At 35.1% G+C, this 56,542-nt stretch overlaps 1 protein-coding gene, 1 long non-coding RNA gene, 1 other non-coding gene and 1 pseudogene across 4 annotated transcripts; 2 read left to right on the top strand and 2 right to left on the bottom strand.

Moving 5' to 3' along the window:
- Positions 1-15,153: 15,153 nt before the first annotated feature.
- TMEM33 (transmembrane protein 33) lies at positions 15,154-34,437 on the bottom strand. Of its 2 annotated transcripts, XM_039845102.1 has the most exons (8): positions 34,308-34,437; positions 34,054-34,125; positions 31,180-31,274; positions 30,532-30,719; positions 29,354-29,421; positions 28,283-28,416; positions 24,495-24,578; positions 15,154-20,575 (listed from the first exon to the last, which is right to left on the bottom strand). In XM_039845102.1, the coding sequence occupies exons 2-8, from the start codon at positions 34,096-34,098 to the stop codon at positions 20,446-20,448; spliced, it is 744 nt and encodes a 247-aa protein (XP_039701036.1). In that variant the 5' UTR covers positions 34,099-34,125; positions 34,308-34,437; the 3' UTR covers positions 15,154-20,445. The 2 variants fall into 2 exon arrangements, with proteins under 2 accessions (XP_039701036.1, XP_039701037.1); XM_039845103.1 differs by lacking the exon at positions 24,495-24,578.
- A 4,692-nt stretch (positions 34,438-39,129) lies between these two features.
- LOC120588606 (uncharacterized) lies at positions 39,130-39,248 on the bottom strand (annotated as a pseudogene).
- A 1,893-nt stretch (positions 39,249-41,141) lies between these two features.
- LOC120588360 (uncharacterized) lies at positions 41,142-42,550 on the top strand. Its single transcript, XR_005649234.1, has 2 exons — positions 41,142-41,182; positions 42,157-42,550. It is a non-coding gene; the product is annotated as an uncharacterized LOC120588360 (long non-coding RNA).
- An 8,415-nt stretch (positions 42,551-50,965) lies between these two features.
- Positions 50,966-51,039, top strand: TRNAA-UGC (transfer RNA alanine (anticodon UGC)). Its single transcript has one exon. It is a non-coding gene; the product is annotated as a tRNA-Ala (tRNA).
- Positions 51,040-56,542: the final 5,503 nt, after the last annotated feature.

Here is a 56,542-nt window from a genome sequence, read left to right as displayed (position 1 = left end):
TTACTCAGCATTCTAGAAAATGGAAGGAATGGCAGGGAAGAAAACCTCATTTTATCATACATACACATATTAATGATTTTGATCCTATATTACTCTATTTTTCAAAAGAGGAAACATGTGAAGAGTAGTTAAATGCATTATCCAAGGTCATATATTTGTATGAAATAGGCACCACCGAAACCTGGGTTATGACCCTTATTCTAGACTCTTACATTGTATCACAATATCATGTAATCTCTAAAATTTAAACTTTGACTATTCGGTATTTTACAGTACTTGGATATGGGAGAAAATGGGAGGTGATCATCATTACAAAATCAATTATTACTGAACTATACCCGGAAAATAATTTTGGGATAAATGGGAAATTGTGTTAGCTACTCAATTTATTTAACAAAGCACTCCACAGAACTGTTCTACACATTATGATAATAGGCAAAATGTTTTGAGCCCTTTTTATGTGAAGTACTATGTTAAACACTGTATGAGCTTGAGCTCATTTTATCATCTCACAATGTATGGGGTATTATCCCCATTTTATAGGAGAAACAGAGATCACACAACTAAAAAGACTGAAATTAAGTCTGTCAGACTTCAGAGCCCTAGAGCTTGGCCAAGCTCTACTGCCTTCCAATGATAATGGTCTGTTATCTCCACTATCTCTTAGGTGTCTCACTTAAGATAAGAAGTCACTCCCAATCTCTGCCAGATTCCCTAAAGAAGATAGAATTTTAACTCTGGGCCTCATTCTGTGCACATTACATATAAATTTAGTTTTAAGCATTTCATAGATTATGCATTCTTCTTTTGCATTAATTTGAGATAGTTTAGAAAGAGCATGTTTTGGAGAAGGCTTTTAATCATTTACTGATTTTGAAGATGTACTTCTGGAGAGAGCTCTTATAATTAGAAGCTGATCTGATTTTACTAATAGCACTTTTGTTTTCTGTCCCTTGCATAATATGCCTTTATGTCCCTGGAATTTACCTAAGAGTAAAAAAATCCAACTGTCAATGTTGTTTACTTTACTGAAGGAAAAGGGAAAAAAATTCTCTTAACAGGTCCAAAGTTTCTTTTTTGCCCAGAAAGGTGTTGACATAAAACATGGTAACATAAGTTTTAACACTGACTCAAGTAGGATCTTGAAGGAAGTTCTTTAGATTCTAAGAGTCCCAGAATCTCCTAAGGTAAAACAAGAAGCATAATATATAAAATATAAAATGTAGCAATTTTTACAAACCTTTAAAGTATACCAATATGTTCGCCTCAAACAATCCTCTGCATAATTCTCTACTGGCCACATTCTACAAATGAGGGGACTGAGGCCCAGGGAAATGAAGGGAATGTCTACAGGTTGGAAGACCATTTGTGGACTTCATGACATTATCCTGTTATATATATTTGTAACTCCTTGATCATGTTTTAACATTTGAGCTAGTATGTCAGTTTAATACATCACCGGAAAGGAAAACAGAGATATCTTGAATAAAAAAAAAAAAAAAAGCAAGCCCAGAGAATGTGGTGAAACATTTATTTAATTTTCCCATGGAGTTTCAGATTACATCATAGAATCCACCTCAAGTATACGGTAGTCCCATTTTTCTCTTGCCTCTCCACCATCTCCTTCCCTCTGTTCACCACTTCTCCCAAATCTTTTCTTTCCTCCTGCCTCCCATTAGGTTCCCAATGTGCTGGCTGGAAAATTACTGCTTGGCCATCGCCCTTGGGAACATAGGCTATCGCCCATGGGAACATAGGCTATCACCCATGGGAACATAACATTCTATCAATAAGCTTTCTGCTTCTGTACCCCTGCTTGCACAACCAATCTGTGGGTTGACAGGTACTGAATAAGAGAAAAATAGACCTTTGTGTTTAAGACAGAATGAGGAATGGGATTTAGGGCTTAAAAACCCTGTACCTCTACATTTCGGGGCTGCTGAATTTGGGGTCTGTGTACCCCTGGCAGACCCAGCTGGCTGAATAAAGAGCATGTTTCCTATAACTCACTGATTTCTGGTGGTCCGTGTGTCTTTCGGGGGGCTGGCAGCTACAACACCAACTGTGTCTTGGATGTGCAATAAAGGATCATTCAGGTCCCATCCATCTTTGGAGGAAGCTTTGGGTTGTTCAGATTCTTTAGAATAAAACTCTACCAAACAAAAATTTCTCTGAATGCTGACTGGTTCTCAAATCTAAAAGCCTAACTTTGGACTGATCTGTTTCTGGTAGTATGGCCTACTAGACACACCCAGTAATCTTTCAATTTAAATTAACCTAAAATTATGTTAAATGGGGAAGGAACCTCCTTTCACCCCCTGCCCCCCGCCCCCAGCCATACACCTAAGGAGCAACCCCAAGTTGGCAAAATACAAAGATTTTTCAGAAAGAGTGAATACTCACAGGTAATCTATCTTGGTTCCTAGTAAACTTGGAGTAAGGGGTGGGACGCAATGGCATGCCCAAGGTGGGGACTCTTAATAGGATATGTTTGCATAACAAACCACTGCATTTGAAATCTAAAGAGACAGCTAGGAAAGTTACCTTTTTCTCCTTGGTGCAAGGTGGAGAGAAGAAAAATCACCCCTAATAAGTCATAACAAGCAGCCAATATTTGTAACATTGTGCCCAAAATTTATATTTCTTATACAGGAAAAAAACCTAGAGCTTAAAGTTTAAAGTGGCCCAGTTTGGTAGCACCCTAAGGCACCTGGAAGAAGCAAATTTAAATCCTTTTAACCTCAAACTTTATTATGTATGTTCACATTGCTAAATTGTAATGGAAAAGATATAAATTAAAAAGAAACAGATTTCCAGTCAAGATGGAAAAGTAGGTAGAAACTATGCTTGCCTCCTTTTAACAACCACATCAAAATTACAACTAAACTACAGAACCACCATCATTGAAAATCACCCGAAGTCTAGTTGAACATAAGTCCTACAACTAAGGACATAGAGAAGAACATCTCAAGATTGGTAGGAGGGGCAGAGACATGAAACAGGCTGGTCCTACAACACAAGTGGCAGTTAAAAATTGGGAGGGCGGAATGATGTCAGAAGCATGGCAGAGTGAGAGATGTCCCCAGATCTCTCCCCTTGAAATAATTATAAGCTGAACATCTGAAACTCGACAAAATAACATCCAATCTGAGCAAGTGATCTTGGCATAAGGGCTACCAGAAGTCAGAGCCATGGGAGTTGGGTAGCAGACTGCGTGGAACAAAGAAGCTGCCACTCATAGCCTGAGCTCTGGGCAGGATGAGGAGGAAGGGAGGGGAGAAGGTGCAGTATGTTTTCTGAACAGCCCTGCCTGAGATAGCTGCACACTCCACACACAAGCAGTGCCCAGGGATCAGGGCAGAAAGCAAAACAAAGTGGGGATGCAAGAGAAGCAACAATTGATCATTTCCAGCCACAGTTGCCAAACATGAGGCTGAGCCACACCCCGCATCTTCCAACCTAGAGGACACTCCCTTTCCCAATATGCTCAAAGACTGAACACTGTGGAGCCTAAGAATTTGAGCAAACGCTACTGAAACTGTTGCTAACACTGACAAAGACTGAGAACAAGAGTAGCGATTGTGATTGAATATAAGGAAAAAAAGGCATTATTAAAGCTTTACATAAAGGGATCTAAGAGGCTCAGATGCCACCTACTGGAAAGCAAAAGAAAAATACCTTCTTAGCAGCAGGCTAAAGAGATACTTTTATATAATAATATCTTCTTTCTGGCGGGGGAAAAAAAGGCAGAATACACTTCCATTAATGCCCAAGCAGAGAAACAGTTCATTAAACACCATAAACAACCAAGGTGACAAGGCAGCTTAGAAAAAAAGAGAAAAATCTCCAGGAAATAAGCTTAAAGACATAGAAATATGCAACTTAAATGACAGAGAAGTCAGGATGGTACTTCTGAAAAAACTCAATGAGATCAAGAAAAAGTCATAGCAACAATTCCAGGAGCTGAAAAAATAACTAGATCAGAATGCGTTTTTTATTTTTATTCGTTTAAATTAATTAATTAGTTTATTTATGTATGTATTTATTTATCAGAATGAGTTTTTTAGCAAGGAAACCGAAATCCTAAAAAAGAACCAAACAGAACATCTGGAGATGAAGAACACACTGAAAGAGATGAAGAATGGAAGAGCAAGCTTGTGAAATAGAGTGGACCAAATGGAGGAATGGATCAGTGATATTGAAGACAGAAATCTAGAAATAAATCAGAAGGAAGAAGAGTCCAAAAAAATGAAAAACAATGAGAGGTAAAAGAAGATGGTAACTTATAAAGGAAAGCCAATTAGAATACCATTAGGTGTCTTAGCACAAACCTTACAAGTAAGAGAGCAGTGGAATCAAATATTCAAACTATTAAATGAAAGGAATTACCAGCCAAGAAAAATGTATCCAGCAAAGCTCTCCTTTAGATATGAAGGAGAAATTAAGACTTTTCCAGACATACTAAAACTGAGGGAATTCCCACTATGAGGCCTGCATTATAGGAAATACTGAGTAAAGCAACTAGCAGGCACACAGAAGCAGAGTAGTACAACCTTTATTAAGAACAGGGTATTATAAGTTTAAAAAATAAAAGGTCTGCTATTTCAAGACAGTAATGAACATTCAGCAAACATAGGGACAAATTGAGACAACAATGACTGAAAAGGAGAGGATTCAAAGAACCAATTTTGCAAAGGGGAATGGAGATAAAGCACACGCAGAAGAAAATGAACTACTGTATATATGTATATAACTATCCTTTAAATATTCGTAATGGTAACCACATACCAAAGATTCAGACCTGAAATACATAATATAAAACAAAGACCAGGGGAAAATGCACAAAACTCAACCAAAATAAAAAGTCAGAAACACAAGGGCAAAGAAGCAATGGAAACACTGAGCTACCAGAAAAGGGGGGTGGGGGAGGAAAGGAGAGGAGAATGGCTAGAGGATAACCTTATATTTCAATAATCACCCTAAATATAAATGGACTGAACTCATCAATAAAAAGGCACAGAGTTGCAGATTGGATGAAAAAACAAAACTCAACCATATGCTGCCTTCAGGAGACACATCTCAGCTCCAAAGACAAATATAGACTCAAAGTGAAAGGGTGGAAAATGGTATTTCAAGCAAATGGCATTCAGAGAAAAGCGGGAGTAGCGGTACTAATATCAGGTGAAACAGACTTCAAATAAAAAAGGTAAAGAAAGACACTGAGGGACACTTCATAATGATAAAGGAAATCATACATTAAGAAGACAATAATTAATATTTAAGCTCCCATCAGGGAGCCCCAAAATATATTAAGCAATTACTAACAGAACTAAAGGGAGAAACAGACCAAAACACTATCATAGTAGGGGACCTAAATACTCCACTGTCGGAAACGGACAGATCACCAAGACAGAAAAATCAATAAGGAATTAACATCCTTAAATGACACATTAGACCAACTGGACATAACTGACATTTATGGAGCCTTTCATCCCAAAGCAGCTGCTTATACATTCTTCTCTAGTGCACATGGAACATTCTCAAGAATCAGCCACATACTGGGCCACAGAGATAGCCTCTACAAATATAAGAGAGTTGAAATCATACCAATCATATTCTCTGATTATAATGCTTTGAAGCTGGAGATCAACTGTAAAAGGAAAGCAGGAAGAGCCACAAACACATAGAGATTAAACAACATGCTACTGAAGAATAACTGGGTCAGAGAAGAAATAAAAAGAGAGATCAAAAGATACATAGAAACAAATGATAGTGATAGTACAACATATCAAAACTTTTGGGACACGGTAAATGCAGTAATAAGAAGAAAGTTCATATCATTACAGGCCAATCTCGGAAAACAAGAATGAGCCCAAATAAACAACCTAATGCTTCATCTTAAAAAACTAGAAAGAACGAATGAAACCTAAAATAAGCAGAAGGAAAGAAATAATCAAAATTAGAGAAGAATTAAAAGAAATTGAAAAATATACAATAGAAAAAATAAATGCAGCAAAGAGCTGGTTCTTTGAGAAGTTTAATATAATTGGCAACCCCCTGGCTAGATTCACTAAAGAAAAAAGAGAAAGGACACAAATAAAACCAGGGATGAAAGAGGAGAAATGACAACAGACATCACAGAAATATGAAGGATTATACAGGATTACTATGAAAAATTATATGACAAAATTTAATAACCTAGAAGAAATGGACAAGTACTTAGAAAAATACAATCTTCCTAGACTGAATCAAGAAGAACTGGAAAATCTAAATAGACTGATGAGCCGTATGGAAATTGAAACAATTGTCAAAAACCTACCAAAAAGTAAAAGTCCAGGACCAGATGGCTTCACCAGTGAATTCTTCAAACATTCAAAGAAGATGAAATACCTCTTCTCCTAAAACTCTTCCAAAAAATTGAAAAGGAGGCAATACTCCCTAACTCATTTTATGAGGCCAATATTACCCTGATACCAAAACCCAGTAAAGATATCGCAAAAAAAGAAAACTATACAGACCAATATCTTTCATGAACAGAGATGCAAAAATCCTAAGATACCAGTGAACCAAACACAACAACATATTAAAAAGATTATACATCATAATGAAGTGGGCTTCATCTCAAGGGCACAGTGATGGTTCAATGTACGCAAATCGATTAATGAGATACACTACATAAACAAATTACAAAATAAGACTCATATGATCATATCAATAGATGCAGAAAAAGCCTTCGACAAGATACAGCATCCATTTGTGATCAAAACACTTAACAAAACTGATTAGTACCTTAACATAATAAAGACCATATACGACAAAACCCTCAGCCAACATTTCTTAACACTGAAAAGCTAAAAACCTTTCCTCTTAGATTAGGAACAAGACAAGGCTGTCCACTATCACCACTGTTACTCAGTATAACATTGGAGGTCCTAGAGAGTGTAATCAGGCAATAGAAAGATATAAAAGGCATCCAGATAGGAAATGAAGAAGTCAAACTGTCACTATTTGTGGATGACATGATTCTGTACATAGATAACTTTAAAGACTCCACTAGAATACTACTAGAAACAATAAGCAAATACAGTAAAGTTTCTGGATACAAAATCAATGTTCAAAAATCCATAGCATTCCTATACTCTAATAATTGTCTAATAATTGTCAGAAAAAGAAGTGGAAAAAATAATTCCTTTTACAATTGCAACAAAAACAATAAAAGTCCTAGGAATAAGTTTAACAAAATATGTGAAGGACCTCTATTATGAAAACTATAAGACCCTATTAAAAGAAAATGAAAGTACAAAGAAATGGAATGATATTTCATGTTCTTGGATTGGAAGAATCAACATAGTTAAAATGACCTTATTACCTAAAGCATTATACAGATTTAATGCAATCCCCATCAAAATCCCATCAGCACTTTTTAAAGAAGTAGAACAAGAAACATCAGATTTGTATGGAAGCACAAAAAACCCTGAATCGCCAAAGCCATTCTGCAAAAGAAGAACAAGGCTGGAGGCATCACTCTACTCGACTTCAAATTATACTACAAAGCAATAATAATCAAAATGGCATTGTACTGGCAGAAAAACAGACACTCAGACCAGTGGAACAGAATCAAGAGTCCAGAAGTAAACTCATGTTTATATAGGCTAAAAATTTTCCACAAAAGAGCCAGATACATACAGTGGAGATAGGAAAGCCTCTTTAATAAGTGGTGCTGGGAAAACTGAAAAGCCACCTGCAAAAGAAAAAAACAAGACTGTTGTCTATCCCCACACACCACAATTAACTCAAAGTGGATTAAGGTCCTGAATATAAGACCTGAAACAATAAATTGCATGGAAGAAAACAGAATCTAAACTAATCGACCTTGGACTTAAAGAGGAGTTTATGAATTTATGACCTCAAAGGCAAGAGATGGAAAAGCAGAAATAAATGAATGGGACTACATCAAACTAAAAAGCTTCTGCACAGCCAAAGAAATCATCAAGGTAAAGAGACAACCATCCAAATAGGAAAATATATTTGCAAGCAAGACCTCCAATAAGGATCTAATATCCAAAATATACAAGAATGCATACAATTCAGCAACAACAACAACAACAACAAACAATCCAATGAAAAAATGGGCAGAGGACCTGAACAGTCATTGTTGAAAGGATGCTCAATATTGCTATTAGGGAAATACAAACTGAAGCCAATATGAGATATCATCTCACACCTGTTAGAATAGCTATAATCAACAGGACAAGTAATAACAAGCATTGGAGAGGATGTGGAGAAAAAAGAACCCTTATACACTGTTGGTGAGACTGCAAATTGGTACAGCCACTATGGAAAACAGTTTGGAGGTTCCTCAAAAAACTAAGAATTGATCTACCATATGATCCAGTAATCCTTCTACTGGGTATTTACCCCAAAGACTTGAAAACACATATCCGAAAAGATATTTGCACACCGATGTTCATAGCAGCATTATTCACGGTGACCAGGACGTGGAAGCAACCCAAGTGTCCTACAATAGATGACTGGCTAAAGAAGCTGTCGTGCATATACATATAATGGAATTTTACTCAGCCATAAGAAATGAGATACCGCCATTTGCGACAACATGGGTGAACCTTGAGATAATCATGCTAAGTGAAATAAGGCAGACAGAAAAAGTTGAAAACCATGATATCACTTATATGTGGGATATAAACCTAAAAGCAACAAACTAAGAGGACAAACAGAGACCCATGGACATCGACAGCAGACGAGTGGTTACTAAGACTTTAGGGGAGAAAGGGAGAGGTAGATGGGGTAAAAAGGGTCAAATATGTGGTGAAAGAAAGAAATCTAACTATAGTTGATAAACATACAATGCAAAATATATATGATTTACTGTTGAATTGTACACTTGAAACTTACTGGACTTCATTAACCAATGTCTGCATAATAAAAAATGAAATAAATAAATAAATAAACAAACAAATAGTAAGGGGTATCTCAGTTGTGGATGTCCTCTGGAGGAGCAAGGAGTCCCAACACCACCCAGACTCCCCAGATCAAAGTTCCAGTGCTAGGAAGAGAAGGCCCCACAAAATATGGATGTGAAAATCAGTGGAGATTGTGGCTAAGTTAGACACAGGGCTGCTGGAGTCCCAAGTGTTCTTAAAGGGCCAGTGAGTGGACTTACCTGTTGATGAACTCACTCTGAGCTCCAGTACTAAAATAGCAGCTCAAAAGGTGCCAGAGACATATGGGGAGGAACTGAGTTGTCTGGATTCAGGGAAAGGACTGGAGGGGCAGCTTTCTCCCAGATGGAAGTGCTGAAGAAGCCACTGTTCCTTTTTGAGCTCTCCCCACACCCAGAGTGCAGACGCAGGTGGCCTCCATATGAGTCTCTATCAACCTGAGTGACACTATTAACACCACCCTCATGATTCTCTGAGGCCCTGCCCTACTCAACTTTTGGGCCCACTGACGCTGCTTCCAGTGGCTTTTCCATACAAACAGCCTATCTTTTTCACAAAACACATATAAGTAGCATCAGGACTTGGTGAGCCCCATACTTGTTGCTGAGCAGTCCCAACCCCACCACTAGTGGCAGCTGACCTCTGTTTGCGGCACAGCCTCGAGGCCCATCTCAGCTCAGCATAGGTGATGGCCAACTGCAGATTGCTTGGTGGCTCATGTTAGGTTGCCCTGGGCAGGGTACAGGCTGGGGCTGAATTTGGCCTGTGGAGGGGACCCTCCCAGGAGACACTGGCCAGCACACCTGGTAGCTGGCTTCCACCTGAGCTGAAGCAACACCTGAGGTAACATCCAAGGATGATATACCCAAAAGGCATACTGGCCAGGCACCAGAGCCCAGTTAAAATGTATCCTGCTAGGTAGGGACAGCCCTCCACTGTAGTCACTGGCTAGTCCTCAAAACCAATCAGCCAGAGGGTCAATCCCTCCTACTGACATGCGAACAGCAAACAAGGTTCATCTATGACAGGAGAACACACCACCAACATAAGGGACACACTTGGAGCACCCAGCTCAGGTGACCAGGCAGTCTGTGCCACAGGCCCCCACAGGACACTTACTACTACATAAGGCCACTTGACCAAGACTGGGAGACATAGCAGCTCTACGTAATACATAGAAACATACACAGAGGCAGCCAAAAATGAGAAGACAAAGAAATGTGTCCCTAATGAAAGAAAAGAAAGCTCCAGAAAAAGAACTAAACAAAATGGAGATGAGCAATCTCCCGGATGCAGAGTCAAAGCACTGGTTATACAGATACTCGATAAACTTAGGGCAAGAATAGAGTGAGTGAGAATTTTAAGACATAGAAAACATAAAAATAGAAATAGAAAACAAAGAGTCAGAAATGAAGAATAACTGAAATGAATATCTTAGAAGGAATCAATAGAAGATTAGACAGAGTATCAAATCGATTTAGAAGGTAGCAGAAAACGATCAGAACAGCAAGAAAAAGGAACCCAAAATATTAGGATAATTTAAGAGGCCTCTGGGACATCAAGCATACCAACATTCGAATCATAGGGATACTAGGAGGAGAGAGAGAGCAAGGAATTGAAAACCTATTAGAAGAAATAATGATGGAACTTCCCTAACCTGGTGAAGGAAATAGACATACAAACAAGCCCAGGAAGTGCAGAGTCCCAAACAGGATGAACCGAAACAGGCCGACACCAAGACACATCATAATTAAAATGCCAAATCTTAAAGACAAAGAATCTTAAAAGCATCAAGAGAAAAGTAATTAGTTACCTCCAAGGGAGCTGCCATAAGACTGTCAGGTGATGTCTCAACAGAAACTTTGCAGGCCAGAAGACACTGGAAGGAAATATTCAAAATGATACAAAGCAGGGACCTACAACCAAGATTACTCTAGCCAGCAAAGCTATCGTTTATTATTGAAGGACAGATAAAAAGCTTTCCAGACAAGAAAAAGCTAAAGCAGTTCATCACCACCAAGCCAGTATTACAGGAAATGTTAGCAGGACTTCTTTGAGAAGAAAAAAGGAAAAAAATTAAAAATATAAATAATAAAATGGCAATTACTACTATTTGTCAACAATTATGTTGTAAATAGATTAGGTGCTCCAATCAAAAGATATGGTGGCTGAATGGATCAGAAAACAAGATCCTTACATATGCTACCTACAAGAAACTCACTTCACAGCAACAGACACACAAAGTCTGAAAGTAAAGGGGTGAAAAAATGATGTTTCATGAAAATAGAAATAAATGAAAAAAAGCTGGATTAGTAATACTTATACCAGATAAAATAGACTTTAAAACAAAGGCTATAACAATAGACAGAAGGATCCAGTAATCCCATTTCTGGGTATTTATCTGGAGCCCCAAAACACTACTTCAAAGGCAGTGTGAATCCATATGTTCATTGCAGCATTATTTACAAATAGCCAAGATATGGAGGCAATCTGGGTTGCCATCAATGTATGAATGGATAAAGAAAAGGTGGTATGTATGTATGTATGTATGTATGTATGTATGTATGTACACACACACACACACACATACATACACACACACACACACACACACACACCATGGAATGTTACTCAGCCATAAAAAAGAATGAAATCTTGCCATCTGCAACATCATGGATGGACCTAGAGGGTATTGTGCTGAGTGGAGTAAGTCAGATAAAGAAATGCTATATTTCACTTACATGTGGAATCTAAAGAACAAAATAAAAACTGAAACAAACTCATAGACATAGAAAACATTTCGGTTACCAAATGGGAGTGAGGTAGGGAGGGTGGGTAAAAAGGAGGAAGGAATTAAGAAGTACAAATTGGGAGTTACAAAATAGTCATGGGGCTATAAAGTACAGCATAAGAAACAGTCAATAATATTGTAATAACTATGTATGGTGTCAGATGGGTACTGGATTTATTAGTGTGATCACTTTGTCTTATAAATGTCTAATCACCATGTTGTATACCTAAAACTAATATTGGATGACAAGTGTAACTGAAAAATAAATATGTACATATATATTTTCAAAAAGAAAGAAAAAGAAATAGTAGCAAGTGTATATAAATTCCAAAATGGTAAGAGGGAAAATGAAATAGAAAAACAAACAAATGAAAAATAAAACCTAAGCAGATTATACAGACGTGACACTAAAATAACCAGTGTTAGTTCTGATGTCTGTGAGCGATAATGTATTAAATAATTTGAGTGTTTGGTGTAAATGTTAATGCAATACTTTTTTTCTTGGCATTGGCATTAGGAGATCTATTTATAAGAGAACCATTATTGATAACCAAAAAATGTTAATTTATAAAAGAGTTATCTCTTTTTATACTTGCTCAAATCTCGAAGACATGTGAATGTCTAAGAAGACCGGAGTTCGGTCAAAAAGCAAATATATGGAGGCATTTCCTAAGTATAGAATCATTTATGTTACAAATTTTAAAAAAAGAATTGCATGAATATTCATGATGATGATATCCCAAAGAACATCCATAGGCTGCTGTTTCCTAAGACAGTCACTTAGACTATAAAAATGCACACTCACTAAAGCGAACATGATCAGAATGAGGGTTGTACTCTGATTTCCTTCATAAATTATCAGTCAGGAATTCTCACTGATTTGCGGAATTTTGGTTTCTTGGTCTTAAAATAGAGACAAATATAATGAAAAATGTTTTATTAGCTTACTTAGGCATCTTGAAAACTAATTATTAACCAATGATAATGGTCTAAAAACTTTTATAACATTAAAAGGTAGAAATCATAATTATAACTTTGGTTAGGTGTCTAATGTAAAAACTGGAAATGAAATCAAGTCAAACGATGGTTCTTTACTCCTCCACCCCCGTGGTTTCTTGTTCATGCAAAATGAGAGCCACTAGAATTATTTTTCAGAAAACTTGCCCTCAGGGGGCAGTTTGCTTGTAATTAAAATGAGATTCTAATGTCTTAAAATATGAGAATCTGGTAACAGTATATAGAAAGTAAACTAAGAAAGATTTTACAAACCTGCTTAAGGTTCTTTGTACATTTTAATGTCAAAGGGTTAAAAGATATTGATGTTAAAGCGTATTAGTACTATATAAATATGTATAGTTAATTACAGCTGCCATAAAACCATTTTAGAGCAATGAACATAAAAAACCAAGAGTTGTAATAAGCCTTATATATCCTTTGACTTAACTACAATATTAAAAAGAAAAAAACTGTCTAGTATGTTCTAATTATTAGGGTACCTGTTTACTCACTTTGAAAAGATTTTATTCCCAGCAATATATCCATATAACTAAAAGTATAAAAGGGCCCAAATTATTTTTCTAAAAACTGTTCCGCTTTTATTTTGAAATTGAGAGTTGTCCTCAGGAAAGGGAAATATAAAGTTCATATAAGAAACGCTCATTCAAAATAAGCCCAATAGTATAATAAGCCCCCCCAAAAAGTTCAGCCTTTTAGATAAAGGGGAAAAAAGGTAATTTCTAAGCATTTCAAGAGTAACTAAACGCTTTAGATATCACTAAATTGAACTACAAAATATGAACTTGATAATTCATAGTATCAAGGATCATTACTTCAGATGGGAGAAACCTGCATATACAATTATATCTTTTATGAGTTGTAAAAAAAAGACATCCATTTTATCCTGGATCACTGCAAGTTTCATTTGTCTAGAGGGTTTTTGGTTACTTAAATGAAATGGCCTATACCTCTTAGAACTCTAGGTAATAATGTTTGTAAGTTCTAAATTTGGAGAATGAAAAAATATAATATACTACTGGGTATTTTTTTAAGGACACATAATTAAAAAAGGGGGGAATAAATTGACCTAAATCTCACAATTTGTAAATGTTTAGTTTTAAAGGCAATTTAATAAGAACAATGATTCTAGCACTACATTTCTTTCTTAATTTATAGGCATCGCCCCAAATTACTTACCTCCTTTTTGGTTAACAGCACTCCCTTCCTTTGAAGAACTGACTTGCCCCAAGTTTCTGGTAAGGCCACCAAAATCCCACGCTCCCATGTTTTCAATGGAAAAACCACTGGATACACTATCTCTTTTAGGATAGTAGAGTCGGAAAGCAAAATCTCCCTTCCTATCACTTCGCCAAGAGGGTGGTAGTTTGTCTTTCTCTGAGGGCAGCAATATAGAGAGAAATGTCTTCCTTTTACTGAATACTAGAATTTAACCTTCCCTTCATTTTATGCTTGTTTTAAGATCGAGTAAGCCTTTTCATACCAGAGTGTTTTTAGTCAATCACTTCTAGGCATCCAGTCTAAAAGATCTATGTTAATTACTAATTTTTTAACATTGATCTTAAAAAGGATTATCTTTTAGAGACAGCAAAAATTTTACTAACTGATATAAAATATTAAATTATTTAAACCAGAAGGAAAAGTGAATGGAGGTGAGGATAAAGCATGGTGGAGGATCAAGGCTGGTAATATAGAAATATGTTGATTCATTATACCAAGACCCTATACCATTATACCTTTAGAAAATCAATTTTCTTAATATTGTTTATTAATAAGGCTATTATACACTTTTCCCTTATGTGGACAACTCATTTACTAATTCAATATTTAATCACCTATCTGAATTGCCTTTATACAACTGATTTTCATAATGCCTCAAGATTATAATCTCTAAACGGACAAGGATTTGTTTAACTTGTTTGAATGGTGTTTTGCTTAGTACAAGCTGTTAAAATTGCTACAGAAAATATCTGCTAACTCTATAAACACCCTCTGCTAACTCTATAAACAACTCTCTACCCAGAATATTCCTCTGTTATCTTGCATTGATTTATGACTTTGGATATACGCTATATTGTGGATAATTTCCGGATTATAAATAACTAATTCACTAGGCTGTAAATTTCACTGAACAAAAAAATACAGAAGCAAAAGCAGGCAAAAAGCTGGGAGATCAACTACAATTTTTTTTCCCAGTTACACCTTAGGCCGTATTTTTTCCAGTTTCATATTAAACCATTAAATTACACCGTTCCTATTATTTGTGATGAACTGAGGACAACAGAAATGTTCAAATTCATCTTATTTCTAACAATAAAACAGTGAAGCACAATGGAAAGCTTAATTCTAATTAACTGTAAACGTTTTCTATAACATAACACTTTCAAATCTCCTTAAATCCAGAGGTTTTTATTACACAATTTGATTTTTACATCAATAAAATGTTAGATATAACAATACAGATGAAGGAACAATTTAATTTGTATTGAAATAAATATTAGGTACACAAAGCACAGAAAGTGAAAAAGGGGCACAATAAATTACAAGTGGAGACATTATTTTGCTCTATCACCAAAGAAAGCCCTTGACACTTCTAATTTCACACCATCAAATTTATCATACTTGCTGATTTAAGCAGAACACAAAACAAATATGGATCCCAGGGCTTACTTTCACAGGTACCAGCATAGATAATTTGCTATAGTGATCCAATTTGGAAATCAGGAGGGACCAGTAAATCGCTGCATAAAAGAAAGAGTGAATAAGGTCCTTTTTCCTTAGTGTCAGCAGGCTATGATTATTATGTTTATTAGATTTTCTTGAAAGGACTTCACATTTTCTCAAATATTCAGGAGAAATATATTTCCCCTCTGAGCCCTACATTAGCATTTATGTGCTTTGGTCTTGAATACAGGGGAATGATGAATTTTTCAACTTATTTTATAAATTTATACAGTCTGGATAGTATTGGCCAATATAACTCCCCAACCTGTACAATATTAGATATTAAAAAGTGGATTCAAGAGAAGTTACTAAGAAATGCTGACATACAGTATATACAAATTTTTAGTTCAATATATCCCATTATATAGAGCACCAGAAGTAATGCATTTATAAATCAAGCAGTTTTTTATGACTCTAATCCTTGCGACCCTTTTACATTTGTTCCACTATATACATACACATCACAAATGTTACCTGCCCAAGACTTTGTCCGTTTGGTCTCAACTATTATAAATATATGTGTAAGCAAAAAGTCACGTCAAAGCAATTTGTTTTAAAGTTACAAAAGAAAATAGTCAGGGTTTGGAATTAAACTGTCTTGAACCAAGAAAAAAAAGGTTTAAAAGTGCTGAGCATATAAAAAAAGTAGCTTCAGAAGGTTAGGAAGGAAAAAGTGAAATGATTCTTGGGCCTTTCTTTTTCCTGGAATATGAGCTATTTTTTAGATTCCAGCAAAGATATCCATCAATTTTTTACTATAACTTTCTTAGAAGAATTTGCTTTAGATTAAAAAATACTGTACTTTATTTTTGTCATTATCAACTCAAAGATAATGCAAATCAATTTTCCTATTTGCACTGCATAGGAGAGAAAGATGATTCTAAAGTTCACCTCACAAAGGAATGTGTTCATTCTAAGAACCCACCTGAATATTACCTTAGAAGATAAACGTATTGCAGAATAATTACTACCACCAGGAAATCTCCCAAACTTTTAGTAGCTCTAGTATAATACCAGATCCAGTAACAACTCTCTACCCAGAATATTACAAGAATATTACACTGAAATAATCTCTAGAAATAACTCCTGGATATATAAATGTATGCCTTTGGTATACTATCTTTGAGCTATACTATCATAAAGCCTCTGCAGAATTCTCCAAATCCTAGAGAGATTCCAGTGAGGTGTTAAGAAAAACTAGTTGTCGCTGCAACTCAAACTGAATGTACAAATCCAGGTACCTTTCTAGATACAATATCCAAAAATTACAATATGCTTTTGTATTTCTATTAAAGTCTAAATTTTAAGAGATTGAACTACCCATACCTCATGTACCTACAAAATACCATAAAAAAATTGTACCATTTTTCTACACACCTGAAAATGAAGGAGAAAGAACAATTTTATAATTGATGTGTTTAGGTGATTTAGGCACTTATAATGAAAAGAGAAAAAAAAAAAAAGACCATGATCTAAATTATGCCACTTACTGTTTACCTACCTAGAAAGCATATGTTAACAGGGTACTTCTTCCAGCTTTTGAACATTTCAGTATTTTAAAAATGTAAGTAAATGCTTACTAAATATTTGCTGAATATTGAGTACATATTTTAAAAGGTCATGGAATCAAGATCCTTAGTTTTATGGCTGACTCAGCCCTTTTAGTGACTTAATCTTTTAACATGGCATGTGCAACTGGGGGGCTACTTAAGGAAAGAGTGCCACCTACTGATCATAAACATAGCTGTCTGTGGTTATTTTCTTCCCTGAGGTTTTCATTACATAATAATAGGTAGCAAAATTTGGCTAAATTTGGGTGATAGCTTCGAGGCTACCAGGTACCTCTGGAGATTTGGGCAGGGGAGAAGCTTCAGAATAACTATATTAATCAAAACAAATCCATTAGCATGAGATAAAGGTCTTTACCACAATCCCTCAAAATTAATTTCATTCGTTTTGAACTCAAATTAAAAAAAACACTAAGTCGGATCTACTTGTCTTATTACATACACACTCATTTTCTTTTCCAGGATGAATATTCATGTCTAAAACTTACAAATCTAATCTGAAATTTGCAATCTGGACTTTTAGGAAAAAATGAAGTATTTTGATAGTTTTACAATTCTTATAGACCTCATAAATCTTTCATTCTGGTTTTCTATTAACATGCCTCGATTTTTTCCTCTAAAGGAGGTTCCTAAATATCTAAAATTAAAAAAAAAAAAAGCTAGTTTGCTTACTTGCAGGAACAGCTACCTTAGTGAATTTTATCTCAAGAAAATTTAAGTACAAATTGTTATTTAAGAAATTTCTCTTGGACTGATGTTAGAGTTTAAATTCATGAGGAATCAAGTATACAAAAGGAATACAGAATCCTTGTTAGAGTAAAGTAGGTTCTGTATGAGGCTTCTACCTGTCCACGAGGTGTAATAGTAAAAGTGCCAGGAGCACAGCAGCACTATACCACTTCCTAAATAATTAGATATTCTGGATGTTAAATCAACTTTCTTTTAAACCTGTAAGTAAAAATAAGGTCAGCTATGCTGCTATTTCTCCTACTGCATTCATTTAGATATACTGCTATTGTATTTTCTTAATTTTAATTTGATAAGTATACATGTTACACTGTAATTTCACATGCCAAATAAGGTGGTTGTATATATTCTTATCACAGAATTTCTAACTAGAAGTTCATGCAAACTATACATCTAACGATGCTCAAATTGTAAAATTCACGTTTTCATGAATGTAGATTTTATTTATAAATCAAGCCTTCCTTTAAATAAGTCAAAAATGAGTATGTCCTACATAATCCTATTATTTGATAAAAAGCCTCAACTTTTAAAGCACAGTGTTTTAAATTATTGACAGGCTAAATGTTAAAATTCTTTTTGTTAAAACCAACATGAATCATCTCCTTTAGGAAAATCTTTTTGACCAACAGTAATTTTCAAAATAAAGAGGAAAAACTCAAAACAGAGGCAAACTTATAAGTCATTAAAAGCAAACGACAATCATGCTAAAAACAGAGCACATGAAAAGAATATTAACAATTGGAAAAACTGATGAAATCTGAATAAGTTCTGTACGTTAGTTAACAGTACTGTTCTAGGGTTAATTTCTCAGTTTTGATAAGTGTTGTATAGTTATGTAAGATGGTGACATAAGGGGAAGCTGAAGAAAGGGTATATAGGAACGCTACTATTTTTGCAACTTTTCCATAAATCTAAAATTATCTCAAGATTAAAAAAATTATAGAAAACAAAAAAGCTAGTAACTTAAAAATAAATATGCCTTCGGCTGCCAATTTTTTTCTCAAAATATCTTGATATAATTCAAGACTTAATTTTTCAAAACATCATTAGAAATCAATATACTGTTTACATAACATAGTCATTTTATTGCTCTAAAAAATTTAGTTCTCAAAATCATCAGATTGCATATATAGTGATAATGAGGCTAGACACACATACACACACACACACACAAAATAAACTGTATATTATGAGGCTGCTTCTTAGTCAAAAAACATTACAAAAATAGTTGTTTTTACAGCTAAACTATCAAGTAGATATCATATTCTATAGATTGGAAAGTTGAACAAAAAGAAGACTGATGTGACTGATGAGTAACCAATGAATGTATTTGAGAAATCCAAATTACATGCAGACAGAAGAAAATTGGTTACAAAAACCATTACATTACACTGTACTAAAATTTTTGCAATGTTTTAAACATTTCCAATCATGCAACAGTAATAAATACCAAAAAAAATCTTTGTAAAGGAGTTGATCAAGCTCAACAGGATTTAACATAATATACAACTCAAATCACAGTTGCATAATACATCCAATTCCCCCAAATTTATCTATGCATAAATTGAAGTGTACACTAATTCCCTAAAACTCCTCCTCCAGCCCCATTCCTAATCAATTACCTTACCTATATACCTTTCCATTTAACCTTTGAAATCAGGTTTGATGCGTATGTAATCTGCACGATAACTTCCTTTTTATTTCAGAACAGAAACAAGTAGTCATGTGCTCAGTCTTCAGTTACATTCCTTTCAAAAGGCATTGAACTACTGTAATTGTCTATGAAAATTCAAGCCTAAGAAACCAAGAAAATTGATAGTCAAGAATCTGATCTATGTAATTCTATAAACTATAATACTAATACTAGTAACTTGTATGTCCATACTTGTAAAAGAAGGATTTCCTATTTGAGAACTATTACTCAATGGATCTCTGAAAGGAAAGTTGTATGACTACTGATTTCTAATGTAAAATGGTTAGGGACCCCAAATATTTACCCAATTGGCTACCAAGCTTATAGTTGAGCCTTTTAAAAAAAATATTCACAGCCACTGAAATAGTTATAGAAATAAAACTGTTCTTAAGACATACAGATTTTCTCATGCAAAATAAATCTGTCCTAACAAAGCAACACAAAATCAATTTAATAACAATTTGAAATCAAATACAGTGGGAAGTTTCTGTTAAAATCATCAACCAAAATTCGTAAATGCAAAAGAATACTGTCTCAAAATATACTGAATTCACATATGTTAATATTGCCATAACGAACTCATGCCAGATATAAATTCGGGTCACCAATTAGGTTAAAACGAGTTTGAGAACTATTTTTACAAGAGAAATAAATGTACTTCATGATAAAGGCACAGCAACATCTAAAAAAAATTGATACATTTTTCACAAGATAAAAATTTCCTTAACCATTAATGACACAGCACAGTAAAATTTTCTTGGAAACTTTCAAAAAGGCTTGATTTAACATGCCAGGAAAATTATCACTTTTCATTAATATGCATTTATGTAAATTATGTAAATTGGATCGAGGTCAATTTTAAACCTGGAATTAACAACCCCTAGCAGAAGAAGTACCAGCTGCAAATAATGCTTGTTTATATTATGTATAACTTAGCTGGATATTAAACTACGCAACTGTTGGTGCCAGTCTGCTTATAAAGGCAATGCTCTGGAGACACAGTCTTCTCACAAACAGTGGACAAGCAGGTTTCATTATTATATGTTCAACAATAATCCTCAATTCATTAAACAAAGTCCTGCAAGATAAAAGTTTTCTGTCAGAAACACAAGGAAAAAGGCAACATAATGCAAAGCAAATGCTGATGAAGGAATTTCCCACAGCCATTAAAGAATTGGAAGAAGTAAAAGAAATAACTAGAATGCACTGTAGGCAAATAAAAAAATAAAATTCTCAAAATCAACACCTGTCTTTTGGGAAGGGGGTAAAAGTTCATTTAACAAAAGCATTTAATAAATGGCTATCTCTGAGGGCTAAGATTAGGGATGCTTTTTATCTTTTTTACAGTAGAATCACATTTTTACATTTACCTTAGTCAAATTCTATTAATTCTAAAAAAAAGAGAGCAAGAAAAGTGAAAATTATATAATATGGGCAATCCCACCTATTTCCTTAAATGAACATATTGCCTCTTAGAGCTTTCATCTGTAAAACAGGAATACATACTTCATGGAGTCATAGTGAAGTTTAAATGAGACAACATAGAATATACTCAATGAATGTTACTTCCCAGTTGGATCATTCTACTGATAAACGTGACTGTTTGCCTTCAGGCTAAAGCCAGCTCTTTAACATCCAACACCCTCGAGAATTTGGTCTCAATGAAATTTTCTGCTTCATCTCCTGCCACTCTCTGCCATGACTCCTCTGTTTGTTTCAGTTGTGTTGCATGTTTGTGCCCAAAACACACTGCAGACTTTAACTTTGCCTTAACAGTGCTCATTACCTACAAAGTACTCTTTATTGCATACTGTACACATCATACATGTATTTTACAGGCTAGCAGACACAGAATCATGTATCTTATACTGTAATTTATAAATGATTTGAAGGATCATCAAGGGTAATTTTGATTTCACAATTTTCACCTTACATGCTTACTCATCCTGCATAAAAACACAACTCCTGTTCTACCTTTCTGTATCCTCTGTGTTATTTTTACGGGTAGGAAAGAGCAGGGATCCAGTTTTTAAAAAGGATGTAATATGATCTCACACAAAGACAGGAAGGAAATTTGGAAAGATGCACACTTATCCAAAAATCTTCCCTTCTTCTATCTTCTATCTTTGTGACAGCCCATTACTCACAATTCTCTTAGGTTCCCAGACCAGAAACTGGAGGTCTTATCTCATTCTTCGTCCTCAGATCCTAAGTTCCAGCCTTCCTAAGTATCTTTCAAATTTATCCCTTTTTTCTTTTACCAGTAAATGAGTACAGACTCGACTACTCTAACAGTCTCCAAATTGATCTATCTCTTTCTCCTCTTGGTAAGCCTGCAATCCATCTTCTAGAATGGTATTTCTACATTGGAGTCCATTACATTCTCAGCCCCTCCATGTTATGACCTTCAAATACTCCTCCTACCTTCAAATAAAATTCAAACCCTTTCATGACCTACTCTGTTTATCTTCCTTGGCACAGACTTTTATCATTTCCCTATATACTTCTCCTCAGCTTAAAGAACATGTAACTAATGCTATGCCAAATACTTTCAGACACCCAAGTGGCAGAACTCAGACTTCAAAAGATCTGGCTTATATAAACACCACCTCAGTGAATTCTCATCTCTCTCCCTCTGTTCTTTGTGCTTTCATAGACCCTTCAACATCGTATTGCCTTATACAGCTGTCCAATTCACTCAGCTCTAAGTCCCTAGAAAGCAGGTATTTCAATACTATGAAAACTTATCACCAACACACGATCACTGTCTTCTCAATAAATAAGTCTAATGAATAAAGATAGAAGGCACACTGAAAATAGTTCAATTCCTTCAGGTTACAGATGAGGCCTAAAGAGGTCAATAACTTGCCCAAAGACACCTGGCTAGCTCCTTTATTTTTGGCTCTATTCCTGACATAATCTAGACAAAGTCACACTTCCTTAGGAGCAGAACTGACAGCAGAACTTGTAGTGATAATGGAAATGTCTATCTTTGTTGTACAATACAGTGGCCATCAGCCATACATGGTTTTAGAGCACTTGAAATGTGCTCTAGTATGACTCGGGAACTGAGTTTTAAATTTCATAAATTTTAATTAATTTAAATTTAAATGGTCAAATGTGGCTAGTGGCTGTCATATTAGCACAGCTCTAGACAATCTACACTAGACATCTACAAAATACTGATACCACTACCTTGATAATAAATATTTAGGATAGGTGAAAATAGTATAAACAGGCAATACAGACTATCTCAAAACACTTAAAGAAAGTGTAGTGTAGAAACTGTAATTTTATAGCCTATATATCAATATTTATAATCTCAAATATTTTCTATTTTCCCACTGTTTTGATTAAAATGTGCGCTTTTGTGAGATCTTTGAAGACATTTGTGTTATCATCATACACTGCTATCCTTTTTAATTCCAATCAACACTTCTAAATTTCTATTTGTCCTGATCTTATTTTAAGGGTATGTAGAAAAACCACGAGTAGAGAAGAGGAGGGTATAATGAAGTAGAGAAAAACAAATCTGAGGAAAAATAGATGTGAGGGTAGGGGATCAAATGTCTCAAATGAATACACGGACCAGAAATAAAAAGGGCAAAAACTCATGAAATCAAATAAAACTGAAAGTTTATTTGCAACTAGGGACTCATTAAGAATCTATGTCTAAAGTAAGCAAGCTCTATTTTAGAAAATATTATAAAGACATTGTCTAAGAAAGCATAAAAACCCCTCAAAGGAGAAGAATCAGAATGAAAGAAAAAGGTAAATAAACTATTAAGAATCTAATGGAATCTAAGCACTTAAAATCATTACTTCATTTCACCTTCAGAAGGTTTTCTCCTCTACCAACAAAGAAATTAAAATCTAAATAACTAGCCTAAAGTTACACACCTGGCAAATGATGAAATAGCATTCAAATTCAGTTCTTTTTACTTTGTGTAAGAAAATACAATATTGTTCATGCTAACATATTCATTGGATTTCTGGCTGAATTCTATATAATAAATTTATTTTAAACTTGAAAACAAATACGATGTTAACATTTGTATCAAGTAACATATTTAGGAGACTATTAAAATCAGCTATTCATTTAAGTTTTACTCTAACTTCTGAGACCAGCATGCATAATCTACTGTAAAACAATTTAAGCCTCCATTCTTGAACACTAAGGTAATTCACTAAAATATCTTCTTCCTTAGTTTTCCACTCCCCACTATTCTGCACAAGGCTACCGGAAGATTATTATGATGCCAAAACCATCATTCCCATACATCTAAAAGATCAATTCCAACTTCCTATCCTGAAACTCAAGAAGTCTTACGATATGGCTCCAGTACACCTTTTTAATTGTCACTCCAATCACCCACCATTCAGAATTTCCATTATCGTCAAATGGGTGTACTCAATTTCCTTTAAACAAGGCTTGTACCTCCTTGCCTCCTAACTTGTATTCCCTACTGCCTTCATAACTAAAATGCTTTAACCTATTTACACTGTCTATTCAAAGGTTTACTCCATCTAGAACAAATTAAACTCTATATTTTGTGAAAATTTCCTAGGCTTTTCTATCTTCTGGCTCAATAAATTCTTCCTCCTGTGGACTACAATACTAATATGATGAAGTAAACATGACAATTTATCATATACTGACTTGTGCTATATCCTGAACTACTGTTTCCTTCATTATTTGACATGTGTTTCTTCAACTAGAAAGTTCCTTAAGAGTGGGACTTTTGTCTTACACATATTTAAATTCTTTAAGCTTTAGTGCTTTGTTAGAAGTTATCAAGATAACTCCAGTCTGCTTCTGAAAAGAAATATAACCACCTCCTCACCAACATTAGATAGTTCTAAGGCCTAGAACTTAAAAGCACAAAAAGATGCCTTATTTCTAAATTCCAACATAAAAACTAAATAACTTAAAAGTTACAAATACTGTATTTCACAGTATTCTTAATAAAACACATTTAAACTTATCACCAGCTTACCGACAATACGGATTTCTTCGAGAGGAATATCGAAGAGTAAGAAATCTGTAATATATAAAAGGCTGGAGCAAACTACCTTGACCACTGAAATAAACAAATACAAGAGTTGTAAATATACATTATCAATTTATATACATACTCTCAAAACTTAAAGACAATTTAACTGGAGAATGTGTCTTCATCAAATGGTCATAGTATTATCTATCATATCTAAATCCAAGTTAGTCTTAAAAAGGAAATAAAAGAATGTATATGATTGGTAATAAAATGTTACTGTTTAAATTTTTATAAACGTATTCATGTACGAAATTTTTTTAAAAGCTATGAAATAGAAACTTGTATAAATGCTTCCATAATTACTAGTGATAATCAAGTTTTAAAACTTTATAACATATTAAAATAAAAACTGGTTCATTTTATATATACAACAACAAAAACCACTAATAAAATCACACAGGTTCACCTGTAAATTTACATAGCTTATTCTAATTACTTTTTCTTGGTTAAAAAGCATAATTACAATACTCAAGAGTCATATGTGTTTATGAAATTCTAAGTTTGGAATTCTTTCCTAGGAAAAACTATCTGGATTAAGATACTCACTGAAATAACTACAAATAAAATGCAGCAACAATGTGGATAGTCAAGTAGCAGGGCTAAGTAAATGACACTTTTTATTTCATGGACGTAGTATGCAAGTACTTAAAATCTTAATTATGAAAACTATACAGTAACTTTGAAGAAAGCAGAATATAAAACTATATATATTACTATATTTTCTTTTTTTGAGGAAATACATTAAGATGATAAATGTTGTTTCTTAGGTTAATTTTTAGCCTTTTCTTCTAAATTGTGTGATACTACTTTCATAATAAAAATAATTTACGATTACAAACTTATCACTAAATGTTATATCCATTTTCCCCAATAAATGTGACAAATCTTTAATTTTTTAAGTTGAAAAATACATAGTACATAAAATATAGATAGAAAAGAATATTCAATGAAAGGCAAATATTCTATCATCCAAGTGTCTTCCTCGAAGTTATAGCACCATCTCTAATATATCCTTCCAGAAATTTATACACAAGCTTATAACCCTAATAGACTGCTCACTTTATAATTCACTGAATCCACTTAACAACTCTAGGAGGGAAGTGGTATTATCATTCTCATTTTAAAGATGAAGAAACTGAGGCAGAAACATATAAATGCCCCCAAATATATAAACACATACTTCAAAATATAAATGCTAACAAACTTTTAAACTTATTATATCTTGGAGATCATCCCCTATCACAACACATAAATTTATCTCATTCTTTTTACAGCTTCATGTATTCTATCTTATCAAATACTATTATGCAAGAATCTCTCTACTAAGGAGTAAATAAAGCTACAATGGTCATTCTTTTATCTGCCTTTGCACAGGAGTGTATAAATGTGTAAGGTACACTCACACTTTCAGTTCATTTTTAAATACAGGGCTTTAAGAATGATTGCTACAAATATAACTTAATAAAGCCTTCTAATATTAGATAATGAAAGATGTTTAAATAATAATGACTTTAAATTGTTTTTGTTTTTGTAATTTGTGTTATATTCAAGTGATATACAGCATTAATAGCTTTTCCTATCAGGGACTGAATAAAACTTTATAACCTTATTTTATTTTTTTAGAATAACAAAATGATTTCTCTATTTCTGGTGAAGTCTCATCTCCTTTACAATAATCTTGAAAATAAAAATCACTTTGTACATAATAAATGTTTAAATAGAAGATTATGTAGTACAACTTAGTGAATGTACCAGCAGAGTCAAAATCTGGCGCTCCAACAAAAAATTCACTGGGTTCCAAAAATGAAGTTTTTGTTTAAGTGTGCATAGCATCTCAGCATTTCATTATAATTATCTTAAGCTGATTTAAGAGAATAAATTATTTTGCTTATTAAACAAAACGTGGGGCATTCAGATATAGATAGCAATTATCTCCATATAAAGAACTAGTTTCGTTATCGACATTTTAACTTTTATCCAGTTACATGACACAAATCACAGAACCTGGTGTGACCCAAGACCAGGATTAGGTGACCCAAGAAATAGAAAAATGAGTTAGAAAATAAGAGGGCAAAAAAATCCCCTGTACTAATTAAAGTGTTTAAGTGTCTGATCAGGAGCACAAGAGAGAGAGATGAACTAACTTTTAGGGTGAAAGTTTTATTTAGAGTACAATAATAGACAAATACAATTGTATCAAATCCTGCATTCAACATACAGAGAATGTAAGAGCTGAAAGGATTTTAGGCAACTATTTTGACTACTAATGGTTTTTTAAATGTGGAAAATGAAGGCTTAGAAGGCTATTAGTCAAATCAACTACAATCCAGGTTCCTAACACTCAGTAAGTCCACGGTATCATTCCAGACACTTATTTAGGTTATACTATCCAGTTGGGACCCCACAACTTAATATATAGTGATTCTGGAGTTTTCAGAGGAAAACATTCCTTTAAAGAATAGAACAGATGCATTTCTATAAAACTCTGTAAAACTAGTACTAGCTTGAAGACTGCTAAAGAAAGGAATAACTATCAGGTATATAAAAATAAAAACTTCAGGCAATGAACATTAAAATGAAATATTTCATAAACAAAAATAAGTTACAAATTAATGAGATTGTGGAGAACAGGTAACAAAAATATTTTAGGTGATATGTGACATGGTCTATTAAATATAAAATGTGCCCAGCTTAGACTCAGCAAAATAAATTTGGTATCTATGTTAAACACTGGCACAAAAGTATAAGCAGACAGGAAAAATGATGTTTACAGCATCAACATCTGGAAAAGTAAATATTCGGAAACAATAGTCCATCAATGGGGAATGGGTAATAAAATGTAGCACATTAACATGATGGACCAGTACCATAGCCACTAAATGAAAAAAATCACAACTCTTATCTATCAACATAAATAAGTCACAAAAAACATATTGTCTGAGTGAAAAAAGCAAGATACAGACAACTGATGCATTGTGATGCTTTTGATGTAAAATAAAAACAAGTAAACAAATAAAACCTCACACCCATAATATAATAATGTATATTTTCTACAGATCTGCACTAAGTATTTTTAAGGACTACTTATGTGTACACATTATCGAACTCCTTACTTCTGGGAAGGAGAGGGGAAAATTGCTACTAGGATTCATAGTCAAATGATGTTTTAGCTTTTATCTATAGTGTCCTATTAGCTGTAAAACTAAAAATAGAAAAGGCAATTTGGGCAGAAGTGTTGTTTTAAAACAAATGCAAGAATATCGATGGAGAGTTCAATACTTTTCTAATATTCTAATTTTTAAAAAGGAGGCTTTCTTTATTCATGCATTACGTCTATAATTAAGATACGAACTACCGAAGTAAGTGGTAGTAGGCAACTATTAATATCAGATCATCATTTTTCAGCTTTTTCTCTAGTGTAAGAAAAATCATCTCAATAATGGAAGAATGGACTAATTTCCCAAGATTCTGTCAAAGGTGGTAATTCTGAAATTAATTTTCAAAATGTTAAATGATAAATCACAAAGAATGATAAATGAAAACACATTCTTAGATTTACTATAATGTCTCGGGCTCTCCTCTATAAAGTAAAACGGTAATTACGAAGATCCATTTAGCTATGCATATCAATATCTACTTCAACAGATTTAAGAGGTTAAAATTTGAGTTTATATATTTATTATAGTCACTTAGTCATCAGCTTCCCAAAACAAATGTATTTTTATTCTTACCTAAAAAGCATAAAAACTGTAGCAGGCATCAAGAATATTTCATTACAAGCAATGAATTTCAGAATATTCTGTTGATTAGCGCTTAATTTATCCAAGATAGATCTCAGCAGAGGTAAACTATTTGAACCCTTTGCCTAAAACATAATGAAACAAACAATTAGAAACAACAAACATTTTTTTATCACTCAATTATTATTATTTTTTAGATAAATAACATGTTCAACAGGTAATACTACCAAAAGACAGGTATTTGGAAATGATGATATAAAACTTTAGAAACTATTTAAGGACAAAAGTTAGTATATTTTCCTGCTTTATTGTATTTTGTGTATTTGAAGAGTTAAAAAGAAAAACAACTTTAATAATACAAGTTCTCCTTATTCTTAGATGCTTCATTTTTCTTAAGATTAGATAATTTCACAAAAAATGGCTATTTCTACCTCTAACAAAATCTGACTACCCAGTAATACAGTCAAAGTATCTGTGACTCCTTAGCTAACTAAAGGTAGAAATTAAAGGGTCCAATTATTGCTGTGATCAAAGAACTACAAGGATTAAGAAAAAGGTCAACACAAGGCAAATCTGGATATTTTAATTCAAATTTCAGTGTATCTGTAGTCAATCTGCCTGGTACACTGAAGTTAGGCTTAATGTTCCAACCCTACAAATAAGAAAAAATTTTCAGAAAGTAGCAGTTCTTAACATTATCAGTGTAAAAGAAATTCAGTACACTCTACTTACTTGGCATGTCAGAACTAAATATCTCTGACAATTTATCAAACTTAAAAGATATGATTTTTTTTAAATAATGAAGAGATCTATTTTAAACTTCAGAAATTCCTCTGGGAACTGAGTAATAATTTTAAATACAATTTTTTTATGTGCAAAATGTACTATTTTGTGTAAAGAGTAAAATATTCCAAACTTAGAACTTTCAAATAACTAAATAATTTAGAACAAGTTTGTAAGGAATAAAGGAACTTTTTGTGACAAATTATAAAATGTCTTAGAACTCAAATTCATGTCAACTATCTGTAATCCAGGAGTCAAAAGCAAAGCAGTTTTACCTACATCAAGAACCTTTTTTGTGTATGTGGCAGCATGAAGCAAAGAGAATAACAAGACTGGGAAAATACTCACTGAAGAAAACAATTAAGGAAAACATTTAAAATTCATCTAGAACTTTGCCAAAAAACAGGCTATGTATTATGTCCAAATATACACATCTGAAATGGCATCTGCTAAAATGAGTTCAGTGATAATTTTTTTCAGTGTTGCAAAGATTAATTTTGTCAAGTTAGTATATACTGGCAAAACAGGTGCTCAAAAACTTTGTTTCCTCCCATGCTCTTTTCCTTCTTAAGACTTATCTAAAAAGGTAATATTTAGTCTTAGGACATTTTATTGTGCTTTCCGTTAGGTAAAGCTGTATCATCAATATTCAAGACTCTCGAGAGCATCAGCTCTCAAAGTACAAAATATTTTTCTGAAGGATGATCCAAGGGAGAAAATAACAATTAAGTTTATGAAACACTAGTAACTTTTAGTCTCACAATGGATATTAGCATATCAAAAGTCCTACAGTAAAGAAACCTACTTAACATTTAACCTAGTGCTTCCCAAACTAAACATCAGACTCCCATTCCCATCCCTCCCCCACCTTTTTAGAATATCTATTACTCCACAACACACTTTTGAAATATGTAAACATTCAAATTCCAAATCAAATAAGTTAATTCTCATTAGCTCCAGAGATTATCCATGTGGCCCTATTTTCTACTCTATCCATAGCAAATACTAATTTCATTTATTAATTATCCCATTCTCTGCTTAAATAAATTATTTCTTGATGAACTTCCATTTGTTTCTAGCTCACTGAGAGTTAAAAGAATTGAGGATTTCTCCTTTGTTAAAGCAAAGACGCTTACCCAAAGATGTGAATTAAAGAAAACTTTAAATATTAAAATAAGTCCTGCATAGGATTGTGCTTTGAATCTGAATTTTAAAATATCCACTGCTAATAACAGAGAAGCTTGCAAGAGGCAAGAATAAAGACACAAAGCTTAAAATTCCCACATCAGCAATTCTTATATTAAATATATCTTCATTCACATGAAGTGCGACCAACTAACCAACCTAGGCTGCAAGGAACACCCACATTACTGAATCCTTCCTCTAGTAAAAAATAATCAGAAGAGATCTATATACACAGTAGGCAATTTCATTGTCAAAAAGGTATAAAAGGATACTTGTAACAGGGTAGGAATTGACAAAGATAAGTGAATACAACAGGTAGTGGCAGCTGTCCTCTAACAAAGCTTGGGCCAGGAATGCTCTGCTTAACTGGAAGTGCGGTAATCTTTGGTGCAGCCTCAAAGCACTGGTAAGAGCATTTGCCAGCAAAGCACGTTGGTAAAAGCTTGCTGCTTCATGCAACCTGCAAATTACAAGAGAAGTTATCATGAGACATAAACAAATACCATGCCTCTTCCTCCTTTGTGAATTGCATCATAATTGCACAACACCTAAATCTATTACTTGTCAAATACGAAAAAAATTACTTGAACACATTATACCTTCTTACAAGTATCACATATATACCCAACTGAATTTACATAGCATTCTTCTTGTTAAAAAGCCAAAAATGCAAAAACCATGAACTCATCTCATTCTCACACACCCATTTTCTCTGATTTTCAATGATGTTAGTGTTCACAAAGCACATAATACAAATCTCCAGTAAGCAACATTATAAGGTTAATAGTGCCTTAAGGATGAGACTTTTTTATTGTCACTAAACCATTTGCAGTTTAAAAGTTTTCCACCTGAAAGATATTCCATAAAAAAAACGACTGACCGATTTAATTATCAAAGGCAGAACTACATATAATACATACCCAAGAAGAGGCAGAACAAACAAAGCAGAACAGTATACTGTGAACAAGCGAGAAAGCCACATTGCCGTGTCCAGCTTATTGGTCATCATGAATTGCTGAGTTTAAAAAGAAAAATATTGTAGTAAACTAAGGCTGCAAATTATGTTTTTAAGGATGAAGATTATGCAGTGTTATTCAGATTCAAAATGTTGGACCCTGTAACAATACAATTGTTTTTTTATAATCAATTGTTTCATGTACATACTCAGCAACAAGTTCAAACACCTTATAGTTTTGATGCAGAAAGCACAGAAAGTACTTAAACAGAAAATATCAGTTGGCATTTAAAAAAATAAAAAAATTAGGAAAAAAAATTGAACAGAAATTTAACTACCACTGTCTATATTCCTTCAACACTTTAATACCAGTTTCACCTACTTTAAAAGAATGTTAAATAAAAACTGCCCTCGAAGATGCCTAATCTGAGAAAAATCTCAAATTGAAATAGGAATAAAAAGGCATTACACAAAGCCAGTTTGAATTAAATATACCTTACAAAGGAGAAATGTAAAAAACCATGGTCACAGTCACTCTAGAACTCATCAGCTATGGATGATTTGCTTATATACATAAGGGCCTGGTATACCCTGAGTGTTCAAAATATGGCTGTCTGGTGTTAAATGGCACCTGCCTCTCAGATTTCATGACTTTATCTCTCCCCAACCCTTCCTCACTGCCGTCACCCCCCTCCCCCCAAAAAGCTCCCTCACAGGTCTTACCTGGTTTTAGTAGCCCTAGATTAAACTTCCATATACCACTTATGCTGCGCTTTTTTCTCATTCTAGTTGTTCTTTGCCGGTTTTTGCCAAGAGATGTGTCCATCGCCGCTAAGGCTATACCTTAAAATCTGTTTTCTCATTCAAAACTAGCTTATGTTTAAATTCTAAAGTAGCTTTTATGTTTTTTGATAGGATCTACATAAATAAAAATAAATAAATTAATAAAAGTTTCACAAAATACCAATCTTTACTATGTGTGATGGATTTTGGTATTTTGTATTCTAGTTGTTTTAGAAATAGTGCTTCCACTAAACTGATTTCAAAACTCACCAATGGGTCTTAATCTGGAGCCTGAAACACTAATCTAAGCAATCTAACTTATCTTTTGAAAGAAGGCATGAAAAACTTTTGGGGAAAAAAATGCAAGCACATTTTAAAATTCAAGGACATTTTATTGCATGTCTCAAGAGTATGCAGGTAATTTCAGAAATACATCTTTGGTTCATTCTCTCCAACTATACTGTTGACTCCTCTACATTTAAACGATCACCAGTAGTCAAGTGGAAGAATAAATCTAGCTCACTGTGCTGTTTCTCTACAAATATTCTGACTCTACAACATACTTTGAAATTTAATTTTAGAACATCTTTAAAATCTATCTAGAAGTGCTCATTTTGTGAAAAATCATTGAGTTATGAATTCCATTTTGTACACTTTTATGTATACATACAAAATATATTACACAAAATAAAGAAGGTTTTAAAGGTGTATTTATTAATTTAAATTTAAATTTTAAGAGTGAACTGCCCAACCACGTCACAAATAGTGCAGGCAAAAACAAACAAACAAAAACAAACAAACAAAAAAACCACTGCATTTTTGGATGAAAAACTATTGAGGTAAAAAACTACAGTCTCAAAGTATCGTATCATAGAATATTTCTTAATTACAAAAGGAAATAAAGTATCTTTACAATGGAGAATCTGGTGGATACCATCTGAAATAATCAAACTCGGTACCTGTGATGATGAAATAAATCAACATAAAATGCTTCCTGACATAATACACTGAGAAGAACAGAATATTACTTATGTAATATTCCTGCCAATATGTTTAACCTGAATCTAGTTATCAGGAGGGAGGAAAAAAATCAGACAACTTCAATTTGAAGAGTAGCAGCTCTGGACTCTTCAAAGACAAAAATGGTAGGAAGAGGGCAAAGAAACGGTTCTAGACTAAAAGAGACTAAAGTCCAGTAAAGGCAAAGCATGCTTTTCAGTTGAATCTCGGAAGAGGGGGAAGCATTTTTAAAGAACCATTAAGGAAATCTGAATATGACTTGTATAATAGGTTGCAACATGTATTGTTAAATCTCTCAAATTTAATTGCAAGAATTGCAGTGATGACTGCACTGTAGTCATGTAGAATACTGAAGTACTTATGGGTTAACCATGACGATGTATGCAACTCTCAAATGGTTCAGAAAAATAAAAAGAAAAAATGTGTATATAAACAGATATGTTGCAAACTGTTTTTTAAAAATGTGACTCGCTCAATTCACATACTCACAGTGTTTAAAATTAGAGGGTACAAATTTGGGCACAAATTACTAATAAGCAGCAGATCTGCCTTTTAGAGCTAAAAAATTATGAAAAGCATAATATATCTCTTCGTAAAGAAGTAATGACAAAATGACGAAAGAAGAGAAAAAAAGATCGCTTTCCTCACTTTGCGCCATTTCTACATAATGGCAGTAAATGGATAGAACCGTTCTCTGAGCACGCGTGTGACATGAGGCGTGTCACAGCACAACCTCAGATGACTTCTTCAACCTTGGAACACAGGAAGAAACTAAGGGGGAGAAGACGCAAGAAGGCCTAATTTTCATGACATACAGGTGTGGATCACCTGTTCCAGGCCGGGCTGCAGTCCTTTCCGAAAAAGAAACTTGTAGTTACCTCTACATCTTCGTTCACGACCCCTCGCTCCCCGCAATCACTAATTCCAGTCCCAAAAGCAATGAGCTGTTGGAACGCCTCGGACCCGGCTTGCAACACTTCCTGCTTCTTCCTAACTCTGGCTTGATTAAGCCAGACCACCCTACCCGCTCACTTACCACTGCGCCCGTCCCTTGGGGGCCGTTCGGGGCCGTATCCGCCATGGGGGACGCACGCACGCGTCTGGGACGCTGCAATCGGGAAGGGAAAAAAAGAGGTCAGCGCCGGGGCCACGGCTCTGATAACCGGATTCTCTGCCCCGTGCCACAAGCCCGACGCGCCCGCAGGAACTCCAATCCTCCAGAGAGGTACGTTCTCCCCAGCACCAGTGCAGCTGCCTCCCCCGGGGACACCCGTAGTGGCCGGGAAATACCTGTTCCGCAAGGCCAAATACAAAGCTGGCTTTCTAGAAAGACCGGAACGAAGGCGGAGCTTCCGAACAAGACCGAACAGGGCCGACCTAACGCCACCGGCGTAGGGTTACTGCCGGTCCCGGAAGTGCTCCTTTCACTTCCGTGGGGAAGAGGCGGTGGGGAAGCAGCCATGACGAAGAGCAGAACCAGGAGTAGTGCCCTGCGGCATGACGGGAAGTGTAGTTTTTTTCTGTTCGACTTTACCTGTCTCGCACGCACGCCTATTGGCTCTGTAAACTTAAGAAGCAAAGCTGGAGAAGCAACTTCTCCCTCTTCTCCAGTTCACAGATGGTCGTCCTTTCCCATATCCAGACTACGAAATCTTTCTACTCCCTAACATGGAAGGCTCAGCAACGCCTTTTTTGCTGTTTTCCTCCAGGGGCTCACTAAGCCCCTTGGTTCTGCTTCTAAAATTCTTTCAAAAAGCACTTAATGAGGCCTGCTATGTGACAGACTCCAAGCTTGACATGGAGGATAAAAAACAAATATGACACAGACTCATAGACCGCAGGAGAGACAGACACGGAAATCATAGTACAGTGTTTGTATCAAACGGGCAGAAGCCAAGTCAATCACACGGAGTAAGGAGGGGACCTAAAGCAGAAGGGGTCTAGAAAAGGTTCCCTGGGAAAGGTAATTCTGGCCTTAAGTTTTGAAAGACAAGGAGAAGTTGGCTAAGTGGGGGAGGGGATTCTAGGCAGCAGCAGAAAGTGTATGAAGCAACAGGACAGTGCAGAGACTAGTTCAACACGAACAGAATGAAAGCGCCAGTGGGGGAGATTGTGAAAGATTTGGGCTAGAGAGGCAGAGAGGCGTGCTAAGGAAAGGATCTGAACTTGACCCTGAAATCCAGAGAACCATGGTACAATTTTAGGCAGAAGTAACATAGTGAGATTTAGAAGATAACACTATGGCAACTAGACAGAGGATGATCAGAGGGGCAAACTAAAAGCCGGAGATTAATTAGGAGACCATTACATACATATAGGAGAAAAATGAGATTCTGAACGGAGGCAATGTTGTGGAGGAAAAGAAGAGGAAGGATGACTTAAAGAGACCATCTAAGATTTGATGACTGACTAGGAATGGGAGGGAAGGTCATCTTCTGAGACCTAGAGAAGAGCTGTAGAGAAGGAAGAGTTAGAAAAGCACTGGACTGAGAAAAAAATCTGAAGAAGTTGGGGGAAGGAAACTGACTAGAGATATACAGAAAAGGTGGTACCCCATATAAAAACCATGGACCTGTAATACTCTGACTCTCTCAGATGTGTAGTTTTCTGCCGTTATCAGTGAGTAGTCCAGGTGCCAGTCAGCTGTAGCTGAGAAGTCAAATGGCACCCTCTTGAAGTCATGTAAACTTTTTCTAAGACCACCGCCCAAGTTCTGGTCCTTCAGAATTACCTGAATTACATATCCCCCTAGCTGAGGTAAAATGCCACATCCTCTCTACTCCTCACATATCATTTATTCCATATTTTTTTATTCCATATTTTTACAGCACTTATCACTCTCTGACATTTTGTGTGCGTGTGTGTGTGCGTGTGTGTGTGTCTGTCTACACTTAGGCTGCCATAACAATATGACAGGCAGGGTAGGTTAAACAACGTTTATATCTCACAGTTCTAGAGGCTGGAAAGTCCAACATCAAGGTGCCAGCAAGTAAGTTTTATTCTGAAGACTCTTCTCTTGACTTGTAGTTGGCTGCCTTTTCACAGAGTACTCACATGGCCTTTCCTGGGTGGGTGTGTCTGTGAGGAAACAGAGGGAATGAGAGAGAGATCTCTCTTCCTTTTTTAATAACACCATCCTTAAGACCTCATATACCCTTAATTACCACCTAAAGACCCTATCTCCAAACATAGTCACATTGGGGGTTAGGGCTTCAAAATATCAATTTTGGAGGGATGATTTAAAAGATCCTCTTATTACAAAAATACTAAAATATAAAATATCCTCTATTGTACATTCCATATAGCCAATTGATCTCACACAATATTTTTGTTGATTTTTGCTGAACTCTTGATTCCATAGCAACATATGGTTGCAATTGATGAACCACTGTAATTCAATGAATATCGCTTGATATTTTTGTTAAGGAATAAGATGAAAGTGAAACAACTAAGACATATATTGAAACTTCATTCTTTCAACAATGATATGATCAACTTCTTTGTTGGACTGAATATAGTTTTTGAATACTAAAAGAATATTTACTGAATTTTGAAGCGCTATTCATAATGTAACAGCTACAGACATAATGCACTTTTAAGTTTAATCAGTATTATTAACATTCTCTCCATCACTTTTAAATCTAAACAGTCAATGAAACAATAAATGAAACCATGGTTTGTAGTGTTTGCCTATACTGCCATGGTTAATATGCTCCCACCATGACCTATTTCAATTACTAACATAACATCGCTAACATGGAGTTGGTAAGAGACATGTGTAACATACTATTATATATTACTGTCATGCAGATTCAGTACACATTAATAACCTCAAGAACACAGATAATGGTAAGATATTGTAAAAATAATTAGGAATTAATGAGTTTTGAATATTTGTTATCTGTTTTTAATATAACTCATTGTAAATTTATACAATTTAATAATAGTTGTGCATAACAAACAACTTACAAAATTCTTCAAAACTTAACAATCAGTTCTTGCAAGCCAATATGAGCTGGTTCCAGCATACCACTATGTGCCATTGTTCATGATATTCTCCCAGCCCTTCCCTCCACTTCCTTTAAGTATCTGAATTTTTCTTAAACTTTAATGCCCACTCAATCCTACTGCCCAGTAACGCTGTTGCCAATAATCTCTCCTTTTCCCATCAGAAAAATACCCCGTTGAGCCCCCTGACTATATTCTTATTATATTAAGGACTTATTTAATCCTCTTTTCTATTAGAATTTGGTGATTTTATGTTCATATCAAGGTCATAAGTTTCAAGAAAAAAACATGAGAAATTAACGGAGTAGAAGAGGCTGGAGGACTTTTGGTTGACGGTCTTATATACAGTATTTATAATTAAAAAAATTTAACTAGTCAGTTAAAAATAAATACATTAAAAATGGTCATAAAATAATAGTAATAATAGACTCTTCAGTGGATGCTAAAACCATTGAGTGAAATGTAGATGGGTGTACAATATTGCCACAGTTCCAAAGTATCGCTCCAGAGATTTTTTAAAAAACTAATTACAAAAGGAAAGATAAGTCTTTCTCCATGGAGCAACATGGACGTTAAAACCTTTACCAATAAATCAAATTTAGTGTCACGAATATAGTGGGTTATTTTGACACTGTCTCCTGATGCGATGTAATACAATATTCACAATATTCCCTATAAGAAAATCTTGGCAGAATGTTTACTCTGAATCTAGTCAAGCCCTTCAAGTCCTAATTTCCAATTTCCAGATAATGTAAAGAGACAGAGTAACAAGTAAAACAATACCATGAGACAAAAATCAAAATGCAGGCCCTTCTATAAAATAACTGGCTTGGACTCTAAAAGTATTATACAAGGTGGAAGAGCTATTTCAAATTTTTAAAATGTACAAAGTCAATAACAACCAAGTACATGGTTTAATTGTCTTGATTCTAGAATTGGGAAACAACAATAAAATAAATTTGGGAATAATTATAGATATTGAATATGAGATGGATATTAGTTGACATTATGTTGTTATTGTTAACTTTTTAAGGGGTGTGTGACTTAGAGGTAAAGTTTTAGGATGTATGCAACTTACATTCAAAAGTTTCAGCACAAAAAAGTATCTAGGTAGATGAATGAACAGATAAAAACAGAAGCAAGTATAACAAAATATAAATAATCATTGAATCAACGTGAAAGATGTGTACTCATTCAATTATTCTCTGATCTCATCTCTAAATTTCTCATATTAAAAAGTTTAGAAGAAAATAGAAGTACTCTTGTTATAGCAATGTAATGCCTTCCGAGTTTTAATATGCCAAAAATTATGTAGTACTTTGCTATCAAGTATTATATTTAATGATTGATCAACTGACAAATCAGTTTGGTCCTCCAGTAGTGTTGAGAACAAATAAAATTTAAAGTGACTGGTAGCAAAATATGCCACTTTGGCGTAAGGATTATTTTAAGCTGAAGGCAGTTGAGAAGCAGCAGCTACAAGAAAAGCTCTCTGCCCTTTCCTTGTTTGCCTAAGAACAGGACATAAATTTGTAAGGTTGGTCCCCTCCTCTTTCTATCAAAAGTGGCAAAAGTTATCCTTATCAGCCCAGAGATGGCAACAAAGCAATCTACATAACCAACTTAACTAACTAACCCTTACCTTCTATTAATTCTATGTATTTGTCTTCCCACAATTTTCCACCCTAGAAACTCAAAGTTCTTTTCTTTTGTCTTGTCACTTCTTTTAAAATGTATTATTCTTTTGTTAAGATGCTACATAAGCCCAAATTCTAACCATCCCTTTGAGTTACTCTTCGCTAGGTACTCTCATGTATATGCATCATGCACATGTTAATAAACTTTGGTTTATTTTTCTCTTGTTACTGTCTTATGTCAGTCTAATTTACAGCACCCTAGCCAATGAACCTAAGATAGATAAGGGGAAAAGATATTCTTCCTTCCCTATGGAAGTTGCCTGGATTGCAAATGGATTTGTTCCAGTTATTAGAGTCTTATTTTTTTTCCTCATTACCTAACCTGATATTCCAAATAGTTCCTTTACTGCAGTGGGAAATTTGAACACCTACTAAGATTTATTTATTTTTAATTTTTTTTTTTTAAACACCTACAGCACTTGGTATTCTTAGGTGGTCTCTCATCCAAAAACTAACCAAGCCAGACCCTGCTTAGCTTCCGAGATCATAGGAGATCGGGCACATTCGGGGTGGTTTGGCTGTAGACTGAATAGCTACTAAGATTTAGAACTTTGAGTAGGATGCCTTTCAAAATGTGAAAAAGGAGGAGGGAAAGAATCAGTGTGATAAGTTCTCAAAAAGATAACTTTTTGAAAAGTAAATACATGAAAGTTAGAGTGTGGTTCATTCCATTAAAAATATCAGTGTCATTTCATCTTTTAGAATATTTTTTTGTATTCCCAGGGGTACAAATGTCACAAAGTTAATCTTTTGCCATATTTACTTTAGAGTTTTTCTTTGTTATAAAACAATACATCTACAGTTAAAACCCATCCCCATTCTTAACTATAAGTTACTGTATTCTTTCTTTTCATGGTTTTAAACTTATTACATGTGTATTTATTACCTATGTACATGCACAATAAATAATATACTATACAGTTTTCTATCCTTTTACATTTTTAATAGGTGGCATCATATTTTATCTATCTTCTTGCAACCTACTTTTAAAGTCAACATTGTGTTTCAGATACATATTACTACACCTAGGTTTAGTTCATTTAGTCTAGCTATCTTATAGTATTCTATTTATGAATTACCAAAATAAATGTTATCTTAATGATGGACATTTAGTTTTTCACCTTTAAAATCAATTCTGCAATGAACAGCTTTGCATGTTTATCTAGAGTAAATATTTAGAAGTGAAATGGGTAGGCCATAGGGTAGCTTCAACTTGATGTATTAAGATAACTGTAAATATACTTCCCTAAGTGGTTGTACATAGTTTTTGAGAATATCTCTAATCAGTGCCAACATATGTTATTTTTGGTTCTTACCAATCTTGTGTGTATGAAATGGTATACTGTTAGTGTTTTAATTTGCATTTCCTTGAGTAGCAGTGAGGTTGAGCATCTTTTCAGAACTTTATTGGCCATTCAGGTTTTCTCTTCTGTTGCCTCTTTTTCTGTTGTGTTGTTTGTCTTTTGTTATGTTCCATTATTATTGGTTGGAGTTTTAAAAATTTATCTTTAAATGTTAAAATTATGTTTTGATATTTGTATTTTGTTATGAGTTGAAAAATTTCCCTTTCCTTTAAAAAATGAATAAAAATAGTAAGTGAATATATGGAGGAAGGATGGAGAAACAATCTGTCCCACAACCTTAGACTCCATGCTGAACTATAAACTGCCAGGCCACGGCTCCATGAAGCTGCTAAATTAAGATAAATGAAAAGGGGACACAAACCATGTTGCTTTCCAAATGGTTCATGGTTTGCTTTCTTGATTTATGAAAGATGATACTCTCCATTAAAACTCTTTATAATAGTTTGACTTTATATTGCTGACTGAATCACCTTAATCATATTATTCTAATAATTAAGTTATTTCGATTTCATTCTTTTTGCTTCTTCTGCATTCTCAGATGTGCTGAAGATAGACTACAAAGGACCACAGATGTAGGCCTACAGTGGAGGTTCTAGAAAGACTTCAAAGGAGAAATAATTTGATTTTAATGTATAAACATAAAGGATAACAATTTATCTGATTTGTGCTATAGTTATTCTTACAAATGGTGCTCACATTTAGTAACGACTAGATTTTCTTCTTCTGTTGTCTCTCTCTAGAGCATAAGTATCTTAAAGATCAACTATGTTTTCCCCATTTCTGTATCATTCCAACGAGGCTATAGATGCTGAAGTAAATTCCAAGACAGTGTTTCAGGCAACTTATGGACAGTATAAAATATACCAAGGTCATGGTAGAAGTCAAAGCCACTTTGCCAGGATATTTGTTTCTGTAAGAGCTTTCAGTGGTTCATGTTAACTATTGAATGCAATGATTATCATTTTTCTTCTGCAAGAAATATCATGAATAGTTTTTGTTTTGTGTTATGTTTAATGTATGAATTATATTTAATCCCCTTTCCTTTTTTTGTTTTTGTTTAGCAATTGGAATTTGTCTTACCTGCCCCCGACCAAAGGTATTTTTTTACTTTCTTCTTTGATCAGTCTGTTTGATAGTGTTAAATTAATTAAACACGGAAACCATTAGACTGAGTTGGTTCTAATACCTTATCAGCCTATTTAAGCCAACCCAAATCTAAGCTGGTAAATGCCTTAACATTAAGAAAGCAAAACCTAAAGACAACCAATTACAAATGGCCCACTAGATTTTTCCAGATAAGGCAAATGTTTAAGTTATAGCCAATTAAATAATTTTCTTGCTTTACTTCTGCCTTTTCTCTATAAACGTCTTTCTCCTTGCTCCTGTCAGTGGAGTGCTTCTAACCACTTCTGGTTGGGTGCTGTCTGATTTGAATCGATTTTTGTTCAAATAAACTCTTAAAAATTTAATATTCCTTTGCTTATCTTTTAACAGTAGTGAGATAACTTACCAAACATACATGGTTGTCTTAGTCAGGACTCTCTTGGTGTCAAGTAACAGGAATTAAGCCCAAACAGACTTATGAGGGAAAGGGGGCAAAATAATTGAGTACTTTGAAAAGCCCATAGGTAAATAATCTTGTAATAGACATGATTGGACTTAGGAGTACAAATGATATCAAAAGAATCTGTGTTCTTGTGTCTACTTCCCTCTGAGTTGTCTTCATTGACAAGCTGATTCTTCCTCAACTCCAGTCCATATTCCAGCAAGTTAGCAAGACAAGTTCATAGAAAGTGTCTCTCACCTCATACATTCAAATAGTTATCCCAGTTGATCCTCAGTGTGTCAAATCTGGGTCCCATAAATTCTTAAACGTATCATTGAGCCATTCATCCAGTTTTGTCTGAATGGAGTAGTAAGAGGAATATGTGTGGGATCAGCTGCATCTGAAACTCTAAATGTTGCTATGAAAAGAATGAGCTATGGATGCCAGGAAGGAAAAACAATATAGTTCCACTTTAATCTTCATTTTTTATCTGATGCTTTTTATACTTTTGCTTTTTTCCCCAGTGTCTGTCAATCGATTTCTACTTGATAAGAGTTTCTACAGGATGAGGGTCAAGTCCTGTTACCCAGCTTATATTAATTGAAGGAAAGAAAATTCTGCTGTAACACAATCCCTGAAGCTGAAGCAGTTGGATACCAAGAGGCCATTACTCCTTTTGTCTAGAAATTGGCTGATGGAGCAAGAATTGATTCTAGAGTTATTGATGATTTGGCTCTCCCCAGTTTTCAAGGGAGATTCTACCGAACTATCAAGTCATCAATTTGCTCATTTCTTCTTCCATCGGAGATTAATGATCCTGTGGTCGAATAGGGCATCTTTGTAATTGCTAAGTGCTGAGTCACTCAACTTTTATTTGCTGCCCGAAAAGTAAGTTCCATAAACTCTACTGATATAGCATGAGTATGAGGTCTTAATTGTGTGTGTGTGTATACCTTTGTCTTCAACTGGGCTATTTTTAAACTGTAAATTGTGATTAGCTGATAGCAATGCAACTAATTCCTGTCTATTGCGTTAGTTTCCTACTGCCGCTTTAAAAAATTACCCGGTACCTTAAAACAACACAGATTTACTACTTACAGTTCTGGAGGCCAGAAGTCCCACACAGATCTCACTGCACTCTACTGAGGCATCTTCAGGGCTCTACTTTTTTCTAGGGGGTAGAGGGAAAAATTCATTTCCTTGCCTTTTTCAGCTTTTAGAGGCCACAACATGCCTGGGTTCTTGGACCCCTTTTTCCATCTTCAAAGCCTACAATCTTGCATCTTTCTGATCATTCTTCCGTGTTCACAGCTCCCTCTGATGCTCCTCTCCTTATCCACTTTTACGGACACTTTGGATTACATTGGGCCCACATGGATAATCCAGGATAATCTCTCTGTAATAAAGTCAGCTGATTAGTAATGTTAATTCCATCTGCAACTACAATTCCTCTTAGCCATGTAAACTAACATATTTATAGATTCTGAAGATTAGGATGTGGAGGTTGGGAGAGGAAGGCATTATTCTGCCTTCCACATCTGTAGACATACAAGTCAGTTCTGCCTGGTAGCAGTTGAATTGATTTTCCTACCCACCCACTCCTATAGAAAAACCCAGTTTTGCTTCCATTTGTAAATTCATTCCAATATTCCTTTATTTCATATAAATTTGTAGTTCTTTGACTTCTCCTTTGAACCAATTTTAACAAATTTCTCATTTCTCTCATTATTTAATGAGTTACATAAAATCTTAGACATGTTTTTATTTTATACACAATATAAAATAATATTTTATAAATATTATATATTATATGTCATAATTTTACTTCATTTTGAAAATTTATCAGAGATTTAGCTACTAGAGATAGTAGCTACCAAAACACATACACACGCAAAAACATACACACACATACATGTTCTAGGACTTCAGAAATTGAGAATATCCCCCACTCTCTTTCATCTTCTTATAAATTTCAGCATGCTCACCAAATGGACCTGGCTACAACTGTAATGTCAACTGGTTGAAAGTTAAAGATCAGGTTACTTCTTTCTGACATTGGAAACTAAAGTTTTTATTGCAATCAATTCAAGGGAATTGTTTAAAATCACCTATTCATTACCCACGGCTCCCCAAAATTTTACAATCTACTTCTTGAAAAGAAGGTAGCTACCACCCTATCTCCAGTCCATGACCAAAAATAGTGTTTTTGCAAGATTAAATGAAAATTTTAAGCATTTCTGCTTAAAAGTATAAAATGTCCAATTACTCTTCACAAGGATATTGGAGAGTTCTCTGTTTTGACATATAGCAACTACCCTAGCCCTCTTTTCTTTCACCTCATGCACCTCAACTCACCCTGACAGAATAACTTACTATTCTTACCCTACTCACTACTACACAACAAACCAATAGATAAAAATTTCCAGTAGTCCAGAAGAAACAAGGAAATAAGAGACATGAACTCGACGCTTCCTTACTATCAATCCAAATCCTTTTCATTTGCTACTTCATAATAAGGGAGCTGGCTAGTAGCTCTACAGATCATGATTGTGCTATCCATCTGTGTCTTAATTATAACAAAATTTCAGTAAAATAAAAATGTAAAACAATAACAAAAATGATAAAATAAATATTACATAATGGTTTTGTAGGCTTGTTAGAAACCTGAAAAAGTCACTTTTGGGTATAAAATGGTATTTAAGTGGATTTGTCCTTTTGATTAAAGTCCAAAGGAATCATTTTTTAACTTATTTCTCTGTCATCTACATATTTTCTCTCCATTAGTGAATAAAATTGTGTTTTAAATGATAGCTTTACTATCATTTAATATTTAATTAATATCTATTATCTTATTTATTTTATTAAATATTTTTAAATTTTATTCAATATAATATCAATCATTAATATCAATTAACATTTTTCATTATGAAAATAATATATGCTTATATTAGAAAATTTGGAAAATTTTTTTACATAAAAGGAAAAGTTGTTTGCAGTACAATAATCCAGACAACTGTTAAATTTTACTACACCTAAGTTTTGGATGAACTTTTTTATTACATGGTATATTCATTCATATAAATATTTTTTACATTGCTCTTTTCACTTAATGTAATAAGCAATTCATATGTCATTTTTCATAATTTTTTATTGGTTACATAACATTTCACCAGCTAGGTATTCCATAGTTTAATTGCATATTTGTTGTCTTTATGGCTATACATAAGAGGGATTTGAGTATTATGGTGGCTTCAAAGATACTTATTCTGTTTTTTTTTTTTTATTATGGTGACACTGGTTAACGAAATCCAGTAAAGTTTCAAGTATACAATTCAACAGTAAGTCATATATATTTTACATTGTATGTTCACTGCCCATAGTTAGATTTCTTTCTGTCATGACATATTTGACCCCTTTTACCCCATCTACCTCCCTCCTCCCCCTCCCTCTGGTAACCGCTAGTCTATAGTCTGTGTCCACGAGTCTCTGTTTATTAGTCCTGTTAGTCTTGTTAGTTTGTTGCTTTTAGGTTTATATCCCACATAAAAGTGATATCATGTGATTTTCAACTTTTTCCGTCTGGCTTATTTCGCTTAGCATGATTATCTCAAGGTCCATCCATGTTGTAGCAAATGGCAGTAGTTCATCTCTTCTTATGGCTGAGTAATATTCCATTGTATCTATGTACCACAGCTTCTTTAGCCAATCATCTATCATGGGACACTTTGGTTGCTTCCATGTCCTGGCCACCGTGAATAATGCTGCTATGAACATTGGTGTGCAAATATCTTTTTGGATTAGAGTTTTCAAGTCTTTGGGGTAAATACCGAGCAGGGATCATATGGTAGATCAATTCTTAGTTTTTGAAGAACCTCCATACTGTTTTCCATAGTGGCTATACCAATCTGCAGTCCCACCAGCAGTGTATGAGGGTTCCTTCTCCTCTGCATCCTCTCCAACACTTGTTATTACTTTGTCCTGTTGATAACAGCTATTCTAACAGGTGTGAGATAGTATCTCATTGTGGTTTTGATTTGCATTTCCCTAATAGCTAGCAATATTGAGCATCTTTTCATATGTTTTTTGGCCATTTGTTTGTCTTCTTGGGAGAAGTGTCTATTCAGGCCCTCTGCCCATTTTTTGATTGGATTGTTTTTTGTTGTTATTGAATTGTATGAATTCTTTGTATATTTTGGATATTAGACCCTTATCAGAAGCATTGCTTGCAAATATATTTTCCTATTCAATGGTTGTCTTTTTTTTATTCAGTTTTTAATATTGCTTCTTGATAACTAAAAAATTCATATGTTTATGAATAACAAAATTCAGTAGTTAATATTTTCGCAATATGAAATTCAGATTTTTTATTTGAAAAATTCTCCAATAAAAGCTTTAAAAATTCATAAAACTCAATACAAATCATGAGATTTGCCCATGAATTCACTCACAGTTTTAGAGACAATAATTCTCCTTTGCATCAAACTCCTTGCTATCCATACTGTTTGTCAATAAACATATATTGGTCACTGACTAGAAGCTTAGTAAGAATAGATTGTAAAAGTAGGCAGTGAGCATGTAATACAAAAATAAAATGGAAATCAGTTTTAATCACTATTCCTTTCTGTTTCATTCAGAGCTGGTTTTTCAATGTTCATTCATTTATTCATTAAGTATTATAGGAGCACTGAGTAGGTACCAGACATTGGAAAGAGAATAGTTAATAAGAAGAGATGAGGTTTCATTCTAGGACTGGCTGTATCATCTTCAAACTCTTTAACAGGGTAAATACAATGCCCTCTGGGATCTGGCTACTAAAATGAAGAATCAGTACCCTGTGCTGAGTTACTCAAAAGGCACTACCCCTTTCTTGGCACTTATGTCCTCAGTGGTAGCTAGTTAATATGAACTGACAAATCCTTGGCTTGATGTTGTAAAGGGAGAGAATGTTTATTGAAGCTTGAGAAAAGAAAGTCATATTGAGAGGGCTACTTTGGCAGCAGCTGTAACCTCTGGTCTAAGAGGCAACCATTCTGCAGCAATATCACAAAGAGGAAGTCAGGGATTTAAAAATCAAATTCCAAACTCTCTTTTCCTCAGATCATCTACCGGGGATCACCCATTGGCCAAATTCAAATCAAAGCTAGAGAGCAAGGGAGGGAGTTTGTTTGTTTGTTTGTTTGTTTTTTTGGTGAGGCAACCCTTGGTTGACCTCACAGATTGCAAGGACCTTGTCAGTTTACAATCCCTTAATTTTTAAGTTTTTTACGCCTACAGCACCTGGTCTTCCTAGGTGGTCTCCCATCCAAGTACTAACAAGGGAGTTTATTGACACAGCCCACGCTTGGTTAGATTCCACTCCAATTGCTAAAACTTTTCAAAGTGTAATGTAGAGACTAATGCAAATAAAAAAGAAATACGTGCTTTAAAAATTTTCAAATCAAGTGCTTTGGGAGGTTCAGAGGAATGTAGATCAGGGAGGCATTTGAGCAAACACTTGAGGGATATTTAGATTGGGACTTATAGAGATGGGATAGAAAGTCTTTCTATGCTGAGGGCAAGTTGTGAGCTCACGTGGGAACTGGTGGTACTTCCTTGGCTAAAGTCTTGAGTTACATGTAATGGAAGAGCAGGAGTTAAAGCTAATAGACAGGCCTAATACATGCATGGGAAATAGAACAAACCAGATAACACTTAAATCCAAGACATCTCTAGTACAAGGGTTCCTGGTTACCTGTCTTGAATGTTAACATTTCTGTTAACAGAAACCTGGGAAATCTATCCTTCCAGACAGCTTGTAGATAAAAAAGAACATCCCCTCCTGCAAAATGAAATCTCATTAAAGGAAAAGGAAACCTACAGTTATTAGGTATTATGCCATGGATAAATTCCCAGTGTCCATAGTCTCACCCTGTCCCACAGTAGGCTTGGGAAGGGTTGATCATGTGGGCATCCCCTGGCCCCAAGTTGGTTTAGCAGCTCCTCTTGGGTCTAATGCCCCCATGTTCTGGCTGAGCTGCCCCAGGAGGCCGAAACTTGACAGTATTGTTTTAAAGGCCTAAATGGCTTTCCACAGACAGTGAGGAGCAGATTCTAGGTCTTTGGTCTGGATCTTCCCACACGCTGCAGTAAGGGTCAGCCTTGCTATTTCTGGGTGCATCTCCCAGTTCAGTTTTCCACAGAGGTCCACAGCTTTGCACAGGTACTTCCTAAAATTTTGGAGTAAACCCAAGCATTTCTTCTTAGACATATAACGATTAGCATGTTTTTGCAAGTAACTTATAAAAATATACAAAAGGGGTAAATGTCTTTCGTAAAAAATTTCAGCATATATAGATAAGCAATAACAATTATTATTAAAGCTACCCAAATCTATTCTGTCTTAATCCTTGTTTATAATCTGTTATTTATTTTTCCAGAATTTTATTCTATGCATATATTTCACATGTATCCTAAAACTCCTAATATGTCTGCTAGTTCTACCTAGAAGTCTGCCAAAAGGGGCCTCACTTGTACTTGGAAAACCTTTATAGGGCTGGGTTTCCTTGTCTATCAAGAGGAGGAAGGTGAAAATAAAGACTCAGATAATATCTATTACCATTAGTATTATTATTAAACCATTTTATCAGCTATGGTCATCGTGTGGCTGAATTTCTACCTGGCAGCAGTTGCTCCTAATCCAAATTTCCTTGAAAGTCCCTTTGGTTAAGCCTCATCTTGAATACTGTTCCTGATGTCTGTGCCAAAGGACATTGCCCATCCATACCTCTGGTTCTTCCCACACTGTCCAGTGCTCGCATGCCAGTGTTCTGTCATGAACAGAGGTGGAGAAAATGGCCTGCTTTGGACCATGTGATCACTGTGAACCATGTGGATCCTGAGCTTTGCGAGCTGCACTCCCTTCATCAGAGGTAGATTTCCTGTGACGTTAAATAAGCTGAAGCTTCAGTTTCCTTTACTTCCACGGGCTCTTTCCAAAAGCCTGAGAAAGGCTGAGCATTGGTTTCACATAAAGACTACTGTCTCTACTCTAACTTCCTCTCCAACATGCTTTGCCTCATGTCAAGGGGTCATAGTGGCTGTAGGAATTTTAGTTATTTAGCAAAAAGGAAGTCAATTTGCAAATACACTTAATTTAGGTTTTTTGGGATATGGTTTAAGTGGTCCCTAATCACTTGGATGTATAATTAACTTTTTATTTATAGTAAGACATTTAGGGGTAGAAATCACTTCCAAGAATATCCCCACCACCTACTGTGTGGGCATACCATGTCATGACATGAAGGTGTAGGACCAGAGATGATTTGAACATAACCCTACAGTATCTGGCAGTAAAAGAACATCTAAAACGTATGGTACCAGAACGTGGTCTATGAAAAATTCTTCCAATCATCTGACATGTAAAACTAAGTAAAAGAGTGAGTTTTCATTAAAGCTTAATCAAAATGGAATTCCCTGTCAGCAACACTCTCAATAATGCAGCGTATGCAGTCGCTCGCTCTTCACTGCCTCCACGCCACCAGTGTTCACCTCCCTCCAGGGACTCCATTTGCTCTCAGGGCCGTCTGGCCACTTCGCAGGCTAGTGGAGAGCAATGACTCCGGCCCAAGGACTGGCGTCCCCTGGGCCAAATATCGCTTACTTGTTGGCTGGCCGCGGCCTTGACACTCTGATCGCCAGAGGCCGCGTAGGAATGCGGTCTCCCTCTGCGAGCAAAGACATCCCGCACTCCAGAGCCTGCTCGCCCTGAGGGAGAGGGCCTCTCTTACACGCCTTGTCTCCGACTTCTTAATTTCAGGAGGTTTCCTAGGCCCTAAGTGCCTACACACACCCCACCCCTCCTCGCCCTTAGGAACTACAGTACTTCCGTTGTCCCATCAAGGATCATCCTTCACCAGGATTATCTTAACATCATCCCTGAGCCTTCCACCCCATACTCTTTACTACGAGTTCTGATTTCTACCAATGAAATTTTTTGATGTTTTCTTTAATCATGTGAAATCACCTCTTGTCTACCCTTTTTCCTTTCCAATTGCAAAATACATTAGGTATAAGTTTGAAAAAAAAAATAATGCATTGTATGCATTAAAAATGTGCAATCATGGATTGTTTAATTAATGAGGAAGCATAAATCATGTGAATATTTTGGGAAAATATTTAAATATTTATTGGTAATAATTTTTTAAATCAATTATGCTAACAGAAAGACTAAATGATCTCTCTGATCCTTCTATAGAAAATAAGATCGCAAAACTATTGTCTTGTAAAGAGGAGATCAAAGAGTTTGCAGCCAAAATATGTGGAAAAAGGTATTATAGAGATGAGTCAGGCAATTAATAAAGATACTACGTTATTTTCCTAGATTTTTATATTTGTAGTATTTTTTTAGTACTAAAATCTTTTAATATTTGGAGATTTTTTTCTCATTCTAAATAAATTTTCGTTTTTGTAACCTAACTTTATATTAGTAATGTGGGAATTTCTTTTTAAAGAATGTCTCCAAATACGTATGAGGTTCAAGTTCAAGCCCTTTAAAACCTGGTCTTCATTCATTTAATCGACAAATGTTTGTAGAACATCTACTATGTATATATCAGGCATTATTTGGTGTTGAGAACACAAGCAGTGAGCAAAACCAGACTGCCTCACAGAATTTCTGCCTACAGTTGGTCAGAGTCTCTCCTGAAGAGCTGCATCAACTTCTGGCCCTCACCTGACAAACAGGAGGAATTTAAACTCCGTTTACGGACCGAGGGGAAAACAGACGCCATACTATTCGTAGTTTTTGGCTACCTTCTGGGGGAAGATTTTTTGCTCACTTAGGTTACCTGTCCCTCAAGGGTCAGCTGTGGCCCTACTCTGTGTTGTCTTTATTCTGGTACCCAGCCTCCAGGAGCTGCCCTGTATGGGACATATTAGTCCTGTGGCATTAGGAAAAGAGTCGGAAGATCACATGATATTTTTAAAAAGCGTTTGTTCAGAGAGGTATATGTCATTTTCACTCACATTTCATTGGCCAAGGCAAATCACATGATTAAGCCTGAAGTTAATGGGGTGAGAAGTATACACTCCAAATATGGCTGTACAGACTTGGAACAATAATACAGTCTACCTCATAAGTCATCTGGGATTGATAAATATATTTGAAATATTTGTAAGATACATAACTAGAATGTTGGCTTTCAAATACCAATATGTAGGGTGTAATTAAAACTAACACACATGCATAATAACATTGCCTTTACTGAAGTTCTATAAAGTAGGTTATAGATCAGAGCTGTCCAACAGAAATGTAATGCAATCATGTATGTAATTTAAAATATTCTACTGGAGGGTGGCTCCATAGTGTAGTGGTTAGCATGTCTGCCTTGCATGCAGAAGGTCCTGGGTTCGTGCCCCTCGTGGAGCCATGGACCATATCCTGGGTACGCCAGGCCCCCTGGGTGCGCCAGACCCCACAAGTGCACCGGCAGTGCCAGATCCCGGGTGTGCGAGGCCCCGGATCACGCCGCAAGTGTGGGGGAGGGGCTCTCCTGCCTTCAGAGATCCAGTTCTTAAGAGGAAATGCCAACATCCATGGGTCAGGGGTGGAAGTGGGGTGGCGGGGAGTTGGAACCAAAGAGGGGGAAAAATAATATTCTACCAGACATTCTGGGAAAACATGGCAGAGTGAGAGCCGTCCTCAGATCTCTCCCCTTGAAACAACAAGCTGAACATCTAAAACTGAACAAAAAAAACACCCAAACTGCACACCAGCATGTCTGAGCATGGGATCTGTGCATAAGAGCTACCACAGATCAGAACCCTGGGTGTCGGGTGGTGGACTGGAACAAATAAAGAAGTTACCTCTTGCAGCTGTGGGAGCTACTTGCAGGAGGAGGGAGAGGGGTGAAGTTGTGGTGATTGCCTGATCAGCCCTGCCTGGAAGAGCTGAGACTTTTCTACGCAGCCGGCAGCAGGGTTCAGTCATCAGGGCAGAAAGCAGAGAAGCAGAGAAACAACAGTTGATTTCTACTGGCCCTGGTTGCAAAACCGAGGCTGAGCCACATCCCCAACCCCAACCCAGAGGGCCCCTCTCCCCATACCCCTTGAGACCGATCTCTGCAGAGCTCCAGGGGAATCTGAGCAAACACCACCAAAACTGTTGCTAACACTAACAAGGACTGAAACCGAGAGTAATGAGTGTGATTAAAATCTACAAGAAAATAAAAGACGTTAGGCTTTATATAAAGCAGGGATCCAAGAGGTTTAGACACCACCTACTTGAAACGAAAAGAAAAGTGCCTTCTTTGCAGCAGGCTAAAGAGAGACCTTTATATAACAACTCTTCTTTGTGGAAAAACAACAGAATACATTTCCATTAATTCCCAGGCAAAGAAATAGTCCATTAAACACCATGAACAACTAAGGTGACAAGGCATCTCAGAAAGAAAGAGAAAAATCTCCAGAAAATGAGCTTATAGACATAGAAATATGTGACCTAAGTGACAGAGAATTCAGGATGGTACTTCTAAAAAATCTCAGTGAGTTCCGAAATGAGTCATATCAACAATTTCAGAAATTGCAAAAACAGTTAGATGAACAGAGCAAGGAGATTGAGACCCTCAAAAAGAACCAAATAGAACTACTGAAGATAAAAGAGCTGAAAAATGAAATAGCAAGCTTGGGAAATAGAGTCTACCAAATGGAAGAAAGGATCAGTGAATTCGAAGACAGAAATCTAGATATAAATCAGAAGGAAGAAGAGAGAAACTTAAGAATGAAAAATAATGAAAGAGTAATACAAGAACTAGCTGATACCATCGGGAGAGGAAACATAAGAATAATGGGCATTACTGAAGGCAAGAAAAAGGAGCAGAGACTAAAAAGCATTTTCAGACAAATAGTGGACGAGAATTTCCCAAATCTGAGGAATGACCTGGAACTTGGAATTCAAGAAGTCAACAGAACACCCAATTATCTCAACCTAAAAACGCCTTTACCAAGACACATCGTATTAAATTATCAAAAATCAATGACAAAGGAAGAATTCTCAGGACAGCCAGGGAAAAGAAAATGGTAACCTATAAGGAAAACCCATTAGATTATCATTGGACGTCTCAACACAAACCTTACAAGTTAGAAGGGAGTGGAATCAAATATTCAAAATATTAAATGAAAGGAACTACCAGTCAAGAATAATGTATCCTACTAAGCTCTCCTTTAGAAATGAAAGAAATAAAGACTTTTCCAGACGTACTAAAATTGAGGGAATTCTCCACTACGAAGCCTGCACTAAGGAAATACTGAAAGGGGTCAGTTCACCTAAAACAAATTAACAACAACAACAAAAAAATAGGGAGTAAGGTGACCAAGAGGCACATAGAAGCAGAACAGTGCAACCCTTACTAAGAACAGGGCATTATAAGTTTAACAATAAGAAGAGATTTGCTAGAGTAAGATAGAAACGAACATTCAGCATACATAAGGACAAATTGAGACAACAATGACTGAAAAGGGGAGGACTCAAAGATCCAAATTCTCAAAGGAGAAAGGAGATAAGGCACACACAGAAGAAAATGGATGACCGTATACACACACACACACACACACACACACAAATATGAAAGAGATAGTTATATATATATATATATAACTATCTCTTTCATATTTGTAATGGTAACCACACACCAAACAGTCAGAACTAAAGTATATAACATGAAACAAGAAGAATCGGAGGCAAAACGCACAAAAGCCAACCAAAATAAAGAAAACAGAAACACAAGGACAAGGAAGCAATGCAAACACCAAGCTACCAGAAAGCAAAAGATAAAATGGCTATAAGAAGACCTCATATTTTAATAATCATCCTAAATGTAAATGGACTGAACTCACCAATAAAAAGGCACAGAGTTGCAGAATGTATCAAAAAACAAAACCCGACCATATGCTGCCTCCAAGAAACACATCTCGGCTCCAAAGACAAATATAGACTCAAAGAGAAAAAGGGTGGAAAATGATATTTCAAGTAAATTGCATTCAGAGAAAAAACAGGAGTAGCAGTACTAACATCGGACGAAATAGGCTTTAAAATAAAAAAGATACTGAGGGACACTTCATAATGATAAAGGGAATCATGCACCAAGAATACATAACACTTATAAATAGCTATGCTCCCAATCAGGGAGCCCCGAAATATGTAAAGCAATTACTAACAGAACTAAAGGGAGAAACAGACCGAAACACTATCATAGTAGGGGACCTAAATAACCCACTGTAGGATATGGATAGATCATCCAAACAGAAAATCAATAAGAAAATAACATCCTTAAATGACACATTAGACTAAATGGAAATAATTGACATATACAGAGCCTTCCATCCCAAAACAGCTGCTTATACATTCTTCTCTAGTGCACATGGAACATTCTCAAGAATTGACCACATACTAGGCCACAGAGATAGCCTCCACAAATATAAGAGGGTTGAAATCATACCAACCATATTCTCTGATATAAAGCTTTAAAACTAGAGATCAGGAAGAACCACAAATACATGGAGATTAAACAATATGCTACTGAAGAATAACTGGGTCAGAGAAAAAATAAAAAGAGATCAAGAGATACATAGAAACGAATGATAATGATAGTACAACATATCAAAACTTTTGGGACACGGCAAAAGTGATCATAAGAAGAAAGTTCATATCATTACAGGCCTATCTCCAAAAACAAGAATGAGCCCAAATAAACAACCTAATGCTTCATCTTAAAAAACTAGAAAAGGAAGAACAAATGAAGTCTAAAGTCAGCAGAAAGAAAGAAATCATCAAAATTAGAGCAGAAATAAATGAAATTGAAAACAAACAAAAAAATAGAAAAAAATAAATACAACAAAGAGCTGGTTCTTTGAGAAGGTTAATAACATTGACAACCCCCTGGCTAGATTCACTAAAGAAAAAAGAGAAAGGACACAAATAAAAAAAAAATCAGTATTAAAGAGGGGAAATTACGACTGACATCACGGAAATACAAAGGATCATGCAAGAATACTATGAAAAAGTATATAACACCAAATTTAATAACCTAAAAGAAATGGACCAGTACTTAGAAAAATACAATCTTCCTAGATTGAATCAAGAAGAACTGGAAAATCTAAATAGACCAATCTGCAGTATGGAAATTGAAACAATTGTCAAAAACCTACCAAAAAGTAAAAATCCTGGACCAGATGGCTTCACCAGTGAAATCTCCCAAACATTCAAAGAAGATTTAATATCTATTCTCCTCAAACTCTTCCAAAAAATCGAAGAGGAGGCAATACTTCCCAATTCATTTTATGAGGCCAATACTACTCTGATTTCAAAACCTGGTAAAGATAACACACACAAAAAGAAAACTACAGACCAATATCTCTCACGAACACAGATGCAAAAATCCTAAATAAGATACTAGCAAACCGAATACTGCAACATATTAAAAAGATTATACACCACGATCAAGTGGGCTTCATCCCTGGGGCACAGGGATGGTTCAACATATGCAAATCAATTAATGTGATACACCACATAAACAAATTAAAAAATAAAAATCATATGATCATATCAATAGATGCATAAAAAGCCTTCAACAAGATACGGCATCCATTTATGATCAAAACAGTTAACAAAATTGATACAGAAAGAAAGTACCTTAACATAATAAGACCATATATGACAAACCCTCAGCCAACATTATACTTAATGGTGAAAAATTTAAAACCTTCCCTCTAAGATCAAGAACAAGGTAAGGCTGTCCACTATAGCCACTGCTATTCAATATAATATTGGAGGTCCTAGCAACTGCAATCAGATGAGAGAAAGATATAAAAGGCATCCAAATAGGAAAGTAAGAAATCAAACTGTCACTATTTGCGGATGACATGATTCTCGATATCGAAAACCCTAAAGACTCCACAAGAACACTACTAGAAACAATAAGCAAATACAGTAAAGTCTCTGGGTACAAAAATCAACGTTCAAAAATCCATAGCGTTCGTATACTCTGATATCAGAAAAAGAAGTTTAAAAAATAATTCCTTTTGCAATTGCAACAAAAAGAATGAAATACCTAGGAATAAGTCCAATGAAACATGTGAAGGACCTATATAACGAAAACTACAAGACCCTATTAAAAGAAATCGAAGAAAATACAAAGAAATGGAAAGATATTTCATGTTCTTGGATTGGAAGAATCGACATAGTTAAAATGACCTTATTACCTAAAACATTATACAGATTTAATGCAATCCCCATCAAAATCTCATCAACATTTTTTAAAGAAATGGAACAAAAAATCATCAGATTTGTATGGAAGCACAAAAGACCCCGAATTGCCAAAGCCATTCTGAGAAAAAAGAACAAGGCTGGAGGCATCACTCTGCCCAACTTCAAATTATACTACAAAGAGACAGCACTCAAAACAGCATGGTATTGGCAGCAAAACAGACACACTGACCAGTGGAACAGAATCGAGAGTCTACAAGTAAACCCATATTTATACGGACAAATAATTTTTGACAAAAAAAGCCAAAAACATACCATGGAGAAAGGAAAGGCTCTTCAATAAATGATGCTGGGAAAATTGGAAGACCACTTGCAAAAGAATGAAATTAGACTGTTGTCTATCACCACACATCAAAATTAACTCAAAGTGGATTAAGGACCAGAATATAAGACCTGAAACAATAAAATGCATAGAAGAAAACATAGGAACGAAAGAAACTCAAGGACCTTGGGCTTAAAGAAGATTTTACGAATTTGACCTTAAAGGCAAGGGAAGTAAAAACAAAAATAAATGAATAGGATTATATCAAACTAAAAAGCTTCTGCTCAGCAGAAGAAAGTGTCAACAAGGTAAAGAGACAACAAAATGGGAAAATATATTTGCAAGCAAT

Source organism: Pteropus medius, unplaced genomic scaffold (assembly GCF_902729225.1).
Source record: "Pteropus medius unplaced genomic scaffold, Ma_sr-lr_union100, whole genome shotgun sequence".
Lineage (NCBI taxonomy): Eukaryota > Metazoa > Chordata > Mammalia > Chiroptera > Pteropodidae > Pteropus > Pteropus medius.
The sequence above is the reverse complement of the archived record's forward strand: the minus strand, read 5'-3'. Positions and strand labels throughout refer to the sequence as shown.

Bases quoted from the DNA above. Each gene is read 5' to 3' on its own strand.
- TMEM33 (XM_039845102.1), bottom strand. From the start codon at position 34,098: ATGGCGGATACGGCCCCGAACGGCCCCCAAGGGACGGGCGCAGTG. The intron at 28,417-29,353 runs GTAGGTAAAACT...ATTATGTTTTAG, and splicing joins ACACAAAAAAGGTTCTTGAT to GCAAAGGGTTCAAATAGTTT. The intron at 20,576-24,494 runs GTAAGCTGGTGA...TTTATCTTGCAG, and splicing joins CGAAGAAATCCGTATTGTCG to GACTTTGTTTAATGAATTGA.